This window comes from Schistocerca piceifrons, chromosome X (assembly GCF_021461385.2).
Source record: "Schistocerca piceifrons isolate TAMUIC-IGC-003096 chromosome X, iqSchPice1.1, whole genome shotgun sequence".
Classification (NCBI taxonomy): domain Eukaryota; kingdom Metazoa; phylum Arthropoda; class Insecta; order Orthoptera; family Acrididae; genus Schistocerca; species Schistocerca piceifrons.
In genome coordinates this window covers 252,545,251-252,617,339 of record NC_060149.1, presented here as the reverse complement: position 1 = coordinate 252,617,339, position 72,089 = coordinate 252,545,251, and positions in this window count along the sequence as shown.

The following is a 72,089-nucleotide window of genomic DNA, read 5'->3' as shown; positions in this document are numbered from 1 at the left end:
CACGGCGTTGGGTCTTCATGGCCCGTTCGGGCGGAGTTCAGTTAAAGATAACTTTCGAAGTAGCATTTTTCCTCACTGCTTTATAGTTAAACAAGAAAAAAACTGTTTTCAAAGGGATAAAGCGATGCCGTGGTGAATCCTCCACTGACCACGCTGAAGTGGCAAATTTAATGACTATCCCTGTACTGGGCTATTAAAACAGCGTTGTGTTAAAGCCTACTTGAAAAATTGACTGACGTATGATACGGAAAAGAACTGGAAACGAACAGTGCACACTAAAGTCGTGTGGCTACTTCATGAAGCTCTGTCAACATCTCAGTGGAGAATATCGTCAGTCCGTCGATAGTCTACCTCACACGCTCAGTACTTATTGGGAATACTGAGAATGTTTTTGAGAATATCAATATTGTTCGTCAGTATTTCTGGTACTAACAATAGGTCAATACACGCCTTTAGACAGTCAATATGTTGACGGTTTTACGATATTTTTGAATGTGTGAGGATCCCTTAAGCGACTTCGTCCAGATATCAATTTGCGACCTGTGTCTGTATCCAGATGATAGAAACATTACAGTGAGCGAGCTCGACAGATGATGTGGATACGACATTTTGAACACTCAATACCTGACGAGAGGACACTTGCAAACTGATAACAGAAAATTTAGCTGTTGGATGAACCAAATACTGATTACAAGGGAGTGTCTGAATTCCATGACCTTCATAATAACTGGAGTGTAATTCCAAATAGGTCTTCGAGTTTTACTGGCTGCTTCCAGAGCACGTGCGCATACGAAAAGCGAACAATGTTGGCGGCATATACAGAAATTATCAACGTTGGTTATCCATTGTGCTGCATGTTGTCAGTGACTCAGATCACAAATTCAACGCCATTGGGATGAACGGTAAGGAGAGTGACTGTGATATGTTTTCCAAATCCAAACTTGCCGCACTCCTTTAAAGAGGAACTGCGTCGTCAGTTGGTTTCCACATTGCCCTGATCGAATATTGAAGTTCTGTAGGTGCTTTTTGGGATGAAGCATATCATGTTAAAATATAGCAAATGGGGCCATTTCCTGTCTGTCAACCTGAGCTACGTAAGCAGTATTTAATAAGCGACTTTCAAAAGGCGGGCGAAGTCACTGAGTGTACCTCACGTTTCATGACCGGCAAGTGGCGAGTGTTTCAGAAATGTATTGAGGTTGAACCTTGTTTCGCTGATGTTATTGTTAAATGTGTTTGCTTGTTGCACAGTATTGTCACATAGGAGAACAATGTGCTGCTGCATTACAAGAACAACAACAAACAGAGCAGCGAAGCTCCCTCTAGATATGCTACCACTAGATGGAAACAGAAGCGTCTCTACTATTTATGCAATCAGACACATTTGGAACATCCTCAAATTATCTTTACAGCTTAAGAAATAAATACCTTTGAAACTAAACTACATATTAACAAACAGTTATCAGCATGTGATAACTCAAAGTTTTGTTTCATCATTCATACCCATCAATGTGTGCACCCTTAGTGGCAAGGATAATGTCTAGTCTGAATTCCATTCTTCTCAACGGACGATTCGAGATCTTCACGGTCTCATGTTCAGCTGCATTGCAAATACGTGCCTTCAAGTCCTGCAGGCCTGTAACCTTGGTTCAGTACATCTGTTCCTTTACAAAACACCACAGGAAGTAGTCTAGTGGTGTGAGGTCAGGGGAGTGTGACAGCCACACACTGAGCCTTGGCGTCCACATTTATCAAAGTTTTATAAAAATTGCGTCACCAGAAGGTAGAAAAAGCTGATTTATCATATTTTGAAAACCATTTATTAATATATATTGTAATTGTAAAGTTACTGAAGTCATAAGTTTTAAAGATAATTTATGGACACCCTGTATTTCTGTGAACATTAACGTGCGTGCGGGCCCTGCATTTCTTTATTCAATTAATGCCACCAAAAACATTTTGTACCATTAAAATTACACACATATACTAAACAAGTTGAGGCGCAGTATACCGATCCTGCCTTGGAGGCAGTTAAGTGAGAGATGTGTCTCAGAGCTGGATAGTGACAGATGGTGACACGAGACTGGACGCGCACTTTAGTTCGTGTATCAGCCAATAGAGGACAATATTGGATAGGGGGACTGATTTTAGTTTCGATTGTGCCCACTAGAGTGCACTAAAGTAATAGAATGTTTTTCATAAACTGTTCCAGTATTTTCATAAAGTGTTATGTCTTTTTGTGTATATAAAATGTTATAAATGTGTTTTAGCAGTATGAATGATGCGTGAGCGTGGTTTTATGTTAATATGAAGATAATTGTTTAACGAGTTATGTAGTGAGATTTAGTGTGGGAACATTTCGAAGAAGTATGGATTTGGACAAAGGGGATTTTTGTAGAATAGATTTGTAAAGTAAGTTTATGGTGAAGGGAAAGTTAATTCAGGTATAAATAACAATAGTAAATAACTTTATGCATCAGTAAAACTTCAGCATATTAGATAATTACTAATTACGTCGGTAAAAAGTGCAGTCGTTAGGTTTACTATTTTGCGATTGGTTATTGATGAAAGACGCGGACTGACGCGGGAGAATGTTTTGCTATTGGCTGTTGAGTAAACTGACCAATGGTAAAGCAATATTCTTCGCGCGCCTTTCTCTGCTGGTAGAGAAAGCTTAGAGTATTCTAGAGAAGAGTGGGAGCCTAGCCATGAAACAGTTCGGACGTGTGTAGTAGTAGTAGTTCCGATGGAAACGATAAGTTGCCGGGTCTAGCAGTGTTTCATACATCAAAAGTGTGGTAAAGTGACGGCACAATTATTCCGATGGGCGTGTAGAAATTTCGGAATTTTTAAGTGAATTTGGTGACGAGAAAAGACATATTCCGCGTGGCGTATTGAGCAGGTCTGTGGCTAAAAACTGTGACTGCATTTGGTACAGACAGACTTAATATTTCGCGAGCATTCTCAATCAAAAACAATCAGTATTTTTGTAGCTATTACGTTTTCGGGAAATGCAACACAAACTTGCTAACGTGAGTGAAAGGGATTGTGAGTGACTGTGTTAAGACTAGCACGGGCTTGGCAGTGATACTTGTTCACCTAAGCTTCAGAATATATTAAGGGAGGACAAAATTTCCAACCTTTCATTTCGTGTGAAAACTTTCTCCCGAAACGCAGATTAGTGACTTTCATTGCAGCCTGGTCCACGTCGAAGTACAGTAGGTTTCGCTCGGCTTTCCTACTGATGATCTGCTGAGACAATGTTCACAGGTAGGTGCAGGTTCGTCGTAAAGGAACGGAAGGAACCGCGCCGCCGCAAAGTTAATACATACTTACCGTTGCTGCCACCCAGATCCTCTGCATCTTTCGCTGATAGTTTTCGCTGAACATCACGAGAACGATACTGACTGTCTTTCACATCCCACAAAAGTGTTGTGCAAATTACAGAAATTAATTTCTCACAGTCTACTTTCGTGAAGATTGTTGTAGCAGCATGTGTACTAGCATAGCTAAGAGTGACTACAAACTAATAATCCCGTTCCAAGCTGATCTGTCGCTAATAGTCGCATCGAATAGTCACTGGTAGTGGATGCTGTTCCACATTACTATTCGCACTGGGATCGGTCACACGACACCGCTAATATTCGCTTTTTCTCATAGTCATGCATAACTGCTTCCAGTGGTAGATCAGCCTCAGACGGCGATATTTCTGAGTCTACACCTATGTCTATACCCAGGTAATCACTAAAAAGTCTGAGGCAGGGGACGCTTTAGAGTACTTGAGGCCCAAATTTACACAAATGGTGGAGGTTCATAAGCCGAATACATAGAGATAAGGTGCTAACTGCTTGGAATGTTTATTGACATAACTTATAGTGCCCAACTACATAACCTTTCGAAATGACAACCGCCAAAACATGATCCATGGACAAAACTGAACTCTGGGTTCGATATCAACTGGCCCCATTACATGTACATGTTTATGATCGCAGTGCGGCTGCAGGTCGAACAATGCTCTCCACACTGTATTGTTGGTAGTGTTCTCTGTTTTGCCGCATCGAATTAGCATGCACCTTAAGGTAGGCAACCCAGTGAATTCCAAAGTGCCCTGCAACTGTTGCGACTACAATGAACTGCATGCATGTGATCTTCCGCCCATATTGGCTTTTGTCGTTTCACGAACTGTGCCTATATTGCGCACCTGTAACTTGAGTTAAAAACTAAAATGCTCTATCCAACGATGCGTATTTTCTGTATATAAGAATTTTCTATACTTCGTCAAAAACTTCAGCCAGGTCACTGTGGATGAATAACTCGCTTTTTCGTAAGTTTCTACCCAAGGTGATTAATTTCTCTATCTATAATCATTAGCAGGAGAGCAAGGAGACAACGAGGACAATCTGCATTATTGCCAAATTTATTCAAGATGTCATCAGCAGATGTGGCAACATCATACAAGTGACTGTAGTATCTTGTACCGCAAGGAAGAGGATGATGTTATGGGTGGCCAGTATCCTCTTTCTACAACAAAATGGTTCAAATGCTTCTGAGCACTATGGTACTTAACATCTGAAGCTGATCCGTCGCTAGACTTAGAACCTAGACTTAGAACCTAGACTTAGAACCTAGACTTAGAACCTAGACTTAGAACCTAGACTTAGAACCTAGACTTAGAACCTAGACTTAGAACCTAGACTTAGAACCTAGACTTAGAACCTAGACTTAGAACCTAGACTTAGAACCTAGACTTAGAACCTAGACTTAGAACCTAGACTTAGAACCTAGACTTAGAACCTAGACTTAGAACCTAGACTTAGAACCTAGACTTAGAACCTAGACTTAGAACCTAGACTTAGAACCTAGACTTAGAACCTAGACTTAGAACCTAGACTTAGAACCTAGACTTAGAACCTAGACTTAGAACCTAGACTTAGAACCTAGACTTAGAACCTAGACTTAGAACCTAGACTTAGAACCTAGACTTAGAACCTAGACTTAGAACCTAGACTTAGAACCTAGACTTAGAACTACTTAAACCTAACTAACCTAAGGACATCAGACACATCCATACCCAAGGCAGGATTCGAACCTGCGACCGTAGCAGCCATGTGGTTCTGGACTGTAGCACTTAGAACCACTCGGCCACCACAGCTGGTTCTTTCTACAACACAAATGCACACATGGATTAGGACAGTTCTTTATTTACATGAACTACAACATTTACACTTGAAGAGAGTCCATGTTTTGTGGTACAAGCTCATCAGTAATAGTCTCGCTATAGTGACTAATCTGGTAGCTGCGTACTGTCCTAGCCTTTGACGAACTAAACCCACTCTGCGAGTAAACTGACAGACATCAAGCTGGATGAGTGAGTCAATGAGTTCGTTTCTACACAGAGTACGCGAAGGAACTTGCCCCCCTTCTTGCAGCGGTGTACCGTAGGTCATATCTCTAACGTCGATCAGTTGTAGAATTTTGGAACACGTATTATGTTCGAGTGTAATGACTTTTCTGGAGACTAGAAATCTACTCTGTAGGAATCAGTATGGCTTTCGAAAAAGATGGTCGTGTGAAACCCAGCTCGCGCTATTCGTCCACGAGGCTCAGAGGGCCATAGACACGGGTTCACAGGTAGATGCCGTGTTTCTTGACTTCCGCAAGGCGTTCGATACAGTTCCCCACAGTCGTTTAATGAACAAAGTAAGAGCATATGGACTATCAGACCAATTGTGTGGTTGGATTGAAGAGTTCCTAGATAACAGAATGCAGCATGTCATTCTCAATGGAGAGAAGTCTTCCGGAGTGATTTCAGGTGTGCCGCAGGGGAGTGTCGTAGGACCGTTGCTATTCACAATATACATAAATGACCTTGTGGATGACATCGGAAGTTCACTGAGGCTTTTTGCAGATGATGCTGTGGTATATTGAGAGGTTGTAACAATGGAAAATTGTACTGAAATGCAGGAGGATCTGCAGCCAATTGACACATGGTGCAGGGAATGGCAATTGAATCTCAATGTAGACAAGTGTAATGTGCTGCAAATACATAGAAAGATAGATACCTTATCATTTAGCTACAAAATAGCAGGTCAGCAACTGGAAGCAGTTAATTCCATAAATTATCTGGGAGTACACATTAGGAGTGATTTAAAATGGAATGTTCATATAAAGTTGACCGTCGGTAAAGCAGATGCCAGACAGATTCATTGGAAGAATCCTAAGGAATTGCAATCCAAAAACAAAGGAAGTAGGTTACAGTACACTTGTTCGCCCACTGCTTGAATATTGCTCACCAGTGTGAGATCCGTACCAGATAGGGTTGATAGAAGAGATAGAGAAGATCCAACGGAGAGCAGCGCGCTTCGTTACAGGATCATTTAGTAATCGCGAAAGCGTTACGGAGATGATAAACTCCAGTGGAAGACTCTGCAGGAGAGACGCTCAGTAGCTCGGTATGGGCTTTTGTTGAAGTTTCAAGAACATACCTTCACCGAAGAGTCAAGCAGTATATTGCTCCCTCCTATGTATATCTCGCGAAGAGACCACGAGGATAGAATCAGAGAGATTAGAGTCCACACAGAGGCATACCGACAATCTTTCTTTCCACGAACAATACGAGACTGGAATACAAGGGAGAACAGATACAGGTACTCAAAGTACTCTCCGCCACACACCGTCAGGTGGCTTGCGGAGTGTAGATGTAGATGGAGTGAGGCCCTCCAGTCAGCGACGGCGGCGTAAATACATGCCGTCAAGAAGAGGACATTGGCGGCGTGTTACTTGTGGGGTCGGTCTCTCTCTCTCTCTCTCTCTCTCTCTCTCTCTCAAGTGATAGGCGCGCTTAGTCCAGCGTCCAGCACCTACTAACCGATCTATGCTTCGTCTTTGCTGACCGGTTTGCTGGCGACAGCTTACGCCAGCACAGTGAAGTCATGGGTTTTCCCCCTCCACCCCTTCTCACTCCCCATACCATACCCAACCCTACCCCACTCCATCCTCTCCCCTCATCCTTCCCCCCACATGGAAACTGGTGGGGAAAGCTCAGTCTGTGCTGAGCTGTTAGTGTGGAATGATCTCTTTATTTCATACCCTTTTTTTGTAGGCATGCAGCTGTTTGACAGATTTCCAGTACAACTTGAAATTGGTGGAAAACGCTCAGGAAGGTGCAAGTATTATGCTGTCCAGCAACTACTTGTCTAAATTACATAATTACGCCGCTACAGATCACCAGTCTAAAAAAAATCGTAGGCACAGCTACAGGTCCAACAACATATTGTATAAACCTCAAGTAGAGATCATTTGAAGATTCGTGAAATACTGCAGAAAAAGGTATCCCAACACAGTTAAAAGCCTCACTTCAACTCCACCTGCAGGCCATATAAAGATCTAAACATACTGCAAGTACCATGAAATAAAGTACGCCGATAAAGTTCACCTACAGACCAACACACACCCTATGTAACGTAGATGGAGTCTTTAATAATACTTGCACTGTCCGTTGACAACTCCGAGCAGATGCGTGCTACTAGAAAACATCATTACTGCACTGCACTAAGCGCCAGGACCGCCGACAGCTCCAAGCAGAAACACCGCTACTGCGCTACACCAGGACCACTCACACAGGTTACTGGAGGGCTGTCGGCTGCTGGCTGCCTGGAGTAACCGCCAGCGTCTGACAGCGTAAGAGGCAATTTCCACCGATCTGACAGGTAATATTATTCTTAAGTGCCACATTCTGTGATGGACAGTCTAAGGACAATAGTAATATGCTGAACTAATAGCTGTTCTCCAAGTAGCCAAATAGATGTGGCTGCAGCGACCTGTCCAATTGTTTTGGGGGTGTACAGGTGTTAGCGTTTTTGAAGGAGGATTCACAGTACCATCCCCCCCCCCCAAATTCCGGCGCCGCCCCTCCCCCACTTTTTCTGATCATGTGTGCTCTCCTTTAAGTGTGGGGGGGCTGACTGGCCTAGTTCACAGTACTCCCACCAGAGGGCACTCAAAATTGTGTCAAGCGTTTTCCCCCTCCTCCACTTGACAAAGGCCAGTTGCCAGTTCAAGCCTGTTGGGTTATTTATATAAGAGTGGAATTCTGATTGACAACTGAGTGGGGACCATCAGGCCTCGTTCTCAATACCACCACCAGAGTGTGCTCTGAATTGTGACATAATGGGTTTTGCCCCCTCGAAAATTGGCGGGAAGAGCTGTGCTGTTGGCAGATGCCCTAATTATGTACAGGTTATGAAAATGATAAAAGCATAAATGCACAGCTACAGAGCCAAACATACGGCAAATATTGTGAAAACCTCATTTGAACTTCACCTAGACAACATAAATACGCACTCTGTGTAACACCAATGCCATACTGCAAGGCGTCTGACTGAGCTGTCCTTAAAGTAACTGATCTGTAACAGTTCGTTGTGTCAGGTGCTTACATGGCTGCTGTGTCGACCGAATTGCTCCTGGAGGCTGCTCCACAATCTCGGGAGCATGGGGGGTGGGGCAGAGACTGCACTTTGGTAAGCCCACTGACATGTTAGCGCAAGTTGCAAACACGCAATGCAAATAGATCACAGACTACTCGCACTTAAACTGCTGCAGATCTTCCACATAAATATCTGTTATGAAGTGATACATTTCACATCACTCAAAAATCTTTAAATTTATCCAGTTTATCCTTTACACTGCAAATGGATAGTCATGAGAGAACGTAAATCTGCTGTCTTAGCTTTTTCCGAAGTATATTTCTTGTATACTGGCCGTGGCTGCCAGTTCCATCACGTAAGCCACACTGACAATTCGGCCAAATATCACACAACCTTTCCGTCATGCACCACTGCCACAAGAAGTAAGGGTCTTATGGGAAACACTTGTGCAAGGCCTATAATTCCCTAGGGAATTACCTGCAAAGCGTAAGCCGGAAGGCAGTTTGGAAACTCCGAAGCTGCAGCGGCTCACCCATAAGCGCTGCGAGTCGTCGGCTGCGTTTGACAGGTGTTGGTGCCATCACTAGCCGCCGGAGCGGCACGGCCTAGCTGGAGTCGCTTCATGCATCTTGTGCGTGTCCACTCTTATGTCTGTCGTCAAGTGTGGTCATATTTAATGCAAATGTCGATGACCATCATTCCATATTGACCATCATCTGCCACAAACCACCACACACAACCGTTCACTGCTGACCATCATTCAGTTTTCACACCACAGTATAAACAATTGTCGCCGAAAGTTTAGCTGTGAATCCCAGAATTTAGAGTCGGTGATGCCAGAGTCGGCAGAGGCGATCCCTGACAACCTTGGGGACATGGTTTATTGTGGAGGTAGAGTGATATCGGTAATTTATACACTCATCCTTCTTGTTCATTTTTGTTTTTTGTTGTAGCAGTACATAAACCAGTGTTCTTTCTTTGAAGCAGGCGAGTTTAATCACTGTCTGGAATACTGTACTTATTTTCGTTATTCTTTCCCCCTCTCTACAGCTGAGGGTGGTGGTGGTGGTGGTGGTGGTGGTGGTGGTGGTGGTTATTTGCAGTAAGGGGGGCTCGACAACATGGTCATCAGCGCCCTGACGGAAAGTCAGCATGCTAATCTCATTGGTGGGGGCGAAGGCTGTCCCCACATGCGACTTCTAACACTGGAATCAGTATCTGCGAGTGTGGTGTCACCGCCAGACACCACACTTGCTAGGTGGTAGCCTGTAAATCGGCCGCGGTCCATTAGTACATGCCGGAACCGCGTGTCGCCACTGTCAGTGATCGCAGACCGAGCTCCACCACACGGCAGGTCTCGAGAGACTTACTAGCACTCGCCCCAGTTGTACGGACGACGTAGCTAGCGATGCACACTGACGAAGCCTCGCTCATTTGCAGAGCAGATAGTTAGAATAGCCTTCAGCTAAGTCAATGGCTACGACCTAGCAAGGCGCCATTAGCAGTATATTGTCTGAAACTATAGAGTCTCACTTGTATCGTCAATAGCAATGTACCAAGGATGGATTAAAGTTAAGTATTCCAGAAGCTACGTACTTTTCTTTATAGCATTCATTACGTATCCTGTTTCAGACCTCATGCCATCCTGCGTGAGCTTATAGCGTGTATTTAGGTCACCTCAAACCACACTGTGTCGGCACTTCTGTCGACACATCAGCGAGGATAGTGGGTAGATCTCCATCGAGACTGAGGGCTGCCCTAATATCAGTATACAGGGTACTACAAAAAGGTATGGCCAAACTTTCAGGAAACATTCCTCGCACACAAATACAGAAAAGATGTTATGTGGACACGTGTCCGGAAACGCTTAATTTCCGTGTTAGAGCTCATTTTAGTTTCGTCAGTATGTACTGTACTTCCTCGATTCAACGCCAGTTGGCCCAATTGAAGGAAGGTAATGTTGACTTCGGTGCTTGTGTTGACATGCGACTCATTGCTCTACAGTACTAGCATCAAGCACATCAGTACGTAGCATCAACAGGTTAGTGTTCATCACGAACGTCGTTTTGCAGTCAGTGCAATGTTTACAAATGCGGAGTTGGCAGATGCCCATTTGATGTATGGACTAGCACGGGGCAATAGCCGTGGCGCGGTACGTTTGTATCGAGACAGATTTCCAGAACGAAGGTGTCCCGACAGAAAGACGTTAGAAGCAATTGATCGGCGTCTTAGGGAGCACGGAACATTCCAGCCTATGACTCGCGACTGGGGAAGACCTAGAACGACGAGGACACCTGCAATGGACGAGGCAATTCTTCGTGCAGTTGACGATAACCCTAATGTCAGCGTCAGAGAAGTTGCTGCTGTACAAGGTAACGTTGACCACGTCACTGTATGGAGAGTGCTACGGGAGAACCAGTTGTTTCCGTGCCATGTACAGCGTGTGCAGGCACTATCAGCAGCTGATTGGCCTCCACGGGTTCACTTCTGCTAATGGTTCATCCAACAATGTGTTAATCCTCATTTCAGTGCAAATGTTCTCTTTACGGATGATGCTTCATTCCAACGTGATCAAATTGTAAATTTTCACAATCAACATGTGTGGGCCGACGAGAATCTGCACGCAATTGTGCAATCATGTCGTCAACACAGATTTTCCGTGAACGTTTGGGCAGGCATTGTTGGTGATGTCTTGATTGGGCCCCATGTTCTTCCACCTACGCTCATTGGAGAACGTTATCATGATTTAATACGGGATACTCTACCTGTGCTGCTAGAACATGTGCCTTTACAAGTACGACACAAGATGTGGTTCATGCACGATGGAGCTCCTGGATATTTCAGTCGAAGTGTCCGTACGCTTCTCAACAACAGATTCGGTGACCGATGGATTGGTAAAGGCGGACCAATTCCATGGTCTCCACGCTCTCCTGACCTCAACCCTATTGACTTTCATTTATGGGGGCATTTGAAAGCTCTTGTCTACGCAACCCCGGTAACAAATGTAGAGACTCTTCGTGCTTGTATTGTGGACGGCTGTGATACAATACGCCATTCTCCAGGGCTGCATCAGCGCATCAGGGATTTCATGCGACGGAGGGTGGATGCATGTATCCTCGCTAACGGAGGACATTTTGAACACTTCCTATAACAAAGTGTTTGAAGTCACGCTGGTACGTTCTGTTGCTGTGTGTTTCCATTCCATGATTAATGTGATTTGAAGAGAAGTAATAAAATGAGCTCTAACATGGAAAGTAAGCGTTTCCGGACACATGTCCACATAACATATTTTCTTTCTTTGTGTGTGAGGAATGTTTCCTGAAAGTTTAGCCGTACCTTTTTGTAACACCCTGTATAGGACACACATTGCCACAATATGCTAAACTGAAAGTGGCACGCCACAAACATCCCAGACTGGTGGATCCTCCTGCTGGAGGAGAAAGCCACGTGTTAAAGGGCTATGTCAAATGCGCATTCTGGTAAGCAGAACCTCTTTCCAGTGGTGAGGCAGCATTAAGTCCACCATGCCGTTGTGGATGATTTCAGCGATTGCAGTTTGTTTTCTGTCACCTGCAACTGTTCAGCCTCCCACTGACACATGATGCGACTGTCAGAAAATGAGATGGCGTGCAATGGGATGGCATATTTATGGATAGCACCATCTAGACATGCTTCCTTGGCGGCTTTGTCAGCCATGTCGTTACCTTGTATCCCAATGGGGCCAGGTACCCAGCAAAATATCACCACCTTGCCACAGTTTGGAGCCGCTGTAAGGAGTCATGGATGAGCTGAATCAGTGGGTCTACTGGATACATTTGGTGAAGTACTTGCAGTGCACTAAGCGAGTCTGAACAAACAAGAAACCTTTTACGATGATGTCTGTGACCCATCTCCAATACCATCAGAATGTCATATAATTCCACACTGTAATTTGTAAATTCTTCTGGAAGATGCACTACTAGGGAAAACAGAACAACTGAGGACATTCTCTAGCTGGGATCCATCTGTATAAACAATAAAACTGTGGTACAGGCTTAAAATTGACGAAAGCAAAGTTGAAAAAAAAAATCTGGAGTGCAAGTTTTCTTGTACTGTGTCAAGCTTAAAATCAACTGAGCTTCGGAAGACGCCAAGTCGGCAATGCGTTCCACCCCTGGCTATGTATTTTGATGCCTGATAGATCCAAATCCTTGAGAGAGGCTGTAGCATGAATCCCAAAGGGCTTGGTTGCATGGTGCAGATTCCTGAACAGATGTTCAAAGGGGGGGTTGGACCACTGAACTAAATGTCAATAACTGAGGTGACGTTGAGATTTTCAGTGTCTGTCGAGCCAAAAGGATACGTCGCCGAATACAGAGTGGTGATCACCAGCCTCTGCACACAGACTCTGAACTGGGCTGGTCCGAAAGGCTCCAGTCGATATCCGAATGCCTGCATGGTGGACAGCATCTAACATCCGAAGGTAGGAAGGACGGGTGGATCCATAGACCATGCTGCCATAGTCTAAGCGTGATCGAACATATGCCCTATAAAACTGAAGGAGGAAGCACTTGTCAGCTTTCCATGTTTTTCCGCCAAGGCATTTCAAAATGTTCAACAAATGGATGCCCTTTGTACGTAGGTATTTCAGGTGTGGGAGCCATGTTAATTTCGAGTAAAAAAAAAATGGTTCAAATGGCTCTGAGCACTATGGGACTTAACATCTATGGTCACCAGTCTCCTAGAACTTAGAACTACTTAAACCTAACTAACCTAAGGACATCACACAACACCCAGCCATCACGAGGCAGAGAAAATCCCTGACCCCGCCGGGAATCGAACCCGGGAACCCGTGCGTGGGAAGCGAGAACGCTACCGCACGACCACGAGATGCGGGCAATTTCGAGTCAAGCAGACCCAAAAATCGCACACTTTCTAGAAAATGTAAAATGTTATCCCCCATTGGGGGCATTGGGTGGTTAAAACTTCGACGAGAGAACCAAAAACCAATTGCCCTGGCCCAGGTTTCCACCCTCCTATTGGTGAGCAGTAGCTGCCTCGTCTTTGTAAGATCAGAGGAAGGGCAGAAGATTTTAAAGTCATCCACAAGCAAAGAGCATTTGACAGGCCTCCTGGCTGCAGAGGAAATGCCATTGATAGGGATGGCAAACAATGTGGCACTGAGGGCACTGCCATGAGGGACCCCATTCTCTTGAACATAGCAGTCACACAAGGCACCGCCAACGCGATATCGAAAACGCCGATCCTCGAGAAAGGATTTGATGATAAGTGGCAGGTGTTCACATAGTCCCAATTCATGAAGTTGGCGAAGGATGTTTTACCTCCAAGTAGTGTCATATGCTTTTTCGAGGTTAAACACACAAACCATGTGGTTCCAGCATAAGGACCACCCCTGTATCGCGGTCTCCAGTAGAATTAAGTTGTCAAGGGTGGAACGGTAACGCCTGAAACCGCACTGGGAGTGGCTCAGGTGACCTTGGGATTCGAGCAGCCAGACGAGGCAGCGGTTGACTACGTGTTCAAGAGTCTTAACCCATACAACTGGTAAGGGCTATACTCCGGGAACTGTTAGGGACGCTATAGTCCTTACGTAATTTCCAGAACTGAATTAATATTGCCTCCTTCGATGTTGTGGGGTACTGTCCATCAAACCAGATCCGATTGAAACAAGAAAGGAGCTATCTCTTCGATTCACGGCACACATTACGACGCATGGAATAATAGATCTCATCAGGTCCTGGAGCAATGTCTTTAGCTGCAAAGCCAATTCCAGTTTCCACACTGAGAACGGAAGGTTGTAGACTTTCTCATTATGTGAGAAGAAATTAAGATTCCTTGTCTTGGAATCCTACGGAACACACGAGAAGGATGACGCAGTAACGGTACAGAATGTGTTCAGATAAAACCTGAGCTATGTCTTCTGGCGTGTCCACCAACACCCCATTGCTTAACAATGCCGTAAGGGAATACGCACTGCCCTTACCTGAAATCCGTCTTATTGATTTCCAAACTTGCGCAGTGGAAGTGGACCAATTAATGGAAGTCATGAATTTCCTCCTGGAAGCCCTCTTCCGTTCTTTGATCACTCGCCTCACATGTGCTCTCACAGATCTGAATACATGAAGGTTTTCTGTAGTTGGACAGTGTTTTGAAGTTCCGCAGAGCTGTTCACCTGGCCCTGCTTGCCAATCGACAGTAATCATTCCACCAAGGTACAGGCCGTCATCTAAGGTGCTTACTGGACTGGGGGATGGACTCTGCAGCCGCCTATTTGATCTCAAGTGATGTGGGACACCGTCTCCTGCCCATAACCCTTTTGTAAAAAATAGGCCGTCGACTGTACTGTGACCAATTTACCCTTTGTATCATGCATCTTCGTGGACTCCTGTCAGCCACCGTCCTAGTCAGCAGCTGGATCCACACTGGGAAGTGGTCACTAGAATGTAAATCTGGAGCCACTTACCACTGAACTGAGTCTGCAATAGCTGGGGAACAAAAACAAAGGTCAATGGCTGAAAAAGACCCTATAGCTATGGAAAAGTGTGTCCTCTAATCCGCGTTCAGAAGGTAGATATTCTCAGAATGGACAAGTCGCTCGATCATCCGACCCCTGGAGAAAGTGGTAGCCGCGCCCCACAGGACATTGTGTGCACTGAAGCCGCCCCCCCCCCCCCCCCCACAAGGAGGAATGAGCGTGGGAGTACTCGGAAGACTTCTGCCAATGCATCTGCATCCAAAGCATCATTAGGTGTAAGGTACAAAAAACAGTTATATTAAAGGGTGCGAGAACAAACACGGCAATTGCTTGCGTGGCTGTGGTAAGAGGGACAGGAGAGGCGTGGCATATGTTATCTGTGAAAACAGCCACTCCACATTTAGCCCTGTCTCCAGTAGCATCATACTTCCTGTATGGATGGTAACCCCATAATGCAGGTGTACCGGTGACTAAGATGTGTTTCTTGTAAGCAGATGCAGAACGGTTTCTCCTGGACCAGGAGCTGTAATTCTTCCAAATGTGAGCGATATCCACTTAAATTCCACTGCAAGGCAGAAGTCCCTATGGAAGCTATTGTTTAGCAGTGGTGGTTCTTTTCTTTCTCCCTCGGATGTGGTGATTTACCAAGGAGGTCAGGGGCAATGTTAGCCAGTTCCCAGCTCTCCAGTTCCTCCGATTGGAAGTCCGTATACTCAAAAGCATAGTCCCAATCAGAGAGGGAGAGAGCTCGCCGGATTTAAGGTTTATCTAGCGCTTTCTTGGGATTTAAACTACTTTTCTAAGGACATTTGTCTTTAGTGATGGGTGGAGGTGGTTGCCTGGGTTGCGGGGACAGCTTAGTTGGCTTCTGATGGTGGGTAGTTGTATGATGTGGCTTAGGTGGTAAGTCCATTGGTGACAGGTTCCGAACGACTTTAGTTTCAAGTGGAGCGTTTCCCCAACAGGCACACTGACAAGTGTATGTGCTCGTTTTTCAATCTGTGATCTGAGTCTGTGTGGAGGCATCACACTTGGCGATTGGTGTCTTAAGGGCTGACGCAAAAGAAGTAGCGAAAACTGGAGGTTGTATAGCTTTGAAAGCTTTTCTAGCTTCACCATAGGGTATTCGTCTCTTGACTTCCAACTCCAGAATTTTCCATTCCTCGTTCTAAACCTCACACTTTCCGCTCCACACTGGATAATGCCCAGAGTAGTTCACACATTTCGGAGGAAGTGAACAAGAATTGCCTGAATCGAGAGCTGAGCCTCCACAATTGCCACACACAGCCCTCCCATTACATCCCATAGTGGTATGGTCAAATCTTTGACCATACCATCGCACTGGGTTAGTAATAAAGGGGCGAACCTTAAGACAGATATAGCCTGTAAGGGTATGTTCAGGTAATTCCAGAGTACTGCACGTTAGAATAAATGTTTCCGATTTTTCCAATTTGCCATTGAGTCTCCTCATACAGTCTGCACTTCCGTTCAAATGTTCAGATGTGTGTGAAATCTTATGGGACTTAACTGCTAAGGTCATCAGTCCCTAAGCTTACACACTACTTAACCTAAATTTTCCTAAGGACAAACACACACACACACACACACACACACACACACACACACACACACACACACACACGCCCGAGGGAGGACTCGAACCTCCGCCGGGATCAGCCGCACAGTCCATGACTGCAGCGCCCTAGACGGCTCGGCTAATCCCGCGCGACCTGCACTTCCGTGACGCCCAATCAGAGCAGGTAACCACACCCTTACTGAAGTTAAGGATGTTATGCAACTCAGACTCGACCAGGCAGTCACCTAAGGCCTCACATCCCAGAAGCTTAGATATTTGGGCGGAATTAGCAGTTTCAACCAAAAACTTTCCATTACGTAGCTGTTTGACACTTTTTAGAGACCCAACAATACCTTCCAATGCCTTGTTCATATAGGAAGGGGCTATCTGCTCAAAACTTTCCCCTTTTCGCTTGATTACAATGAAAGTGTTACGGCACACTAATGCCCTGTTAGTATTACTCTGGGACTTCTTTTCGGGAGGACTGACCAACCGAGCTCTCTTTGATGAGTGGGTGTAGGTACCACCTGACGGTACACCCGTTCCAGCAGTAGCAGCAGTTTGAGGAGACCGTTCAATAGGGATCCCACGAGACGCTACGGAAACAACCGTCGACCCAGGCAGAACCCTGCATGCCTGAGCAAGCCTGGTTCAACTGGGGTGCGGCAGGTGCCCCAAAAATTGCCCGCTAGAGATTGTTTTACCTCAACGACTCAACGATCATTCACCTCATCAGCAAGTAACACTTTTTTTTTTATAGAGGTGTGTACCTCGCGGTCCAGGCGGTGAAGTTAAGACCCCCATTCTCCGAAACACAACAATCCACCGTTGCGCCGTACGGTGGTCGCTGCAGCATGCCCAGAGCTCATGGTTACCGAGGGCTGGCGGCGCTTACCAGTCCCCAGCTCAGAAATCCCGGGGCTGCCAAGCCCGTACTCAGCAAACGAATGCTGATCTCCTGAGGTGTATACATAGTGAGCCGACAGTGCCTTGAGCATTTATGTTACGCACCTGTGAGGTGCTGCCTACAGTCGTTTTAACGAAACTGTATTATTTAAAAAAAAATAACAGTCCATACTTTTACTCATTACAATAAAATCAGCTGATTTTGGACGTTAAGATTCTACCATGAATCCACCTCTCGCATATCGGTGGAGCTCCGAAAAAGTGTTGTCGATGACAAATCACAAATCAAGTAATACTTGAGCCTAATACTTTTGAGAGGAATGGTTGCAGAGTCTATGTGCATAGTGATATATTATAAAGTCGATTGTACTAGGAGAAAAATGTTCCGAGACAAATATGCAGTAACTTGGGTCAAGTTTATCATCTTGATGGGACTTACTTAAAAAAGCGTTCTGAGAAGTTATGTAGTGTTACATTACGATCGATGTGTCGCAGAACAGACTCATGCAATGTTTCCTACGAACAAGGATGAAAGAGCTATGATCAGCCAATGTGTTTTCTAACGATGCTGGCCAACTTTGTAGCAGTGACTAGTTTGTCACTGTAACATTAGCCTTACTAAGTGGTTGACTTCTCCCATGTCTAATATTTCTTCGGAATTATACGTATGTAAGCACTGGACTGTTCGTAAAAAATATAGAATTCTATGGTAGCAGCTCTTGCGATAATTCTAGCCTACAGCCATTAAACCAACCTGGCAAGGGCCTCAAACTTGATGAAATCTTTTATTTTGTCATAATACATCATGGTAATCCTAATATATTATGTACACGATAAATAATTCTTGATTCGAAGACCAATTACGTATCACCATACTGAAATTAGCACTGTGTAGTGAAATGGTGATATCTGCAACCCTACCCGCGAAATAATGTGTGTGTTCACAGCAGAATAACGTCAACACACTACATCCAACAGCAAATGGTTCAAATGGCTCTGAGCACTATGGGACTTAACATCTGTGGTCACCAGTCCCCTAGAACTTAGAACTACTCAAACCTAACTAACCTAAGGACATCACACACATCCATGCCCAAAGCAAGATTCGAATCAGCGACCGTAGCAGTCGCGCGGTTCCGGACTGAGCGCCTAGAACCGCTCGGCCACCGCGGCCGGCACATCCAACAGCAATCCATGTGTATTAGCGTTAGTGTTGCCATTTGGAGGAATGACTATATACCTTAGCTGCATCGGGGTTCTGTATCAAAGTTGGATGGCATAAATAAGAAAAATAGCAAGCCACACCTGCCTGTGTAAGCAATAAGAGCATAATTGTACTTTTACATCTACATATGGAATATGTAAGAAATGGATAAATATCCAGAAAGCGGGAAATATAAAAAAAATCGGTAGGAAATCTCGATACTCTACGGTCACATAGGATATTTTCATTTATACTTAAGAGTGTAGTCGAGAAGTGACTTAAGAACTACATAGAAGTGTCTGGAGAGAACTCGTGGATGCTTTCCTAGACAGCTATGAGTGAGTGATCTATTAGAATCACTGTGCAATATGCTTCCTAATTGACATGTGTTAAACGCTGAGAAAGCACTCTCATCGTAGACCCTTTGGAAATATATATATATATATATATATATATATATATATATATATATATATTGTTGTTACCTATACAGAGGAAGTGACAGACATGGTGTCACAGATGTACGGTACTTAGAAAAAATCATCATCATACAGATGGAGCAATCGGTCTAGAGGAGCTGTAACTAGTAGATATCAGGGTAGTGGTGACACCACATATATCATACCGATTACGTCACATCATAGCATAACTTCATGCCAGCTATGTGATTGCGGACAACGATAACACACTTTTAATGGAATTTAAAGTGCATGACCTATAATAAATTAGTATGTCAAATCACAGACCCAGGCGTGAACAAAGTTACCGGTAACCACCTCATAGATTTTATAAAATGTTCTGACATGCGACTATGAGCAGCTTTTTTTACAGACTCCTTCGCTGAGGACCATTGTATTACCGGACTGGAGGTTACAGTATACAGCTACAGAATGTCTCGTGTGCTTGACTTAGTGCAAGACTGCTTACGCGTTTTTAACTATAATAAACCGTATTTACAGTGTGAGCTACTGCAATCTGTGCCAATTACATCCTCGTGGTATCAATTAATTGGTAACTTGCAGGACAGCAACAGTTTGTCTACTGGAGGTAGTAATAATACTCGAAAATTGCCTTAAACCGTCCTAAGACTCAAGACCAATGAAATTTATTATGTTCTGTCTGCATAAAATTTTAATTATCTACTATATGGAAATAACTAACACTGAATCCCACAAAGACGAAGTAAATGTTACTCAGAGGTGGTACATAACAGGATGAGAAACACATTTCTCTCAATCCCAGACACTGTTCTCCATCATACAATCACATGAAGATCTCGCCAAAGTAGGACTGGAACCCACGAACAATACTGACTACAACAATAGATCCTTGTGGAAGGTCACGGTTGCTGCTGTAATCGCATCATCAGAGACGCCGAAGTCATGTACCGCCAACCAGTCCATACCTGATCGCTACCAAGTGTGGTAGTTCATGCACATCACTGCTGAATCGTCCAGGTTCAACAACAGCTCTGCCTCCTGGAGCTCCTCCAATCATAGTCCACCAGTTGTAAAAATATTCGAAAAAATATTGCTTATAAACCAGAATTATTTTTCCATACACTGCTGGGTATTCCTCGTAAGTAAATTGGTACGCTGTAGAAACGTGTTTCCTCCTCCTCTCTCTCTGTGCGCAAGGGATGCGATGTTCATCCATTCGTCAGACATACTACTGAATCGAGACAGACATGATTTTTATTTACGGTTTCTAACACCATCAAAAGCGTAGCCTTTCCCCGAGATTTTTACTGACATGTTCAGAATATTGGGGAAAAAATCCAGTGAGCGTAATTCTGAAAATGCAGAGGAGAGCCCTAACTGGTGGTTGCATAGATGCCTGAAGGGTGTAATGTGTCGAGCAGCCATATATTAAGGTTGTTGAAAGGGTGGCTACGCAACATGACCTGAAGTTCTTCCATATTTACCCAGACGTTTTCTGTCATCGATACGAATAATCGTCATCCTGTGTTTACTAAACGCATACAAAAGATGACAAGTGAGAGGGAAGTGGTAAATACTAGGCCAGGCCGACGTGAGATCTAAAACAACATTCCGGGGAGTTAGGGTGGATATGGGTGATGTGTAGAGTCACACAAGTTGCTGACATGTTGGATTTTTCGTATATGTGTCCCTAAAATTGTTCTGGAACTAGTCTACTTGAGGGTTCCGACAAAATACGAAGTTTCGTCAACAGTCTGAGACCCCTACCAAGTTAGTTTAATGGCTGTAAGAGACAATTATCGCAGGAGGTGCTTCCACAGTAGTCTATTTCTTTACTGACAGTCCAGTGTTTGCCGACCGCTGTGGCCGAGCGGTGCTAGGCGCTACAGTCTGGAACCGCGCGACCGCTACGGTCACAGGTTCGAATCCTGCCTCGGGCGTGGATGTGTGTGATGTCCTTAGGGTAGTTAGGTTTAAGTAGTTCTAAGTTCTAAGGGACTGATGACCTCAGATGTTAAGCCCCATAGTGCTCAGAACTATTTGAAGTCCAGTGTTTCTATAGTATAATTCCGAAGAAATATTTGACAGGAGAAATCAACCATTTAGTAATGCGTGTGTTACAGTGACAAACTAGTAACTGCTACAAAGTTGGTCAGCAACCTTATAAAACATGTTGGCTGATCGTAACTCTTTTATCCTCCTTCGTAGGAAACATTGTGTGAGTGTCTTGCAATACATCGATCGTAATGTAACATTACATACGTCCTCTGAACGCTTTATAGTAAGCCCCGTCACGATAATAAACTTGACCCAAGTTACTGCATATTTCTCTCAGAACGTTTTTCTCCTAGTACAATCGACTTTATAAAATATCACTGTGCAGATAGACTGCAACCATTTGCTTCAGAAGTATTGGGCTCAGGTATTACCTGATTTGTGATTTGTCATCGACAACATAGCATTTTCGGAGCTCCACCAATATGTGAGAAGTGGATTCATGGTAGAATCTTAACTTCCAACATCTTCTGATATTACAGTAATGTGAACAAGTGTGGAGTATTTTTGGTACCAAATAAAGCTTTCTTTGTTAATAAGACTGTATGCAGCAGCTCACAGACATGTATGTGCTCAAAGCGCTGTCGACTCACCAACTGTAGAGAAAGTGAAAGAATAACGAAAGTAAGTACAACGTTCCATACAATGATTAAACACGTCTGCTGCAAAGAAAGAACGCTATATGTACTACAAAAAATAAAGAACATGTAGGATGAATAAATTACCGATATCGCTCTGCCCCCATAATGAAATCATATCCCTGAGGTAGTTAAGCCATCGCTTCCACTCACTCTGACATCTAAGACTCTATGTTCGGGGATTCACGGCTAAATGTCGGATGACAATTGCTTAAGTGTGACGTTGGAAGGGTGGAGTGAAAACTGAATGGTAGTTAGCAGTGACTGATGGCGTGTGGTGGTTTGTGGCGATTGATGTTCGATGTGGAATGATGGTCAATGTCAAAAGATGCTCAACTTCAGTTGCATTAAATACGAGGTTTGTCCGGAAAATACGTATACAAGTTGAATAATAACATTATTTTAGTATTATTCAGGTATTACAATATGGTCTCCTTCAAAGTACTCGCCCTGAGACGCGATACGCTTCTGCCAACGCCGTTTCCACTGTTGATAACATTGCTGAAAGTCTTCAGTTGTGATGCTGTTCAGACGCCGTGTCGTTCCCGCCTTGATGGCTTCCACATCTCCCAAGTGCCACCCCCGAAGCACCATTTTGCATTTCAGGAACAGGAAGAAGTCACACGGGGCTAAATCGGGTGAATAAGGCGGGTGGTCTGTCACGGTGATTGAGCTTCGGGCCAGAAACTCGCGCACAACGAGCGACGTGTGAGCGGGCGCATTGTCGTGATGAAGCATCCATCTGCCCCCTTTTGCCAACTCCGGTCGAACTCGGGCCACACGAGCTCTAAGACGTGCCAGAACTTCAACGTAAAAATTTCCGTTCACTCTCTGGCCGGGAGGGGCAAATTCCTTGTGAACAATGCCCCTAGAATCAAAGAAAACAATCAACATTGTCTTCACATTGGACCTCGATTTTCGCGACTTTTTTGTTCTCGGTTCTCCTGCTAGTTCCCATTCCTTGCTTTGAGATTTGATCTCCACATAGAATTCGCAAAACCAGGACTCGTCTCCAGTGATGACTCGGTTGAGAAAGTCCTCTCGTTCCTCTGCTTCCAACCAATCCTCACAGCACTCAACCCTCTTTGCTTTTTGTTCTGGCGTCAAGAGCTTCGGTACGATTTTCGCACACAATTTCTTCATTTACAGTTTTTGTGTCAGGATTTAGTGAACGATAGTTTTGGGGATTGGCAGCTCGTCAGCAATCATTCTGACTGTCAATCTACGGTCTTTAAGAACACAAGCCCGAATTCGTTCAACATTTGCATCGGAACTCTATGTCGACGGGCGTCCTGGGCGAGGGTCATCGTTCACTTCTTCTCGGCCATCCCGGAACCTTTCTAACCACTTGTTCACGGTTGGTTCCTTCAAAGAATTGACTCCGTAAACCTGTTTCAAACACTCAAAAATCGCATGGCCATTCTTGCCTAGCTTTGCAAGAAACTTGATGTTGATGCGCTATTACTCGGCGTGGAGCCGATGGCAGGTGAAAAAGGGTAACGGTCAACAAGCTGCCGCAGACTCCCACCTTCACGCAGAGTGCTCTGACTCGAACTGAGCGTTGATGGGATTGATTACAGCAGTAGTCCCACCTAGCGGTGACTGCAACTTATAACATAAAGACATTATTCAACTTTTATACGTATTTTCCGGACAAACCTCGTATGTCCACTCTTGACGATAGACATACAAGTGGACATGTGCAAGATCCGCGGAACGACTCCAGCTAAGTGGTGCAGGCGCCCCGTCAAACAGTCTACAATTTGCAGAGCTTGCAGGTGAGCAGCTGCGACTTCGGGATTACTCTTCGCAGATAGCTCCCCAGAGCACATAGGCTGCGCCCAAGTGATTCCCGCGTACTCTAATGCCCTGAGGCAGCGGTGTGCGGTGAAAAGTTTATGCGGTATTTGGCGGAATTTTCACTGCACCTCAGGCGACGGAACTGGAAGCCACGGCTAGCGCGCTAGAGAAATACTTCGGGAAAAATTCAAGACAGCAGATTTACGCTTACCACATGACAATCCATTTGGAGTGTAAAGGATAAACTGGATGAATATAGAGAGATTTTCGAGTGACATGAAACGTCCGCTTCGGAACATTTGTATATGGCGATGACCTCTATCAGTGTAGCTAAGTTTGAGTATTCTTTGATTATTTGCATTGCATGTTTGCAACGTGCATTGCTCATTGTAGACTTTGTACGGCCTGAAATACTAATTTCTGACCATTGGTTGATTAATACCCTCTACCACCTGTGTGTTGCCCTAAAGGTCTGGTACACCCTTCACATTAAGGCTTCTTTCCATTTTATTCATCGACAGTGCATCAGTGTAATGATTATTTATACACGATTATATAAACTTTCTACATCTACATCCATACTCCGCAAGCCACCTGACGGTGTGTGGCGGAGGGTACCTTGAGTACCTCTATGGGTTCTCCCTTCTGTTCCAGTCTCTTATTGTTCGTGGAAAGAAGGATTGTCGGTATGCTTCTGTGTAGGCTCTAATTTCTCTGATTTTATCCTCATGGTTTCTTTGCGAGATATACGTAGGAGGGAGAAATATACTGCTTGACTCCTCGGTGACGGTATGTTCTCGAAACTTCAACAAAAGCGCGTACCGAGCTACTGAGAGTCTCTCCTGCAAAGTCTTCCACTGGAGTTTATCATCTCCGTAACCCTTTCGCGATTACTAAATGATCCTGTAACGAAGCGCGCTGCTCACCGTTGGATCTTCTCTACCTCATCTATCAACCCTATCTGGTACGGATCCCACACTGCTGAGCAGTATTCAAGCAGTGGGCGAACAAGCGCACTGTAGCCTACATCCTTTGTTTTCGGGTTGCATTTCCTTAGGATTCTTCCAATGAATTTCGGTCTGGCATCTGCTTTACCGACGATCAACTTTATATGATCATTCCATTTTAAATCACTCCTAATGCGTACTCCCAGATAATTTATGGAATTAACTGCTTCCAGTTGCTGACCTGCTATTTTGTAGCTAAATGATAAGGGATCTTTCTTTCTATGTATTCGCAGCACATTACACTTGTCAACATCAAGAGTCAATTGCCATTCCCTGCACCATGCGTCAATTCGCTGCAGATCCTCCTGCATTTCAGTACAATTTTCCATTCTTACAACCTCTCGATACACCACAGCATCATCCACAAAAAGCCCCAGTGAACTTCCGATGTTATCCACAAGGTCATGTACGTATATCGTGAATAGCAACGGTCCTACGACACTTCGCTGCGGCACACCTGAAATCACTCCGGAAGACTTCTCTCCATTGAGAATGACATGCTGCGTTCTGTTATCTAGGAACTCTTCAATCCAACCACACAATTGGTCTGATAGTCCATATGCTCTTACTTTGTTCATTAAACGACTGTGGGGAACTGTATCGAACGCCTTGCGGAAGTCAAGAAACACGGCATCTACCTGTGAACCCGTGTCTATGGCCCTCTGAGCCTCGTGGACGAATAGCGCGAGCTGGGTTTCACACGACCATCTTTTTCGAAAGCCATACTGATTCCTACAGAGTAGATTTCTAGTCTCCAGAAAAGTCATTATACTCGAACATAATACGTGTTCCAAAATTCTACAACTGATCGACGTTAGAGATATAGGACTGTAGTTCTGCACATCTGTTCGACGTCCCTTCTTGAAAACGGGGATGACCTGTGCCTTTTTCCAATCCTTTGGAACGCTACGCTAGACCTACGGTACACCGCTGCAGGAAGGGGGGGGCAAGTTCCTCCGCGTACTATGTGTAAAATCGAGCTGGTATCCCATCAGGTCCAGCGGCCTTTCCTCTTTTGAGCGATTTTAATTGTTTCTGTATCCCTCTGTCGTCTATTTCGATATCTACCATTTTGTCATCTGTACGACAATCTAGAGAAGGAACTACAGTGCAGTCTTCCTCTGTGAAACAGCTTTGGAAAAAGACATTTAGTATTTTGGGCTTTAGTCTGTCATCTGTTTCAGTACCATTTTGGTCACAGAGTGTCTGGACATTTTGTTTTGATCCACCTACCTCTTTGACGTAAGACCAAAATTTCTTAGGATTTTCTGCCAAGTCAGTACATAGAACTTTACTTTCGAATTCATTGAACGCCTCTCGCATAGCCCTCCTCACACTACATTTCGCTTCGCGTAATTTTTGTTTGTCTGCAAGGCTTTGGCTATGTTTATGTTTGCTGTGAAGTTCCCTTTGCTTCCGCAGCAGTTTTCTAACTCGGCTGTAGTACCACGGTGGCTCTTTCCCATCTCTTACGATCTTGCTTGGCACATACTCATCTAACGCATATTGTACGATGGTTTTGAACTTTGTCCACTGATCCTCAACACTATCTGTACTTGAGATAAAACTTTTGTGTTGAGCCGTCAGGTACTCTGAAATCGGCTTTTTGCCACTCTTGCTAAACAGAAAAATTTTCCTACCTTTTTTAATATTTCTATTTACGGCTGAAATCATCGATGCCGTAACCGCTTTATGATCGCTGATTCCCTCTTCTGCGTTCACTGTTTCAAATAGTTCGGATCTATTTGTCACCAGAAGGTCTAATATGTTATCGCCACGAGTCGGTTCTCTGTTTAACTGCTCAAGGTAGTTTTCAGATAAAGCAATTAAAAAAATTTCACTGGATTCTATGTCCCTGCCACCCGTTATGAATGTTTGAGTCTCCCAGTCTATATCCGGCAAAATAAAATCTCCACCCAGAACTATAACATGGTTGGGAAATCTACTCGAAATATTTTCCAAATTACCCTTAAGGTGCTCAGCCACAACAGCTGCTGAGCCAGGGGGCCTATAGAGACATATACCACGTCTGAGCCTGCTTTAACCGTAACCTTCACCCAAATCATTTCACATTTCGGCTCTCCGTAATTTCCTTCAATACTATTGCACTTCTTATCGCTATAAACATACCTCCCCCTTCTCCGTCCAGCCTGTCTCTGCGCGGTATACATTCCAATCTGAATTTAGAATTTCATTACTGTTTACATTTGGTTTCAGCCAACTTTCTGTCCCTAGTACTATATGGGCGTTGTGACCGTTTATTAATGAGAGCAGTTCTGGGACCTTTCTATAGACGCTCCTGCAGTTTACTATTAGCACATTAATATTGTTATTCTTTGTTGCATTTTGCCTACTCCTACCTTGCCGCGTCTCATGAGGCGTCTTGTCGGGCCTAGGGAGGGAATTCTCTAACCTAAAAAACCCACATGTGCACTCCACACGTACTCCGCTACCCTTATAGCCGCTTCCGGCGTGTAGTGCACGCCTGACCTATTCAGGGGGACTCTGTATTTCTCCACCCGATAGCGGAGGTCGAGAAATTTGCACCCCAGATCTCCGCAGAATCGTCTGAGCCTCTGGTTTAAGCACTCCACTCAGCTCCAAACCAGAGGACCGCGATCGGTTCTGGGAACGATACTACAAATAGTTAGCTCTGATTCCACCCCGCGAGCGAGGCTTTCCGCCCTCACAAATTCCGCCAACCGCCTGTACGAACTGAGGATGACCTCTGAACCCACACGGCAGGAGTCATTGGTGCCGACATGAGCAACAATTTGCAGTCGGGTGCACCCAGTGCTCTCTATCGCCACCGGCAGGGCCTCCTCCACATCTCGGATGAGACCCCCCGGCAAGCAGACAGAGTGAACACTGGCCTTCTTCCCCGACCTTTCCGCTATTTCCCTAAGGGGCTCCATCACCCGCCTAACGTTGGAGCTCCCAATAACTAATAAACCCCTCCCCCCGTGTGCCTGCTCGGACCTTGCTGAAGGAGCGGCCACGTGTCCACTCACAGGCAGAGCGGGCGATGCCGCACGGCCAACCTCCACATTTGCCGTCCGCCTCGTGCGCCGCGAACGCCGCTGAACCCGCCACCCCCCTTGGGGAGAGGGTGGCCCAACCGCGCCCGGTACCCGCGAAGATGTCTCGACAGCAGGGACAGTGGGTGAAGCATGTAACACCTGGGGTGTACCATTCGACGTACCAGACTCCCCACTGCCGCTACACTCCGAGGCAGCAGCCTGAAGACTGCTACTTCCAGCAGTCTGTCTCCAAACATCGTGCCAAACAATCAGTGGTCCTGGATATGACCCATGAGAACCTCCCTTTGCACAGTTTGCATACACATTCATTGTGCATAAACAGTTATCGATTGAAGACCCCGACGAACAAGTTGCAGACCAAAATATCCCAGACATGTCGTATAGTTGACATGTCCAGCAGACGTGCAGGCGAACCATAAAGCGATACCTGTAGTTTTCCAATAAATGTTTGCACATTCCACCTCACAAATTGCCAAGGCATTGTTATGCTGAAATATGACATGTGGAGGTGCCTTAAGGAGAGAGAATACCTGGAGCCCTTAAACCTATCTGACGAAGTGGCAGCAGTTGATCTTCCCTGCAATACTTGTAATGTTGCTTCTAACATCATCCAGAACCATTACACTTCTCTGGGAGACACCCAGGTTGGTATCTGTAGACGAGTTCTCCAATATAATGTGATGCGCTGTGTTCATCGGTCCCATAGCAGGCATGTCAAGATGTGCACTATGAACGTATATCACTAGTACTGAGCTGAAATTGGTACTGTAGTAAACCGAAAGCTCTTCGAGAACAAACACTGAATTCACCAGGCCGAGAGGGGAAGCTTGCTACGGTTCGCACGGCTTCCCCTGTCGGAGGTTTGCGTTTGTTTGTTTGTGTGTGTGTGTGTGTGTGTGTGTGTGTGTGTGTGTGTGTGTGTGTGTCTAGGGACCGAGGACCTTAGCAGTTTGGTCCCATAGGGACTTACCACAATTTTCCAAGTCTTCACTGCGTTATTTCTGTTCATAGCTATTACAGTGTTACGTGTGGAGAACTCGAGTTTGGTTTCCCAACATCGGTGTTCTCGGAATCCCTACTGACTGCACGGGGAAGTAAGTTTTATTTCAGGTGTGTCATCTTACAACATGTGTGATACGCCATGCTGGACAAATGATATGTGTGATACAATTGTGTGCTGTACGTGACTGCACCACCAGCTGCTGGTATTCCTAGCATCAGCTTCTACTTCAGGGAAGCCATCGGTCCCGCTAACAAGCAAGTCCTACACTCTTTCTTCACACCGAAGGAGGTGCCTCAGTTGTTAGCACACTGGATTCACATTCGAGAGTACGACGGTTCAAATTCCTGTCTGGGTATCCGGACCTTCATTTTAGCGGACCCCTAAAATCGCGTAAGGCAAATAATGGGATGATTCCTTTTGAAGAGGATACGGCCAATTCCTTTCCCCATTCCTCCCCTCTACCGAATTAGAGCTCCATTTCTGATGACCTTGTCGGTGGAAAGTTAAACTTATCGTTTTTGGGCAAATTTTTACATGGAGCGAAAACAATTACATAATGGATTTTGGTCCGAACTTTCATAGCCAAACGGAGAATGGAAAGTGTACAAATAGGGGATCAACTGAAAGTAATCAGGTTAATTAAGGAAAACTTAGTGATATGCGGAAAAATACCTAATCACAGCATAAATTGAAAATTCTCTGGTTTCCGTTGCTCTACATAATAATAATAATAATAATAATAATAAGAAGAAGAAGAAGAAGAAGAAGAAGAATAGGCCTCCGGTATGTTCTGCCAGTCGTAAAAGGCGACGAAAAGAACAAACCACTAATAGGGCTAACCCCCCTTTTAGTGTGATTAGTTGGTTCAGGACAGAACTAAAGAAGCCTCGGACAAGCGCCGTAATGGTCGGGGACGACGTTTGAATCCTAATCCCGCCCACAATGGTAACGACCCTGCTAGCCAACTGGAAAATGATTTAAATCCAAATAGAGGTGTTTTGCAGGATATGCTTCCTGCAACCACCCTAGAAGGAAAACAAAGACAGAGGATGAGATGGTCAGATGAAGTTAATCGACACCTCATGTTCTGTTATTACCAAGCAACAAACATAGGAACCAACAACTGGATACAGATCACAAGTATACACAACATTTATTACCAGATACCCAGAATTAAAATTTTTAACAGAACAACGACTAGCTGATCAGATCCGTGTAATAATCAAAAATTACAGGATACCCCAGTCAGAATTAGAAAACATCAAACAACAAGTACAACAAATACTGGAACAAAATAATGTGCAATCAGAAGAAGAAGAAGAAGAAGAAGAAGAAAATACAGTAATGGACTCAAACATCCCAGAGCAAACAAAGAACAACAAGCATCAATTAAACAATCATAGGAAAACGAAATCTTAAGACAGCCACCAGAACAAGCACAAATAGAACTCGAAGTAACACACATGTTAGATATAGAAGAAAAATTTCAGCTGACATATATAGAATACAAAGACACAAATACAGACATTAGGCCATTCATGCATAGACCACCAAATAACCCACAAGTCGAAACAATAAAAACTATCAACACAATCATAAACAACAAAATAATTGATAACAACTATGAAAGAGTTACAACTACTGGTTTATGTAGGAGCATTCACTACACTAAATATACACACTAGGCAGAGATCAGAACCGACCAACACACAGAAGAAACCCACAAAACCAGCATGGCAACACAGGCTACAGATCAGAATAGAAAAACTGAGAAAAGACATCGGACAGCTAACACAATTTACAGGAAATGAAATGTCAGAAAAAAAAACGAAAAAGGTTAGGTAAAATCTCACAACAAGAAGCGATAGAGCACTTAGATGAAAAGAAGCAGAAATTACAAGCATTGGCCAAACGACTTAGAAGATACAAAAAAAGTGAAAACAGAAGGAAACAAAACCAAACATTCAACACAAATCAAAAGAAATTTTACCAGACAATAGATAACACACACATTAAAATAGACAATCCACCAAACATAACAGACATGGAACACTTCTGGAGCAACATATGGTCAAACCCGGTACCACATAAGAGGCATGCACGGTGGATACAAGCAGAAACAGATACATACAAGATGATACCACAAATGCCTGAAGTGATAATTTTGCAACATGAAGTCACCTAAGCAATTACTTCTACTCACAATTGGAAAGCCCCTGGCAAAGATAAAATACCAAATTTCTGGGTAAAGAAGTTCATCTCAACACATTCACATCTAACTAAATTATTTAACAGTTACATTGCAGACCCATACACATTCCCTGATACACTTACACATGGAATAACTTATCTGAAACCTAAAGATCAAGCAGACACAGCAAACCCAGCTAAATATCGCCCCATAACATGCCTACCAACAATATACAAAATATTAACTTCAGTCATTACACAGAAATTAATGACACATACAACACAGAACAAAATTATAAATGAAGAACAAAAAGGCTGTTGCAAGGGAGCATGAGGATGTAAAGAGCAACTGATAATAGATGCAGAGGTGACATATCAAGCTAAAACTAAACAAAGGTCGCTACACTATGCATACATTGATTACCAAAAAGCTTTTGATAGTGTACCCCACTCATGGTTACTACAAAACATTGGAAATATACAAAGTAGATCCTAAATTGATACAGTTCCTAAACATAGTAATGAAAAATTGGAAAACCACACTTAATATCCAAACAAATTCAAATAATTTCACATCACAGCCAATACAGATAAAGCGTGGAATATACCAAGGAAACTCATTAAGTCCTTTCTGGTTCTGCCTTGCTCTGAACCCACTATCCAACATGCTAAATAATACAAATTATGGATACAATATTACTGGAACATATCAACACAAAATCACACATTTGCTATACATGGATGATCTAAAACTACTGGCAGCAACAAATCAGCAACTCAACCAATTACTAAATATGACAGAAGTATTCAGCACTGACATAAATATGGCTTTTGGAACAGACAAATGTAAGAAAAATAGCATAGTCAAGGGAAAACACACTAAACATGAAGATTACATATTGGATAACCACAGCGAATGCATACAAGCGATGGAAAAAACAGATGCCTACAAATATCTAGGATACAGACAAAAAATAGGAATAGATAATACAAATATAAAAAAGAAGAACTAAAAGAAAAATATAGACAAAGACTACCAAAAATACTGAAAACAGAATTGACAGCAAGGAAGAAGACAAAAGCTATAAATACTTATGCTATACCAATATTGACCTACTCATTTGGAGTAGTGAAATGGAGTAACACAGATCTAGAAGCACTCAATACACTTACACTATCACGATCACAATGCCACAAATATAGAACACACCACATACATTCAGCAACAGAAAGATTCACATTAAGCAGAAAGGAAGGAGGAAGGGGATTTATCGACATAAAAAAACTTACATTATGGACAGGTAGGCAATTTAAGCAAATTCTTTCTAGAACGAGCAGAAACTAGCAAAATAGACAAAGCAATCACTCATATAAATACATCAGCTACACCACTGCAATTTCATAACCACTTCTACAACCCTTTAGATCACAAAACATCAACAGATTCGAAGAAAGTAAATTGGAAAAAGAAAACACTACACGGCAAGCACCCTTATCATCTAACACAGCCACACATCAATCAAGACGCATCCAACACATGGCTAAGAAAAGGCAATATATACAGTGAGACGGAAGGATTCATGGTTGCAATACAGGATCAAACAATAAACACCAGATATTACAGCAAGCATATTATTAAAGATCCCAATACCACAACAGATAAATGCAGACTTTGCAAACAACAAATAGAAACAGTAGATCACATCACAAGCGGATGTACAATACTAGCAAATACAGAATACCCCAGAAAACATGACAATGTAGCAGAAATAACACACAACTTGCCATACAACATAAACTAATAAAACAACACGTTCCCACATACAAGTATGCACCACAAAATGTGCTGGAGAATGATGAATACAAATTATACTGGAACAGAACCATTGTAACAGATAAAACAACACCACATAACAAACCTGACATCATACTCACCAATAAAAAGAAGAAGTTAACACAACTAATTGAAATATCCATACTCAATAAAACAAATGTACTGAAGATAACAGGAGAAAAAATTGAAAAATACATCCAATTGGCTGAGGAAGTCAAAGACATTTGGCATAAGGATAAAGTTGACATCTTACCAATTATACTATCAACTACAGGAGCCATACCACAAAATATCCACCAGTATATCAACGCAATACAGCTACAGCCAAACGTATATATACAACTACAGAAATCTGTAGTTAATGATACATGTTCAATTACCCGAAAGTTCCTATATGCAATGTAACATATACCGTACAGCTAAAAGGAAGTCACGCTTGATCAAGGTCCGCGTCACTTTCCATTTTTAACCAGACGTAACGTCTGAGACAGGAAAGAGAAATAATAATAATATTTCATATATTGAAATTCATGCTTTCTCAAAAAAATGAAGCAGTTCTGGAAAAAAAAGGGTCAAATGTTTTGTGAAATGATTTTTTCTAAATGTACGGAATAAAACAGATTAGATAAACATCTGACATCTTTGAATGGTGCTGGAGATGATGTGCAGCTTATGTGTCGATTAAGAATTTTAAGTTCAATGTTTAGCTTAGAATCAGGGAAATTCTAGAATATTGGAATTTTGAAGAGTACTAGAAGATATTTGTACTGTGGAATTTCAGTCAGCGGTATCCTCGCGTCACTAACGTGTATTTCAAGTGCTGTACGTGATTTCGAGCCTAACTCAAGGGTGCTTCAAATGTTTCTCTAATGTGTTTTATTTCTTACTTTTAGGCAAATCGTTGCACAAAATATTTGACCGTATTTTTTCAAATTTTTTCCTCAGCACACTTCAAAGATTTTATTCATTGAGACACTGAAGTTTGCCATTTGCAGAGTACGCAAGCCTTCAGTGTAACTCATCAACTAAGCTTTTTCCTTCTCCTCCCCACTTGTCTGGTAGAGACTCATGGCAAGCGTTCATCAGCAGTTGCCCTCTCAGTACCTTTCCAAAGTCGCTAGCGAACAGCTGTGTACTTAAAGTAGTCCGTGAGCCAAAGCACACATCTTTTTATTCCATTTCGTGACGTTCAGAAGACACTCTAAGCCAAATTAGTACCGATATGTTGATGTTAACTGTGATTTGGTCGTTTTGCCCTTGAAATATAATACTTTTATCACTATCATATACTTTTTACTGCGATTCCTCCACGGTAATGTAACTTTTTGGCTGTCATTGTTTACGAGGTTCCGGTGGCTGGTTCACAGAGAGAAATCGATTAAATGAAGTCCCACTGTGCACTTTGAAGCCATAGAACTATCGGAGAAGACAAAGATATCTAATCGAGTTCCAGCTGCTGATCAGTTGTAATTTGTCATGAAGGATGTCTCACAGATACTCCACCGATGAGTAGAACCTTCCACGAGAAATTTGCCACTAATTTTTTTTAACTAGTTCTTTCACTGCTGCATGTTACAGATTTGCCCAATATTCTAGATATTTTCCGAATGCTAAAGCGATAATCATTTAGTTTCATTTGATGGAAATGTTTTGTTCGCGAAATCGTTACTCTTACTGTTCTTTGTCAGTGAAAAGAAATCGTCTCCACGCTTCTATTGCTGCAATTCAGTTTCCCTCTGCTGCCCTTTACCACAGTTTCCTGTATTTCGGCTTTCCTTCAAACTGTTATGGAGGAAATGCTGGTTACTGATACATTTGCAACTTAATTCCAGTTAAAATGGTGGTGTTCCTTAGTACTTCAGAGCTGCACTGTGTACTATCCTTCTCGCGGCTTTTATTCCTATTTCGCAGGAGATCGTTTGCGTTATTTTTCGATAATCATCTTGTAATATGAAACACCGCGAGTCCGTTTAGGCAATTCTGATTTACTCCTGAGGCGCCAATTTATTGACATTAACAGCTCTCTACCCATGGAGATATTTCCTCATTGGTTTCTTAACCGGATTATCTACATTTTCTTTAATATTCAACAGCTTTGTAGTGGCAAACAGCCGTAACTTTCCCACCAGTGACAATGGCTCATTACCATCATAGCCTGAGAGTTGGTCTGTGAAGTGTCATTCTCTAGATGCTTGTGTAACTTTAACCACTACCCACGCCGTAAGGCAGCTGTAATATATACAGGGTGTAAAGAGGACTACGTATGCAAAATTTTATAGTGTTTATCTCCTCGGAACACTTTCTGACATGTCACAGGTCCCCGCGCTAGAAGTTACTAGTGATGTTCGGGAACGGTATTGACGTTGCCGTGTCATGAATTTTGTTTAAGAGATGTTACTGAATATATAAGTTAACATTAATGTTAACTTGCGTGCTAATTATTACCTAACACGACCTGATTAGGCTGTATCTCCTGCCTAGCATGTTCGGCGGAGTAAATTACCGCATCTTTCTACGTGAAGTACTACCGGAATGTTTGATAACGTGCCGCTATTAATCAGACAATTACGATTTCACCATGGCGGGGCTCCAGCACCCTTTACCGTTGATATCAGAACATTACGACAATGTCTTCCCCAAATGTTTCATTTGGGAGAACTGAGCCATTACCGTAGCCAACACGTTCTGACAAAATCAATCCTATGGATTTCTTTATGTGGAGGACATGAAGTGTGTGCACGAGAGACAGATAGCCACTCCAGAAGAGCTGATAGCCAGTGTGGCTGAAGCTGCAGCCATTGTTCGTGAAATACCTGTTTGAGTGTGTGAGAGGACATTCATCAAGCAGATTCGTCTGCAATGAGTAGCTGCAGTGTTACTTTGTGGTGATGTATTAGACACTTCCTGCCTCTGGGGCAATGCCAGGTGAAGATTTGATTACAGAATTAAGTCAACTAGATATTGTATTCTGTTAAATTAATAACATGTCTACAGCATTAGAAAGCCCCAAGTTTAAAAAGTAGCATTTTTCCTTTTTGTTCCTTTCATCTCACTAACATGCTAAGGCAGCTGGAATTGCGACGGAATCCTGAAACACAGTATTGTTAAACAACGGAAACAAGACAGATGATTAACTTATTTTAAAAAAGCCCGTTCACAATATGAAAATAACTGCAATTTCTTCATTTATGTTGTTCTAAACCCACACCAATTCTCATGTCACCAGATATTGATGCCCTTAAAAATTACATTATTACACTGAAACAACTATAGTTGTTTATAAATAGCGGTGGATGAAGTTTAGCATATTAACCACAGGTGTGGAATGAATGTACAGAACTAACCAAGCTTATGATAATCTCATGTAGACCTTGTTTTACAAGACACAATCCTCTGATGTAGTGAAGCACACGATCAACACTTCGCAGTCTCAACAGCGTGACATGTGCGATTAAGTGCCAGTCCAAGGCTTTGGCGGCGATTCTAGGACGTGAGACACGTTAGTCACATGCCAGTACAAGGTCGACTAAGAGTACCCACTTCACATGACCGATAACCGACCTTAGCTGTAGGATGAAATACAACGATATCTGCAACACAGTTGTCTGCGGAGCTTACACACGCTTCCGGACTGTTTCCCGACATATAGTGTTTAAGAGGCAATTGGCCCGTATGCCAGCCGTCCGTGAATGTGTATCCCAGTCATGCTAATATAGAAACCGGCCCGTTTGTTGTTGAAAATTGAGACTGGGTCATGAATACACTCTTTCCAGAATAATCCCTCTACAGGTAGCAGAATGATATTTGTGGCACATTCCTCCTGAATGAAAGTTTTAATTCTTACAATCACAGCATTGTCTTTGAGAGATACCAGTGGATGGGGAAGCGGTATATGAGATGGACGTATAGAATTTCAGACCACTTTCAATGGTCAGAAGAACACTTAACAGCCAGAGATACAGACAGGCACTGCAGTCACGTATGTGTGGTCTTAGAGACGAGGTTGACCCACAGTTCGTATTCAAGAACAGTGATATTCGTTAAGACAATAGCAGCAGTGGCTCCATACAGCAGCCATAGTATACAGCTAGTGTGAAGATTTTAATTTTCTTAGTTCTTTGCCTGCTTCTATGAGAAAGCAAACAGCTGATCTAAGTTCTTTAGTGCTTCTTAATGGCTTATTTCCGTCATGTGTGTATTCAGTACATCTAGACCGATTATTCTCTGGGGTCAGTTGTAGCGAGAGTACTTGCTCGTTACTTTTCATATTTCGACTTATTTACTTGCATGTGCTTACGGAACCTAAGGCCGCCTGTAAAGATTACGCTGGATCTCAACAATCTTGGGCCGTAAGCCACTTTTAATGCCCAACAAATGCAAGCGTCAGATCTTCCGGCAGGTTTTTAGATTATCTGAACAGATTAGTAAGGTTTGTATCTTAATTCTCTGATCGTGAAAAATGTCTAAGGATTGTGTTTGCATGTGGGTGCAGAAATAATTGGTAGTTGTCGATACAAATGTAAGATGCGTCCGCGACATTCGACATGCTTCAAACTGCTGCTACAGATTGTGACGTCGGGGAAGTGCTTCGTATTATGGCCGCGACTCCTCTGAAGGCGCACTAAGCAATTCGTTTAGATGTAGTTCACCATAGGTTAACTTTTAGCTATGCAAAGGTTGCCTTTCCCTGCCGATTATAAAATGAAAATGTATAACTTAACGTAAGTGCAGAAGTGTTCAGGGCAAGATTTTTGATTTACTCGAATTTATTAATAGCAGAAACGCGGTAGAAGTATTTAGAAGAGAAGTTTGTCAGAACCAGAAGTAAGCAGCAGAAAAATCTTTAATTTCGAATGGAGTAACTATCAGAAAGGAACATGTGAAATAATATTGCTGATGATCTGCGCTAAAAATAAAAATATGGACACGAAAATTTGTAGTCAACAACTCGCTGGCGACATCAGAGAGTGAATGGTTCAAATGGCTCTAAGCACTATAGGACTTAACATCTGAGGTCATCAGTCCCCTAGACGTAGAACTACTTAAACCTAACTAACATAAGGACATCACACACATCCATGCCCGAGGCATAATTTGAACCTGTGACCGTAGCAGCAGCGCGGTTCCGAGCTGAAGCGCCTACATCTGCATCTACGTGATTACTCTGCTATTCACAATAAAGTGCCTGGCAGAGGGTTCAACGAACCACCTTCAAGCTCTCTCTCTACCGTTCCACTCTCTAACGGCACGCGGGAAAAACGAGCACCTAATTTTTCCTGTGTGAGCCCTGATTTCTCTTATTTTATCGTGATAATCATTTCTCCCTATGTAAGTGGGTGCCAATAGAATGTTTTCGCAATCGGAGGAGAAAACTGGTGATTGAAATTTCATGAGAAGATCCCGTCGCAACGAAAAACGCCTTTGTTTTAATGATTGCTACTCCAATTCACGTATCATGTCTGTGACACTATCTCACCTATTTCACGATAATACAAAACGAGCTGCCCTTATTTGTACTTTTTCGATGTCATCCGTCAGTCCCACCTGTTGCGGATCCCACACCGCACAGCAATACTCTACTCCAGAATAGGGCGAACAAGCGTGGTGTAAGCAGTCTCTTTAATAGACCTGTTGCACCTTCCAAGTGTTCTGCCAATAAATCGCTGTCTTTGGTTTGCACTACCCACAATGTTATCTGTGTGATCGTTCCAATTTAGGTCATCACAGCGGCCGGCTCAGAGAGTGAACACAAGCTCTACGTGAAGAACGACATAAAAAGAAATCCGTCATATACTTTTCCTTAAGCGATTTAGGAAAATTACAGGTAATCAAAATCTGAATGGCCTGATGGGACTTTGAACACCCCAAATGAGAATCTAAAGCTTTAATTACTGCACAACTTCGTTTGGTGATTCACGTGAACTGGCTGCTTCTATGCGACATCTAAATAAGTAATAACTGATATAACACTTCAGAACAATGTATTGGGGACTTTGCCTCCAATACATTGTATACACGGTCACACTATGATAGAGGGACTTCAATTTGCCAGCTGTAAACTAGGAAATATTTGCTTCTTTAGTTACGAGAAATGATATCCGAGACGCTTTCATTTGATAGCGAAAAATATTAGATTTGAAGGTACCAAACATACTGGAATTTTTTATTGCGTCAACACAGCGAGGAAACAGAACACAAGGATCTTCAGCTCTAACAATCACTATAGTTGAAAGGGAAGTCAAGAAATTAAGTACATATTTCAGCTGAACCAGTGCGACAAGAAAATGATTAGTCAACCCCAACAACAGGCAGCAAACATCTGAAAGTATCATATGCCACGTGATGTATAAGTTTGTGGCGTGGAAAATGAGACAAGGTGAAGTTCAACCATGGCTCAATAACTATGTTAGGCTATTACTACGAAGGCTCAGAGCTTCGTGACATATTGTAAGCCAAATCGTTTATAACAAAAGACGAACGCAGCCAAAACCAGTTCAAAAACAGCCACAAAAGAATGTTTCATTCAGTTCGGAAATAAGATGCAGAGTTTTCAAAATGCCAGGGAAATTTTGGGTCTCAGTTAAATCAGTCAATTTATTAACGTTATCTAACAGATTTTCTTTCATTATAATAGCGTCGAAATAAAGGACGATATAGGAAGACTGAAGTACTAAATTCTCTCTGTACAAATTGTTTTACTGATGAAGGTTGCAACACAGTTTCTACTTTCCATTGTGGAGCGGATGTGAACATGACAATTTCTCGTCCAGCATGTGGATCATCATAGTGACAATTCCCCAACTTTTGTAATAGCTTATAAGAAAATCTCCGCACCAGTTGCACCTTTTATTTAAAACCACGACCGGTTTCGTTTCCCAGTGACCGAGTGGTATGTGTCAGGCGTGCTGAGAGGGCATACGACGACGGTTGATAGTCACACTGTACCCTTTCGGCTCGATAAAAATAACAGTGCATCTGGTGCGGACATTTTCTTTTAAACATATAGTGTTAATACGGCACTGTACACAGCACGTTAGCTGTAAATAGCAATGACTATATGGCGTTACAAAACTGTCAGTCTTACCAACATCCCTGTTAAGTAATTTTGTCATTACCGGTATTTTATTTAACGGTAGAAAAAGAGTGCGGGCATGTGAATATAAAATGTGACAGTGGTAAGAAGAAATTAAATCTTGATAAATTTACTTCTCTGGGAAAGAGCGGGAAATAATAGGTTAAAGTTGGCAGGTATACCGGGCGATCAAAAAGTCAGCATAAATTTGAAAACTGAATAAACCACGGAATAATGTAGATAGAGAGGTACAAATTGACACACATTGTTGGAATGACATGGGGTTTTATTAGAATAAAAAAAAAACCATATTGCTAGACTTGTGAAAGATCTCATGCGCGCGTAGTTTTGTGGTGATCGTGAGATCAGCCGCCACATTCGTCATGCTTGGCCTCCCAGGTCCCCAGACCTCAGTCCGTGCGATTATTGACTTTGGGGTTACCTGAAGTCGCAAGTGTATCTTGATCGACCGACATCTCTAGGGATGCTGAAAGACAACATCCGACGCCAATGCCTCGCCATAACTCCGGACATGCTTTATAGTGCTGTTCACAACATTATTCCTCGACTACAGCTATTGTTGAGGAATGATGGTGGACATATTGAGCATTTCCTGTAAAGATGATCATCTTTGCTTTGTCTTACTTTGTTATGCTAATTATTGCTATTCTGATCAGATGAAGCGCCATCTGTCTGACATTTTTTGAACGTTTGTATTTTTTGGTTCTAATAAAACCCCATGTCATTCCAAGCAAGTGCGTCAATTTGCACCTCTCTATCTACATTATTCCATGATTTATTCAGTTTTCAAATTTATACTGACTTTTTGATCACCCGGTATATAGGGACTTCAGAATGTAATCACACCTCGCCCCAGGCTAAGAGCATTGGGAAACAAGAGTTATGCATTGTCAAACGAGAGCACATATTCCTGGTGTCCTGTAGACACAGTTCCGTTGCAGTACGGATAACAAATTGCATCATAGTGTGGGAGTGAAACGGCGCGACAGCTGGAGACATACTACTAAGTATGCAGGACAGTATAATTCTTGGCGGTGAAATTTCTGAATTGCACGCCGATTCACGGTGGATTCTGGTGTTGTATGAACTAAAAGCAATGTAGCGTCCATCGTTAGTGACATTGAGTCAAGAATTTGCACAGAAGGTAACAGATGAAACTTCAGTTTCCTTCTGAATCCAGTGTGGTTGGGAACAGACACAGGTTAGTCGTTATAGAGTCGTATGACGGAAGTGCAGGAGCAGGTGGAGAATTATTTACGGTGGTGGATAGGTACAGCCAAAGTGCTCATTTCCTGAAATTTTAATTTTCATTTTGGCAAGGCTGTTCTTCCCCGTAAGATCCTCATCGAAGATTAGACCGAAATCTTTTATTAATTTTCGATGGGATAACTACTTGGTATCATGGAGCATAAGAGAACCTCACCCTCAAAAATATTCCCTGATCAACTTTCAATGTTACATGTGGATGTTGTGACTTCTTTTTGTGCTAGTCGTGTTACTCAACAAGCGCCATCGTTTACACGGTATACAGCAGGAGCAATTTATCACAGATTAAGTGTAGTAAGATCGGTGCATGGAAACGTCTTCGTGATTATGAGTTCAGAAATACAAACGAAAGAGCCAGTTGACTCATAGAATAGAGAGAGAGAAACCACCGACGATGCTCAAAGTAACAAGGTGAAACAAAACTGATTAAAAACAGTAATTCGTTTGGAAAAGGCAAATAATAGTTATTGTTGTCAACAAGACGAACAGCATTTAACTAGTATTTCATTCGCCTTAGTCGTTTCAGATTATATCAGTCCAATGTTGTACATTTCATACATTCAAATAGGAGGAAACCTGGCGCTGTAGGACGGCCTGTGCAACGGAGCATCGTCACTGACCGACGAAGACATAGCACATGTGCAGCCATCTGGTAATCATTGCTCATGTCAACACGAGAGACTGCTACTGCCTGGGATCAGAGGCCATTCTCGGTTGCTTCAGACGGATGATTTGATGAAGACATCCAGCATTACACTGTAGATGAAAATACAACTCGCGATTTAGATTATCGTCTGCAGAACTATCTTAGGGTCCTATTTTTTGGAGCCCAGTGGGCGATTGAAAGCAGAGGCTCAAAATTATTCGACCATCTCTGATGGTGATAGGTTAGAAGACCCGGTTCATGGGTTCAGTGAGTTGCCTGCCGTATTCTGAAAGGTTACGAGATAATCTAGATTAAAGCCGAGGGAAATATTCCATATTTGCAGGTAGAAAGAGAAAATGCTAATACGCATAAGTTAATAGGGGCACCCATCGTAAGGTCCCACAAGCATTTTTACTTATTAAAGGTAATCATGACAAAACAGTACTAGGAACGCAGTGACTGACTTCAGCAAAATCAAAGACTGCTCAAGACATAGCACTCATTCAGGAAGAGTGAATGCCAGACGACTTTAATGTGAGTTTGCCATGGTTTCCTCAATTCAGGTGAGTGCATGGATGGTTCTTCTGAAGTGGCCTGTCGTCGTTTAGCTGAGATAAATCTTCATCTGTAAATTTATGTCGACGTGGCAAACTGTACCCTTCGTTCTTTCTTTCCTACATCATTAAGCTGACACTTATTTGAGAGCTTTGACTTCACAGATGGCGCAATTACCTCTGACAAATGGTTATTTTAAAAATTGCAGATATCGAATCACATCTTGACAAGGTCTTAATCTCGTACAAGGATTCGTAACATGTTCTTAATTTAGATAAATGTACCACAGTGAACTTATTAAACGTAAAAGGTAAAAATGTCGACTCCTGTTCAAGTACAACCATATTTCTGCTCTCTGAGTGCATCGAGGGGCGGGAAGGAGGGTGGGAAGAAAAGGGCGGTGGGGAGGGGGGAAGGGGGGGAGGAGGGGGGAACCAGGTGGCAAGGAGGGGAAAATTAAGGTTTAATATCTTGACGATGACAAGGCCATCTGAGACAAGCTGAGGTTGGGAAGGTGAGAGTAAGCTAATCAGCCGTGTCTTTTCCAAAGGAATTATCCCGAAATTTGCCTGAAACGATTCTGATAAGTTAGTTTGTTAGTTGCATGTTCCATAGACCATTTGAACGTTTCTCTTATTGAAATGATGTGGAACGAGTCAGTTTATAGGACATGTACAAAGGTGTAGAGTTAACATTAATGGCTTGGGCTCTGAGCACTATGGGACTTAACATCTAAGGTCATCAGTCCTCTACAACTTAGAACTACTTAAACCTAACTAACCTAAGAACATCACACACATCCATGCCCGAGGCAGGATTCAAACCTGCAACCGTAGCGGTCGTGCGGTTCCAGACTGAAGCGCCTAGAACCCCTCGGCCACCAGCGGCCGGCGTTAACATTAATGAACACATTTTTTATTCTAATTTATACAATCACACCTAAAAGATAATTAGCTTTTATTTACAGACTACCAGTTTTGAAATATAGATGTCCAGGTGAAATGATTTTAGGTTAGATTTAAAACTTGCTTTGCTACTTAAACGTTTATTACTATTGAGCAAATGATTAAAAATGTTTACTTCCTTTCTGAATCACTAACGGCTTTAATAATGGTTTTTAAAGGTCATTGTTTCTCTAGTGTTTTGTTTGCTGACATCATTATTCTCCTCAAATTGTGATGGATTATTTATGACGAATTTCAGTAGAGAATATATGTATTATACTGCTGCAGTAAAAATGACAATCTCCTTTAAAAGGTACCTACATGAGAGCTACAGATTATCACAAAGTACTCTTACCGCTCGCTTTTGTGCAATCAATACTTTCTTTCTAAGTGATGAATTACCCAAGATAATTATTCCACAAGACACGGAAAACCTGAACTTGGCAGCACCTGTGCCCGCCTGTAGCTGCCTCTGTGTCAAAAGCTAAAAAAAAAATTTTCATAGAGTATAGTGATTAGGTGAGCTTATTTTATATGTAAGTTCGTTACTTTATATCTCCTCTACTCGGGCAGTTGACCTCGTGACCTGAGGTTTTGTATTTAAATGAAACGTAAAGTTGCATTACGCGGGGCCTTAATAGGCCGTATTCTGTCACAGTAAACACTGTCTGATATCAAAGAGCACTCATGGTAGGTAGTGATTAAAAGTTACATTTTACTGTAAGTTAATTAAACTGTAGTTGAGTGAGTGCTGAGTTAATTATTTCCTCTTAAAATAAGAACTTTATACGTTACGTCATATACCTGAAGCACTAACCTGTGGCATAATTTTTGCGGATCGTAAATAACAAAAATTTGTGTAGTGAAAGTATTAGCCCTTGGCCTGGACAGTATCTCCAGATTTCTCGGGACATAGTAGGCAAGAAGGTGGGCTGTGCGTCAAGCCATTTACCTGTTTAGCTGTGTTCGGACCTGTGAAAAATGCGTCTTATGACACGGACATGTCGATGCAACGTAAGGAATTGGGAAATAATAACGTTTGGGCACAATGAAATAATTCTGAAATGTCTGGGAAGAAAATATGATCTTCATTCACCAGTGAACAAAAATGATTTGTAAGTGGATAATGCATCAGCCGGCCGGAGTGGCCGAGCGGTTCTAGGCGCTAGAGTCCGGAACCGCGCAACCGCTACGGTCGCAGGTTCGAATCCTGCCTCGGGCATGGATGTGTGTGATGTCCTTAGGTTAGTTAGATGCAAGTAATTCTAAGTTCTAGGGTACTGATGACCACAGCAGTTAAGTCCCATAGTGCTCAGAGCCATTTGAACCATTTTTTTGATAATGTATCAGTAAATATTTGTAAATTAATGCGTAGTTTAAATTAATTCTGTTTTGAGGACACACTTCGACAGTTAGTAATCAACTCTGTGATATTTTTTGGAAAACAATAAGACATGTAACGCAGCTCGACAGTTTTTACATTCCCATGGTGCACCCAGTTTCTTTTTTGTTGTACATACTTCGCAAGCTCTTGCTTTTTCAATGGTGTGGTATCAGTGTTTCTGAAAATTACCCAAATGTTGCCCATGTAGTTTCGCTGGTACATCTCGGTCGATAATGGTATTGAAGGCACGGAAAAAAGATTTTTCGGTTCCATTTTCAAGTATTTCCTCATAACAGGGAAACTTGCTAATATCCTATCTTGATGGTCAATACCATTCTTCCCATGTTGTAATCAATAATAAATTTTAGTTTCAAAGTAGGGTTTCGTTGACTACCGTTTTGCTCAGTCATTTCTATAGTTTCGTGCTTTGTAGAAATAATATGGAAGTCCCGTTTATCCTTCCACTTCATCGCTAAAATGTCATTGGAGCTTCTTATTATGTACTCTTATTTTATTTTTGCTTTAACAAAATCAAGCGGCTTTATTTTTCTATTAGAAGATGCTGTCCCAACAATATTTGTTCCATCGTATACTAAAGTTACAGTTTCGGTGAAGAAACCAATTATCCATAGACAAAGTGTGTCATCTATTCAGTACTGACTGATAACTCCATGGCATCAGTTTCAGAAGCATTGTAATCAACATCAATTTTATAGTTTCCTGAATAAATTTTAAGATTATAGCACTAGTCCGAAACTAACTCGCATAGTTTATAAAATGTCATCCCACATCTCACGTTCAAGGGATGAATTTGTTTTTTATGAAATATGACCTTTAAATTTTAGTGATGATTCATCGATCGCGATGTCCTCTTCCACTACACATACTACTTTGAACGTTTTAATAAAATAGTTTATCTCACATAGTTATCCATCTTTCCAGACATATCGTTACTTGCAAAGTGTAAAAACCTAGATATTTGCAAAAACCTTCAGCGGCATAGTTTCGCTGAATATCGGTGTTTCTACGATGGTTCCCTTAGACCAGTACATCTGACTCTTTCGTTTTTATTTTAACCATTATTATGCGGAATGAAAAGTATATTTGAATTTTATTACAACTGGCATGGAGTCATGTCTCATCAGTTTTCTTTATTGTATTTTCATTGACCATTGTTTCTTCTGCTTACTAATTCGTTCCGTGACTATATTATGCCAAAATACATTGTCTAATATTGTATAAAAGGAGTCTCTTTTCCACTTAATTGGTCTAAAAGTGATACTCTTATGCCATGAGTCTGCGTATACTCCAAATTTTTGACTTCTTATTTTATATTTTTCAAATCCATTCCTTCGATGACCGATACTATCTATCATTGGTGTCCTCTTCAATGATTAATCTTCTCGGATATTTCCATACAGGAAACGATACCGCTACCAACACTACCATTATCGGCAGGATTTACCGAATAGCTGTCCGCAATAACAAACTTGACACTACTGTCATCAATATTAGACGTTCTTTTTACTGAAATGATAGTCTGTTTTTATTCTTTATGGGAATTGTAACTGACAAATGTAAGACAAGTACACATCCGAAGTAAGATACTACCGAGAACTGAACCACGAGTCCGACTCACGTTGTCGTTTGTCCAACATGACGTACCACGAGCCAGGCTCGTGGTTATTGTTTATCGCCCAACTTCCTTCCCATGAGTCTCACTCGTGGTTTTAGGCCAAGGGTTATGTAATTTACTTAAGCTTTTAATCTGTGTTGCAATATGTGATGAGTTTGCATGTGCTTTAGGGTAGTCAAACGGAGTGGTACGTGTAGATGTGGGTTGGAATTCCTTCAGGTTGAGTTCTATTGCGTGAAATTTGAGCTAGATAGGTCGAAGGGGGAAAAGATCATGGGAATTTGGTAAAGAAGACAAGTAATGGGCGAAAGGGGAACAGTTCTCTAACTACGACGTTTTAGTTTTTAGTGTCTAATCGTTTGGCTTGTTACCTGGAGCAGGAGGGGAGCCTCATTCAGCTGTAGGTTACAGTAGGGTGCAGCAGAATACTAACAAAGAAACTAAGTTTAGGTTGATGTCAGAAGAGGAAGAAGACGAGGGTCTTGCTGCTACGTAGTAGCCATGGCAGAAGTGTAGGCCAGATGGTACGGGAAAAATTAGGAACAGTGCACCAGATCAAATGTATTCTGAAGCCAATACCCAGCCTTATGAAAGACGGGATTCGTGTAAAGATTTTGACAAGGAGGATCAGGTTACCATAGTAGCTGCAGCAGGGAAGAGCCTAACTGAAGACAGTAATTACAGTATTAGGGGTGAACTGGTTGAAACAGGAGTAGTAACTACATAAGTGCGAGTTTTCTGGAGGACCTGCGGCACTATAACCAGCCATGGGTTAACACTGCTGTGGGCCGCATGAACACTGCGTTGAGCACGCTGCCGACAAATGAAATCTCTTGAGTACCGTGACAGCTGCTACAACTGGCACATAGGGGATGTTCTAGTCATGGTCTACATCTGAATAAGAGAAGGGGATATGGGCTGGCTGAGTTATTTGCAGAAAACGTACCGAGAGAGGAGGGGGGGGGGGGGGCGGCACCGTCACACGAAGCAAGATCCCTATAGCTATTGGTATCAGTTGGGTATAGTTTTTAGGTTAGAATCACGATTCAGCTACCCTGTTACGAAAGTAACAGAAGAGCCTCGCAATATGTTTAAAAATGCAGAGAAAAGTAAGGTCAACTTATTTCATCAGAATATTATAGGGCAGAGTAATAAAGTAGAAGAGCTTCTTGTCTAGAATGAAATTTTCACTCTGCAGCAGAGTGTGCGCTGATATGAAACTTTCTGGCATATTGATGCTGTATTCTGGACGGAGACTAACGCAGAATTTTTGCCTTTTGTGTGGAAGTGCCCTAGCAACTTAAGTACCCAAGCTCATGTAGAGATAACGTTTGGAAAGGACTTGTTACACGCATTAAAACAGAAAACAAGTTCAGAAACATTGGGACAAGTAGATTTTCTAGTGACCAGCACATAGAAATGTGCACTTGTGAATACTGAAAAATATTTTGCTCTTCATTCTTCATTTTTATTATTTATTTGTCCATATAAATCTGTTCTAATATACAGGGCGTTTCAAAAAGAAAGAGCAGATTTCAAACATTTATTTCTCAAAAACTACAAATGATAGAAACACAATTCAAACGTTTCTTGTCAGAGAAAGGTTCAAAGTTTTTCAATGGTCCGCGCAGAAGTTCCATGCAAATCCGCAGTGGCGCTGGCGTTTGTTTGTAGGAAAATGGCGACGACACCACAGGAACGATCATTTTGTGTGCTGCAATTTGCAAAGTTAGAGTCCATTGTTGGTGTGCAACGTGCATTCCGCCGTCAATTCAACAAACAGCCGCCTCGTCATAAGCAAATTTATGAGTGGCATCACAGATTCGTAGAAGATGGTTGCATCTGCAAGCGAAAAAGCACGGGTCGTCCACGCACATCGGATGAAAATGTCGAGCGTGTCCGTGCAGCTTACGAAAGGAGCCCTAGAAAATCCACGACACGGGCAAGTCACGAACTAAACATGTCTAAAACAACGGTATGGCGCGTTCTGAGTAACCGTCTGCACATGAAGCCGTACAAACTGCAGTTATTGCAAGCATTGCGTCCTGACGACCACAACAAAAGGTTCGAATTTTCAACTGCAATTCTACAGGACATGGAAGAGGACAATTTTGCCGAACGATTAATTTTTTCAGATGAATCAACGTTTCACATTTCTGGTAAAGTTAATCGGCATAACGTACGAATTTGGGCGAGTGAAACTCCGAGGGACGTTATTCAACATGAAAGAGACTCACCAAAGGTTAACGTCTTTTGTGCAATTTCGGTAAACAAAGTTTATGGACCTTTCTTTTTCATGGAGAAAACTATCACAGGAACCATTTACCTGGACATGTTAGAAAACTGGCTATTTCCTCAACTTCAGGAAGATTCAAATCACTTCATCTTCATGCAAGATGGCGCCCCACCACACTTCTCTGAACCTGTACGACGGTACCTAAATAACACCATTCCAGGACGGTGGATTGGAAGAGCAGGAGCACAAGATCAATGTCATCGTCTGTGGCCTCCCAGGTCACCAGACCTTACTCCCTGCGATTTTTATTTGTGGGGGTACATAAAGGACTGTGTTTATGTCCCACCTATGCCCGCTACTCTTCAAGAGGTACGACATCGAATTGTTGCGGCCGTGAATTCGGTAACTAAAGACCAGTTGCGTCGTGTGTGGCAAGAAATGAGATACCGGTTTGATATTTGTCGTGTAACAAATGGTGCTCATATTGAGGTACAGTTTTGATATTTGTTGTGTAACATTTGGTACTCATATTGAGTGAAGGACCGTTGGAATTGTGTTTCTATCATTTGTAGTTTTTGAGAAATAAATGTTTGAAATCTGCTCTTTCTTTTTGAAACACCCTGTATACATGTACACAAAATATTGGACAGAAAAAATATTTTTAGCTGTGGGTTTCAGAACCATATAACACGCTTCATTTTAAATTACGTAACAAATTGGATGCATATAGTGAACAATTATAAATTTGACTATGTGCTTCACATTTACAACTTTTTTCAAGGTTCCCACTGGAAAAATTTGAGCTGTTTATGAGGAATATGCAGTCCTTATGTTACTTTAAACAGCAGTAGAAAGTTGTGTGGTGATTTTATTGTAGATTTTCTAAATGATTTTGATAGGAAAAATAATCTGAAAACCAAATTTGACTTCAGTAATTAACTTGTAATATGGGCAGATAAATATGCAGGGCCCTAACTGATGTTTTCTCTGATGAAATCAAAGCAAGAAAATAACTTTATCCTCTGTGACAAATTATCACGCTGATCATGATGGACAGCTAGGATAAATAAGATAGTCCCTTGCAGCGCAGATACTCCTCAGTACAAATCAAAATAATTAAGGACTCCAGAACAAAAGTTTTAAATAGTTTACAAGAGATGACCTGGGACGGAATTTACAATGAACTGAATACCGATATAAAATGTAATTTGTTCCATGATAAATTCGTATCATTATTTGAAAAGAGCTTTCTGCATAAGCTGATCAGAAAGAAGATTAAACGGCCATATAAAAAACCATGGATCACTAGAGGGATCAAGTATCACATGAGAAGAGCAGGGAAATGTATCTGTTGGCAAGAACAAAGATGCTGCAGTAGTTTGACATTACAAAAATTACTCACTATTACTAAAAAGTTATTAAAAAGTCCAGGAACATGTACATTTCAGGTTCAATTCTTCGCATCTAGAAGTGCTGCACCACTGAGAAGTGAAACACATTGTGAGGAAACAACAACTTGGATGGAAACTTCAAAAATTTTATCTGTCCACATTGATAAACTAGAAATGAACACATTTCAGCCCCCAGAACAGTTTAGTTTAGTCATATTTGCACACTCAGTCTATGCAAATCTTGGGGAGAAACAAATCAGTAAGATGACATTTTGTGTACTTTCTTTCAATGGCATACGGAATAATGTTCCAGGGTAACTCATTTTTAAGAAAATGAAGTCTCATTGCTCAAAAAACGCTACAAGAATAATATGTAGCGTTCACCCATCATCATCTTTTAGGCATCTGTTTAAGGAGAGTGTTACTGACTGTTGCTTCACAGCATATTTATTCCCATGTGAAGTTAGTTATAAATAATACACTGCAGTTCAAAAAGAACAACGATGTGCGTAACAAAAATACCAGAAGAAGAATGACATGTTTTACTCCACATGAAGGTTGTCTTCAGCACAAAGAGGGGTCGCAATGTTGTCACCAAACCTTTTGAACAGTTGTTCAATGAATCCGTCAGCCTTTGCTGATGAAACACCAGGAGACTAGCAAGTCACAGATTTAGTTTTCTGTTTGTTTTCATAGTTTAATTCGTACGTTAATACGATGGATAGGTTAAGAAACTTCTGTGTGCAGATTTAGCAACAGTTCATGACCAGCTGAAGATTTATGGTCACGGTCGGCTGTCTGCTGCCTCAAAGTGTGGTGACAGTGGAGAAACTGGCACAATGCATGGGGCACCTCAGGTGTAGCTTGTTTTGTGCATGGACTCTGCTGTTGGGGCACCTTCCAGTGTACACTCCGGAGGAGATTTGTTCTCACTGCAGAGTGAATGGCGGTTGTTACGTGGTAGCGTCGGTCGAGGTGCAGAGTCAATGTGGAGGCTGGCGATCTGGCCTTGTTCATTCACTCTGAATGGACAGATGCTCACTGTAACAGGCTCAAGCAGACACACTTGGGGTTGGGTTTACTAGTTATTGGGAGCTCCAGTGTTGGGCATGTCATGGATCCCTTTAAGGAAACCGTGTCCAGCACTGGAAGGATTTCCATGTGTCTGCCAGGGAGCCTTATCCCAAATGTGGAGGAGGTCCTACCTGTGGCTATTGAGGGTGTAGGGTGCAGTAGTCGAAGTTGTTGCTCATGTCGGTGCCAAAAACGCCTGTCGCTTGGGTTCTGAGGCCATTCTCAGTTCTTGCAGGCAGCTAGCGGAAGTGGTGAAGACCACCACAGGGTGCAAGCAGAGCTCGCAGTTTGCAGCATGGTGCCCAGATTCGATAGAGAACCTTTGGTTTCGAGCCGAGTAGAGGATCTCTGCCAGACGTTCCGTTGATTCTGTGACTGCCATAACTACAGATGTCTGGATCTGTGCTATAGTGTTAGGTAAGGGGCGCACTTCACATCTTAAGCAGCTACTCAAGTAGAAGAGTATTACTTGTGTGCACATGGTTTTTTTTTTTAGGCTAGGCGGTAGTTTAAGGCACTCTGATGAATACTCGCTGGTCGATGCGCAGAGAGCAGACTCAGATAACGCACAAATTAGAACTTCGCATGCCTAAATTTTAACAGTAAGTTGTCCTGAACTTACTACCCTCCAGGAAAGTTGTCACACACAAATTATTCTTAGAACCGAGAGCTGGCTGAAACTGAAAGTAGGAAGCTTTGAAATATTTATCGAGCTGTGGAACGCATATCGTAAAGAGATTCAACGCCATGGGAAGGGAGTGTTCATTGCTGTCGACAAATGTATTATGTTTATCGAGGTCGAAACTGAGTGGCAGAAGTTATTTGGATGTGAGTAACATGCCTAGGTAGACTCAAATATTGGATGTTTTTACCGGCCACTTGGTTCCGCCGTAACAGTTGTAGGTCATTCAGTGAAAGTCTACGCTTAGTAGCGCGAAAATACCCAGATCACGCAGCGTCAGTTAGAGGCGACTTTACCAAGTCTACACTGGAACAACTATGGACAATACTGCAAGTGGTGCAGACAGATAGTCCTGTGAAATACTTTTGAACACGTTTTCTGAATCCTGCCTTAATCAACTAGTTAGACAGTTCACACTCTATAGAAATCTTATATTTTAGATCTTGACGCTACAAACATGCCTGGCCTTATGGACAGTGTCAGTATAGAGAGGGATTAGTGACCATGATGATATAGCGAAGATGGTTACTAAAGTTAATACATCCATTAAAAGTGGTCAGAGAGTACTTGTGGCAGGAAAAACAATCATCAGTTATTAGGACCCCACTAAGAAAACGAATGGATATCACTTCGTCCAAGTATGACGGGCGTAGACGAATTATGGGCAAGGTTAAAAGGTACTGCAAATCACGACCTGGAGGAGTATGCGCTGAGTAAGTGGATTAAAGATGGAAAAGTTCCCTATTAGTTTAGAAACAAAATTGTTAAATTACCGAAGAAGCAGAGGGTTGCACTTCCGGTTCAAAAAAGAACGCTCAAATGTGGTCAGACAGAAGTATTTAGTAGAAATTCGTGCGTTCATAAGATGATCAATGCGCGAAGCATCAACCGTTTCCACTGTCATGCCTTTGCGTAAGATGTTCCAAAGATCCCGAGAAAATTTTGATCATATGTAAAATCACTAAGTAGGCTGAGCGCTTGTATCCACTCTCTGTGGCAATGGAAGACAGCAGAAGGGAAACTGAAGCTTTAAATTTCACGTTTATGAAACCATTCACGCAGGAGGATCGTACGAACATACTGTTTGACTGCCGTACATATTCCCACATGGAGGACGTAAGGCATTGGCAACCTTGGCGTTGAGAAGCAATCGAAGGAGTTTAAAACAAGTTAAGTCGCCATAGCCAGACGGAACCCCAATTCTGTTTTAGAATACTCTGTGACATCGATCCCTTACTTAGCTTGTATTCACCGTTAACCTCTGACTTAGCGCGAAGTCTCAAGCAACGGAGAAAAAACCACAGATGACTCCTGTATATACGGAAGGTACAAGAACAGACCCGCATAATTACAGACCAATATCCTTAACAGCGATCTGCAGCAGGATTCTTGAACACATTCAAAGTTAGAATATGATAAATCTCCTTGAGACAGAAAAGCTTCCATCCACATACGAGCACGGATTTAGAAAGCATCGCTCGTGCTAAACTCGGTTTGTCTCTTTCACCCGATATTCTACAAACCACGAATGGAGGGCAGCAAGCAGAGTCCATATTCCTAGATTTCTGTAAAGTGTTTTATACAGTGTCCACTACATACTTAACAAAGGCATAAGCATATTGAGTAAGTTCCGAGATGTGTGAGTGAATCGAAGACTTAAGTAATGGAACCCAGTACATCGTCTTCAACGGAAAGCATTCATCAGAGATAAAGGTGGGTGGGCTGGATGGATGATTAAATGGACCAAACTACTAGGTAATCAGTCCCTTTTTCCTCGAACAGACAGGTCTAAATGACTGTAGACCAGAGATGGCCAACCACGCAAAACCCAGAGGAAGAAAACCTCAAAGTCCAACAAAGGTTAACGAAGGCGAGATAAGGGACAAAAAAGAAAAAAAAGGGAGGGACAGGAAGAAAGACACAGAAGGTGCCCCATCTAGGAAGCAGCCAGAAGCCCTGGAAGCAGAGGGCAATGAGGGGACATACATCCCCACCCACCCTCCACTTACCAGAGGTACCCCACTCAAATTGCCTAGGAAAGACTAGCAACACAGACACGGCAAGAGAAAATGACTAACACATCGATCAGATCACGCGAGAGGGGGGAGGAAGAGTAGAAGAGCAGGTAGGGCGAGGACTGGGCTGTACCACCAAGCCCAGATAGTCGCAGCCCAGTCTGCCAGAGGAGGCAATAGTGTTCTGCCATCCCCCAGTGGCCCGATAAGGTTAAGTGGGTGGTAAAAGCGCCCCCCCCCCCCCCCTTCACGAATGAAATAAAACAAAGTCAGCCGCTGAGCAAGACAAGGGTACCGTCAGGGGTGCCCAGGGAAGTGATAGTGTAGTGTTGGCAGAAGAGCCAACACCGTGTTGCTAGAGGAGGCCGAAATGCACGCTTTTAAGCTCACGCAGATTGGCGTGAGGTCTGGAACAGTTAAAGGATTTGAGACTAGCAAATAAAGTACGTAGCTGTTGGAATACTTAACTTTAATCCACAATTGGTGAACATCTCTCGTTACTGTACAAGCTTCACAATATTAATAATCAAATGCTATGGCGCCTTGCTAGGTCGTAGCAAATGACGTAGCTGAAGGCTATGCTAACTATCGTCTCGGCAAATGAGAGCGTAATTGTCAGTGAACCTTTTCTAGCAAAGTCGGCTGTACAACTGGGGCGAGTGCTAGTAAGTCTCTCTAGACCTGCCGTGTGGTGGCGCTCGGTCTGCAATCACTGACAGTGACGACACGCGGGTCCGACGTATACTAATGGACCGCGGCCGATTTAAAGGCTACCACCTAGCAAGTGTGGTGTCTGGCGGTGACACCACAGATAGGACCGACCTTATTCTCTATGTACAGAGGAGATCTCATGGGCAGGGTCAACAGCAATTTACAGCTGGTTGCTGATTACACTGTTGCACAGAAAGGTGTCGTAGGAGAATGCAAGGTGACAATTTCTAGTTGGTGTGATGAATGGCAGCCTTTTCTAAATTTAGAAACCTACAATTTAATGTGCATGAGTAGGAGAAAGAACTAGTAACGTTCGAAGACAGCATTAGTAGCGTGCAGCTTGACACAGTCACATCGATTAAATACTATGTGTAACGCCGCAAAGCTATACAAAACTGCATAAGAACGTCAGGTTGGTAGTATGGAAGGCGAATGCTCGACTTCGTTTCATTGGGAGAATTTTGAGAAACTGTAGCTCATCCATAAAGGAGACAGAACGCTAGTGTAACGTATTCTTGAGTACTGCTGGATCGTCGGATTAAAGTTCAGAGACAGGCTGCTATATTTGTTACCGGTAGGTTTGATCAACACTGAAATACTATGGAGATGCTTAGGGAACTCAAACTGGAATCCCTGGAGGGAAGACGACCTAATTTTCGAGGAACACTATCGAGAAACTTTAGATAACCCGCATTTGATGCCGAGTGCAGATGATTCTACTGCTGCTAACGTACATTTCGCCTTAGGACCGCGAAAGAGAAATTAGGGCTCGTACTGAGGCCTATAGATAGTCTTTTTTCCTCGTTGTGTTTGCGAGTTGAACAGGGAAGGAAATGTTTTGGTACTGGTACCCTCCGTCGTGCATCGTACGGTGGCTTGCGGAGTACGTGTGCAGATGTGGATATAAAATGTCTGACAGAATAGACAGAATTTGAAGACAAACAAAAGCGGTCCTTTTCGAGAACCCTTATTTCTTAGAATAATTTCTATTACTGTGACACAGACGGTGCTTGGTAGGAGTTACTCATTTCTGTAATTTTAGAAACTAAATAAGTTTTGTAATAATCGGCCACAATATCATTGCACTTTAGAGTGAGGACGCTTCGGCTGGTTTATCGTGACTTCTTATGATATCTGACTAGGACAAGCTGCATCACTTTATAGCATACGCATAGCTGACCTGAAAGCATTGACAGTGCGATGCGTTTTCCTTAGTCACCACTATACTTGTTTTTTGTAAGGTCACTGCGTTGTTGCCGGTAACGGCCACGGGAGGCCAAGTGCAATGATATCCTAGCAGTGTAATAAATGGTCACCTTGTAGCCAAATTTACAAAATTTGTTATTTGAATGTAAAATGATACCTTCCACACCATTATGATTTATTGTGCAAATACTCTATAGAACAGTTATCTAAAAAACTATATCTGTCTATTTCGACAAGGAGCTCCAGCCGTCCAAATGCGAGTGAAGTATGTATTAGCACTGTGCTATCTCGTTCGGTGATACGGCAGGCTTAGCCAGCACTAAATACGTCGCTGTGCAACATGAAGAATTGCCGGCCTAGGGCGAGGTTTGTGCATTCTATATTCATTACACGTTTCAAGGGTCCACTACTGCACGTGCACAACAATTATTTTCATCAGAATTATCTGACCCGACACTGAAGGTTATCGCTTCAGGTCGACATGGCTCAACGCCCTAACTGGGTCTAAGTAGTGCCTGGTTTTCTAGCCGACATCAATTCAGACGCTCGTCATCAGCCGCCACATGACGCGATTCCTGCAGCTGTTTCTTCAGTCCAAATCTTAGCCCCCCTTCGGCCTTATATGTTGGGTACATAAGTGCACCACAAAGTGAATAGAAAGCAGCATAAACTTTCACTGTTGCCAACGATATAAATAGAAGGAAAATTTGTGTTACTTGTGTAGTACCCCATGGGCTCATGCACTTTGTAGAAAACTGGTTGATTTTTTGGTTTGTTAGAAGCTGAAATGACTATCTGCTAAGAGTATGCATTGCACCAAAACCAGAGTTCTGAATTACAAATACAAGGGTTAAACAATGGCACTCTGGCTTTTAAAGAGCTATTTGTGTTGCTTGATTAAAAAGGTTGCAGATTGCTAACTAAAGCGTTTAATTTTGTCTGGTTGTGGGCTACAGGAATACCAATGCCCAGATATGGGAAGCGACATAATTTTATACCTTTAGTATTGGCTAATAGAGAGCATCATGACTGATACAGGGATTAGTGATCACAAGGTCGTTGTAGCTAGGCTCAATACCGTTTCTTCCAAATCCACCAGAAGCAAACACAAAATAATTTTATTTAAAAAAGCGGATAAAGTGTCACTAGAAGCCTTCCTAAGAGACAATCTCCATTCCCTCCGAACTGACAATGCAAATGTAGACGAGATGTGGCTCAAATTCAAAGATATAGTAGCAACAGCAATTGAGAGATTCATACCTCAATAAATTGGTAAGAGATGGAACTGATCCCCCACGGTACACAAAACAGGTCCGAACGCTGTTGCAGAGGCAACGGAAAAAGCATGCGAAGTTCAGAAGAACGCGAAATCCCGAAGATTGGCTAAAATTTATAGACGCGCGAAATTTGGCACCGACTTCAATGCGAGATGCTTTTAATAGGTTCCACAACGAAACATTGTCTCGAAATTTGGTAGAAAATCCGAAAAAATTCTGGTCGTATGTAAAGTACACAAGCGGCAAGACGCAGTCAATACCTTCGCTGTGCAGTGCCGATGGTACTGTTACCGACGACTGTGCCGCTAAAGCGGAGTTATTGAACGCAGTTTTCCGAAATTCCTTCACCAGGGAAGAAGAATGGAATATTCCAGAATTTGAAACACGAACAGCTGCTAGCATGAGTTTCTTAGAAGTAGATGCATTAGGGGTTGCGAAGCAACTCAAATCGCTTGATACGGGCAAGTCTTCAGGTCCAGATTTTATACCGGTTAGGTTCCTTTCAGATTACGCTGATACAATAGCTCCCTACTTGGCATTCATATACAACCGCTCGCTCACCGATAGATCTGTACCTACAAATTGGAAAATTGCGCAGGTCGCACCAGTGTTTAAGAAGAATAGCAGGAGTAATCCATCGAACTACAGATCTGTATCATTGACGTCGGTTTGCAGTAGGGTTTTGGAGCATATACTGTATTCAAACATTATGAATCACCTCGAAGGGAACGATCTATTGATACGTAATCAGCATGGTTTCAGAAAACATCGTTCTTGTGCAACGCAGCTAGCTCTTTATTCGCACAAAGTAATGACCGCTATCGACAGGGGATCTCAAGTTGATTCCGTATTTCTAGGTTTCCGGAAAGTGTTTGACACCGTTCCTCACAAGTGACTTCTAATCAAGCTGTGGGCCTATGGGGTATCGTCTCAGTTGTGCGACTGGATTAGTGATTTCCTGTCAGGAAGGTCGCAGTTCGTAGTAATAGACGGCAAATCATCGAGTAAAATTGAAGGGATATCAGGTGTTCCCAGGGAAGCGTCCTGGGACCTCTGCTGTTCCTGATCTATATAAATTACCTGGGTGACAATCTGAGCAGTTCTCTTAGGTTGTTCGCAGATGATGCTGTAATTTACCGGCCAGTAAGGTCATCCGAAGACCAGTATCAGTTGCAAAGCGATTTAGAGAAGATTGCTGTATGGTGTGGCAGGTGGCAGTTGACGCTAAATAACGAAAAGTGTGAGGTGATCCACACGAGTTCCAAAAGAAATCCGTTGGAATTCGATTACTCGATAAATAGTACAATTCAAGGCTGTCAATTCAACTAAGTACCTGGGTGTTAAAATTACGAACAACTTCAGTTGGATAGAACACATAGATAATATTGTGGGGAAGGCGAGACAAAGGTTGCGTTTCATTGGCAGGACACTTAGAAGATGCAACAAGTCCACTGAAGAGACAGCTTAGACTACACTCGCTCGTCCTCTGTTAGAATATTGCTGCGCGGTGTGGGATCCTTACCAGGTGGGATTGACGGAGGACATCGAAAGGGTGCAAAAAAAAGGGTAGCTCGTTTAGTATTATTACGTAATAGGAGAGAGAGAGAGAGAGAGTGCGGCAGATATGATACGCGAGTTGTGATGGAAGTCATTAAAGCAAAGGCGTTTTTCGTCGCGGCGAGATCTATTTACGAAATTTCAGTCACCAACTTTCTCTTCCGAATGCGAAAATATTTTGTTGAGCCCAACCTATATAGGTAGAAATGATCATCAAAATAAAATAAGAGAAATCAGAGCTCGAACAGAAAGGTTTAGGTGTTCGTTTTTTCCGCGCGCTGTTCGGGAGTGGAATGGTAGAGAGATAGTATGACTGTGGTTCGATGAACCCTCTGCCAAGCACTTAAATGTGAATTGCAGAGTAATCATGTAGATGTACATGGGCTAAAGTAAATGACAAGACCCAACAGATTGGTAGGATGCTGGTAAACTGCAGCTTCTCCATCGAAGAGATTTATTACTAGTTGCTTTTATTGCATAGACTTGTCTACTAACCCGGCATGTGGGAGGGGAAGGAGGCGTGGAGAGGATGTCGGTATCAAGTGTCTAAGAAAGACAGTGTTGATGGTTTTACGACAAACGTATGAGTTAATGATTATACATGAGAGAGAGAGAGAGAGAGAGAGAGAGAGAGAGAGAGAAGGAGGGGGGTGAGGTGGAACGCAGGGGAGAGTGGTGGCGCAAGTATGATGAGGTCCGTTCACTTGACCCTATGTCGTCTAATGACGCACTTCTCACTAATCTGACACGTTTCCGTAGCTGTCGGTAGCGGCCTTCCCCGATCGCCACCACCGCAAATACGTGTTTATCGACGTAAATAGCCAATGTATTGCAAAACGACGTCGTCGCTGCGGGTCTCACTAATTTTAACCTCGCTGGCGTTGCGACTGTTCAAGCGGTCTAGATCGGTGCTTCTAACATTGCGCTTCTAGCACGAGGAGTGAAGTCCTGTTTGGGATCCCCTAACCTCTTTATTTATCTCATGCAGAATACAGATGTTTCTTCCACACTGAAGAGTCTTAGTGTGAACAGTTCCGTTATTATGTATACTTGTGTTCACAGTTACTGAGCACCGTCTGGTTTGAATGATAAGGCCTCACTACGTATGAACGTCACCAAATTTGAACAGTTTCTGCTAATTAGCCAACGCTTAATTTAATTGGACTTCGACAATCTCAGATTTTACAGCACTTTCTTACCCGCTCCTTTAAGCTACATTATTTACTTTCTGCAAAACATTAGCCGCCACGATCAGCTGATTTCGCATTTTCTTTCTACTCATTGTTTCGCTCAAAATGTTATACGCCCTGAGGACTTCTTAGTTTTGTTTCTTCATCCAAAACCTTATCACAGTGATTAATAAAATACACCGCTTTATTTCTGTTTTGTTTGTGGAACTACTGAATTTGTAAGTACTTAAATAAAAGTAACTTACTTGTAGGTAAGGTCAGCATATAATGCGACTGTCGACTTTTGAAGTGAGAGTGTACAAATGTCTTACCCCTTTCGTGGTTAAAATTTACGTTGTATTTGAAAAATAAAACGTCTAAAACTGTCTTCCTTTGTGATTAATGGTTGGTTGGTTGGTTGTTTGAGGTTAAAGGGACCAAACAGCAAGGTCATCAGTCCCTTGTTTCAAATAGACTCCATTCTGCTAACGGGACATCTCAGTATAGTCAGAAAAATAAAACGGATAAAGGGGAAACGTAAAAGGGCAGTCACGTTGTCATTAGTAAAAACAAATGAGGGAAGTTGGCAAGAGAACGAACCCAACACTATGCTGAAACAGCATAGGCAAGGTACAACTGCTATAATGCAGAAAGTACGTATGGGAATAGAAAAACTAACCAAGCCTTAAAAAGAAGGGGTAAAAACAGAGTAAAAGGGAAAGAAAAGAGGATTCCGGTCAGGGAGGTGAATCGGGAATCTCTGAACACTGCCTACAGTGGGAGACACCCAAACACTCACCGCCCTGCCCCAACACCAGAGGGAGATTAAAAACTTTAAAACTGAGAATAAAAACCACTCTCCCGGAGGAAACCTAGAACCAGAGAGACCATCCGGGAATCGTCAGCCAACATCAAAGGTAAAGTGTGGGGGAGTCTGTACTTAGCACGCAGAGCCAAAAGAAGGGGGCATTCAACCAAAATGTGGGCCACTGACTGGAAGGCTCCACAACCACATAGCGGGGGTGGCTCATCACGCAAAAGGAAACCATGGGTCAGCCTGGTATGGCCAATGCGGAGACGACACAGTGTGGTCGAGTCCTTGCGGGAGAGGCTAAAGGAAGAACGCCATGGGCCTGTATTCACCTTAATGGCACGAAGTTTATTAGACAGTGGAGTAGCCTCCCAAGAATTGGCCCATGACTGTGCAAAGTGGGATTTGATGTGAAGCCGTAAATCCGCTGCAGGAGGGGTTACAGAAAACGGGGGGGTAAGTAACTGCTCCCCCAGCCAAACGATCAGCGAGCTCATTACCTGGGATACCCACATGGCCCGGGACCCATAGGAAGTCAATGGAACAAGCAGCACGGTGAAGATCAGCGAGATGGTCATGGATGGCAGAGACCAAGGGATGGCGCGAAAAACACCGGTCAATAGCAAGAAGGCCACTCATCGAGTCCGTACATAACAAAACGCGGTTGTGTTGGGATTGTTTAATAAAGGTAAGGGCCCGGGAAATTGCCATCAATTCCGCAGTAAACACCCCACATGAGGGTGGCAGTAGATAATTTTCCGTTCCAACAAAGGACGTGAAGGCATACCCAACATGATCAGCAGATTTAGAGCCATCAGTGTAAAAAACAACAGCATCCCGAAACTCCCATAAAATTTGGCGGAAAAAGGAACGGAACACCACCGGGGGGATGGAATCTTTCGGACCGCGGCGGAGATCCATCCGAATTCGAGGCCGAGGAACTAACCAAGGAGGAGTGGAGGGGAGGGAGCGAGGAAGACAGGACAAAGAAGGAAGCCGAAAATCACGGGTAAGAGACGCAAGGCGCAGCCCAACCGGTAAACCCGCCCGAGGGCGGGAGTCAGGCGGGCGACGTCCATGGTCTGGGAATAGGATAGAATAGGAAGGATGAGCGGGAGAAGAACGGATACTAAGGGCATAAGACACCAGAAGCTGGGACCGCCGAACAGAAAGGGGGGGATCCCAGCTTCAACCAGGAGACTATCAACAGGGCTAGTAGGGAAGGCACCGGTGGCCAAACGGATACCACGATGGTGGACTGGATCCAGCACGTGCAGCGTGGAAGGAGCAGCTGAACCATAAACTTGACAACCATAGTCCAAACGTGACAGAACTAGAGCACGATTAAGGCGGAGGAGGAGGGAACGGTCCGCACCCCAGGAGGAGTGGGCAAGGAAGCGAAGGACATTGAGTTTACGGAAACATCCTACCTTCAGGAGTCTGATATGGGGCAGCCAAGTGAGCTTGTTGTCGAAAAGAAGACCTAGGAAACGAAACTGTGGAACCACAGGCAATCTTTGTGCAGCGAGATAGAGCTCTGGATCAGGGTGGACCGTAGTACGGCGACAGAAGTGGACCACCCGCGATTTTAAAGGAGAGAATTGAAACCCGTGGGAGAGGGTCCATGCAGAGGCACGCCGTATAGCCACCTGGAGCTGCCGTTCTGCAGATGGCATCGAGGAGGAACTAACCCAAATGCAGAAATCATCCACATACAGGGCAGGGGCGACCAAGGGACCGACAGAGGCCACAAGTCCATCGATAGCAATGAGGAAAAGAAGGACACTCAAGACAGAACCCTGTGGGATGCCCGTCTCCTGGGTCCGTGGAGAACTAAAAGCAGTACCAACTCGAACTCTGAATGACCGATGGATCAGGAACTGGCGGATAAAAATCGGGAGTGGGCCCCGAAGACCCCACTGATGAAGGGTTAGTAAGATGTGATGGCGCCAGGCCGTGTCATAGGCCTTGCGAAGGTCAAAAAACACTGCAACCAAATGGCGGCGCTGGGAAAAAGCCTGCCGAACTGCGGATTCCAAGCGAAGCAAATGATCGATTGGAGATCGTCCCTCTCGAAAGCCACACTGGTAAGGGGACAATAGATCCCGAGATTCGAGGACCCAAGTGAGCCGACGGGCTACCAGCCGTTCAAGTAACTTACAACCAACATTGGTCAAACTAATTGGCCGATAGCTGTCAACAGATAGGGGGTTCTGACCAGGCTTAAGGACAGGAACCACAATGCTATCCCTCCACTGAGAAGGGAAGTCACCCTGGAGCCAGATACGGTTAAACACCCGAAGAAGATGGTGCCGTTGTGGAGCACTGAGATGTTGAAGCAGCTGGTTATGAATGGAATCTGGGCCAGGAGCCGTATCATGAGAAGCAGATAGAGCAGAAAGAAATTCCCATTCAGTGAAAGGTTCGTTGTAAGATTCTGACTCACAAGTGGTGAAACATAAGGTGACAGCTTCAGCCTGCTGTTTTTGATGAAGGAAAGCAGCTGGATAGGAGGCCGACGCTGATGCCACTGCAAAATGGGTCGCAAGATGTTCTGCAAGAACTAATGGGTCCGTACAAATGCCATCTGGGAGGTGAAGGCCTGGGAGGGTGGACTGCCGATGGCAACCTTGGAGAGAGCGAAGTGTAGCCCATACCCGTGACAGAGGGACAGTGGAACCAAGGGAAGAAACGAATCGTTCCCAACATATCCGCTTGCTCTGTTTGATTAAATAACGGGCTTTAGCGCGAAGGCGCTTAAAGGTAGAAAGGCTGGCTACAGATGGGTGCCTCTTAAAGTGTTGCAAAGCTCGACGGCGATCACGGATGGCAATGGCAATGGCCGTACTCCACCACGGGACTTGCCGACGACGAAATTGTCCAGATGAGCGCGGGACAGCAAGGTTAGCAGCGCGAACAATCGCGTCAGACACGTCACGTAGGACGTCATCAATACAACCCGACAAAGAGGGAGAAAACTCGACCTGTGCAGTATATAGAGGCCAATCGGCGCGGTGGAAAGACCAACGAGGTAACCTCTCCATCGGGGAGCGGGAAGGGAGCGTGATAATCAACGGGAAATGGTCACTATCACAAAGGTCGTCGTGTGGCGACCAGTGTAATGAAGGGAGGAGAGAGGGAGAAGAAAGAGAAAGATCAATGGCAGAAAAGGTACCATGACCAGCACTGAAATGAGTAGGGGAGCCATCATTAAGAAGGCACAGGTCGTGGTCTGCAATAAATTGGTCGATAAGAAGACCTCGTCTAGATGGAAAGGCACTGCCCCACAAAGGATGATGAGCATTAAAATCCCCAAGGAGGAGGAAGGGAGGAGGAAGTTGCTGAAGAAGGGTGGTTAAGGCAGCAGGTGTAAGAGTCCTGTCAGGAGGGAGATAAAGATTGCATACTGTGACTGCAGAGTCTAAGTGGACCCTAACAGCAACTGCTTCCAATGTAGTTTGGAGAGGAATCCACGTGCTAGCAATGTCTGTACGGACCAACGTACAAACGCCACCAGAAGCCCGCAAGGGTCCGACCCGATTTCGACAGAAAACACGGAACCCACGGAGGGTCGGTGAGTGAGCATCAGTAAAATGAGATTCCTGGAGAACCACACAAGCTGCTGAGTAGGACGAAAGAAGGGATTTCAATTCCGGAAGGTGACGATAGTAGCCATTACAATTCCATTGGAGAACCACAGAACGATGGTTTAAATGAGGGCTGAACACGCTAAATCCAGTCATACCGCCGGGTCCCCACCCGTCACCGACAAGGAGGGGGCGACATCCATGAACGACAGGTCAGAATCCGGTTGTGAAGCCGGGGAAGGGACCTCCGGTGACACCAGAGGCTCTTTGTCCCGGGACTTATGTTTCTTCTTCTTTTCAGGCTGAGATCGAGGAGGGCTGTGTGGCATAATGGAGCCAGCTGCAGCAAGATCAGGAACAGAAAGAGACCGGGCGACCTGGGGGCCGATAGACCGCGGCTCTCGCGGTCGCCGCGCTGCAGCAGACCTTTGACCTGGAAGGTGCCGGGAAGGGGCATCCCGGGAGAGGCGCCCTTGACCGGCAGACGCCGAAGGAGTGGGACACTTCTCCGGCTGGGGAGGGGGAGCGGCGCCCAGAGGAGAAGGTGTGGGAGCCGCAGGGGAGGGGGGAAGGAGAGGGGTCCGGGACGGGGGTAAGGAAGGGGGAGGAAGGGATGAAGATGTAACCAAGGCGTAACTAGATGTCATGGACACAGGGTGCAATCGTGCATATTTCTTACGGGCCTCTGTGTAGCTTAAACGATCAAGAGACTTATACTCCTGTATCTTTTTTTCTTTCTTATAGACTGGGCAATCTGCTGAACGTGGAGAATGACTACCATGACAATTTACACATACAGGAGGGGGAACACAGGGACTCCCCTCATGGAGTGGACGTCCACAGTCACCACAGAGAGGGTCCTGGGTACAGCGAGAAGACATGTGGCCAAAACGCAAGCACTTAAAACACCGCATAGGAGGTGGGATGTACGGCTTCACATCACAGCGATAGACCATAATCTTAACTTTCTCAGGAAGGGTATCCCCTTCAAAGGCCAGGATAAAGGCACCAGTATCAATACGATTATCTTTAGGACCCTTCTGAACACGCCGAACAAAGTGAACACCCCGCCGTCCGAGATTGTCCCGAAGTTCCTCATCAGTTTGAAGGATGAGGTCTCTGTGAAAAATCACACCTTGTACCATATTTAGAGACTGGTGAGGGGTAATGGACACGGGAATTGTGCCAAGATGGGTACAGGCACGAAGGGCCGCAGATTGGGCAGCTGAAGTAGTTTTTATCAGTAACGAACCCGACCGCATCTTGCTCAGGGAGTCCACTTCGCCGAACTTGTCTTCAATGTGTTCCACAAAGAATAAAGGTTTGACACTGGTGAAAGTATCTCCATCAGTCCTGGTGCAAACTAGATAACGGGGGAAAGGTTTTGCCCCTAGACGACGGGCCTGACCCTCCTCCCAGGGGGTAGCCACGGAAGGGAAGGCCGAAGGGGCAAGAGAAGCAGCACTTGAGGAATCAGTACCACGCAGAGAGACGGCCGCAGAAGAGCGGCCAGAGGTTTGGACCCTTATGCGTTTCATCTGCATAGCGTCCGCCCTGATACCACCCACTCCGATCAGGGGCTCTCCTCACGGGCGCCACCCAGCCACAGCAAGGGCCGTCTGGCACGTCGGCCATTGCCGGGAGTTCCGATGCTCCAGGATGACGAGCAACCACTCCAAGGCATGCATGAGGAGGTCACAGCTCAGGTATCAGAAGTGTGATCCCTGTGTGTTCAGGGGGCTCAACCAAAAGGGTACATAGCGACCCCACCACACGGGCTGGCTACCGTGCTGGCTATGCACCCTAGCATCAGACAACGACGTAGAAGAAAAGGTGGAATATACTAGGAGGGCACACGTCGGAGACACTAGGTAAGGTGCTCTTCCCCAAATGGCTCACACTATGGAAGAGAAATTTTGGAATGGAGGTCAAACCCCAGAGGGGGACCAAGGAATGCCAAAAGGAGGAGATGATTACGCAACAAAGCCAGAGTGTAAAACCAACAGAACCAGGAGGATAGCGGGGGCCAACATAAGCAAGGACACCAATAGAGGGAGAGGAGAGGGCGAGGGGAAAGGGGTATGGAGGGGAAAGGAGGGGAAGGGAAAGGAAATGCAGCCCGGGAGAGAAAGAAGGCTGCAATGGCTCGGGGCCCCGTGCTCGCCACGCACGTATCCACGAAAGAGTTGTGGACCCCCTGGGGGGCTTTGTGATTAATAATAAAGTTTCACTACCGAGATAATTTTGAGGTGACCGATTCTGAAAATCGGTGAACCTAACTGGATTGATGTTTTCTGGTGAACCCAGGATTTTGAGAGTTAAAAATTTAATTTTATAATGATTTTATAATGATGGCAATCATGGAAAAAGTACGAGGCCTGTCTAAAAAGTATCCGACCTTTGGCCAGAAAAAATATTTCTAATACCTCACGGTTGCATTAAATGAAATGGAAACAAGGGACCAAACTACGAGGGCATCAGTCCGTTGTTCCGAATAAAGCAATGCCACAAGTGTGAGAATAAAAGAAACGAGACTGACAACTCAAAACAGAATGAAAGGAAAAAAATCTCAACAACGTTGAAGGGCAACAAACACGTAAATGGACAAAAGGGGACAAGAAAACCACAGAAACACAAGAAACAGGACGTAGAGATTAAAACAACAAAGCAGATTACCATGGCTGGCTGACAATAAGAATAAAAAAGGAGAAGCCAGCCACTCTGCAACACATTAAAACCTCCACTCTAAAAGCACTCTGGTGTAGGACACACAGGGACAAAGGACATGCGCTAAAACTTACATCAACTGATAAAACCCACCCTCACGAATAAAACCTAAAACTAAATCAGTCAATGAGGCGTTGTCAGATAAAATGAGCGGCAACGAGTCTGGTAAACCAAGATTTCGTCACTGGGCAGTCAAAGTGGGACAGTGCACCAGAATATGGGCCACTGTCAACCGGGCGCCGCACCTACACTAACAAGGGGAGGCCACGACGTTTGGAGCGCAGATTTACCACAAAGTTCGTACACTCTTAGTACTCCATGAGGACAACAAAATGTGTAAGCAGTAACGCGTACTTCTGAAGCATTGAGAAAATCGCAAGATAATTTCGGTCGTTAAATATGTACCTGTGCGTGGCCGTTATAGTCACAAAGCGGCGGCCGTTACACACACGCGGCGGCGGCGGCTGAGTTGGTTGGCGTCCAAGCCCTACCGTGCGGTATTAGCCGAGCGGTTTTGGGCGCTGCAGTCATGGACTTTGCGGCTGGTCCCGGCGGAGGTTCGAGTCCTCCCTCGGGCATGGGGGTGTGTGTTTGTCCTTAGGGTAATTTAGGTTAAGTATTGTGTAAGCTTAGGGACTGATGACCTTAGCAGTTAAGTCCCATAAGATTTCACACACATTTGAACATTATGCCGGCACGTTAACTCAGCGTGTTCGGTCAGAGGGTAGCTGCCCTCTGTAATAAAAAAAACTGAGTTAATGGATCAACCACGAACTGAAACGGGTGTCTTGCGACGTCCGCACCGAGCAGATGTAACAGACGAAAAACAAAAAGCCCCGCAATCGTAGGTCGTCGGTCGCTGGATCGAGTCCTGTTAGTCACTTTTTTCTCAACACAGTCATATTATTTACTATTTATATTACAGTTGATATAACGGGGAAAAAATACGTGTAATCAGTTGAACTTTTATTAAATTTACAATGTTATTTGCCAATTTACAAAGTTTTATTATCACAAATATAATAATCATAACTACCGACTAGTAAACGACCAACGAGGGGAGGGCCAAGCTCGAACCGGGTAGAATGGGGATCATTCGACGGTTAACTCGCACAGCGGTGAGACGTTGCCTATGTAGAAGGAAGAAATAACGTACGTGCGAATTGTTTGTGAAGTATAAAACCTTATATCTTGACTAGAAAAACTGAAGTGACACCCGGTTCGTCGAGAACTGCGGACGAGGAGTGTCACGAATATTCAATCCACAGTGCAGTTGTGAAACGTCGTTTGAAAGATGCGTTCGTATGTTGTGAGAGTCTTCTTCAAGAAGCGGACGTCATTGATACAGAAGCATCAGCAATGATTTCTGCCGATGCAATGGTGATTGGAGAAGAACTGTATCGGGCTACCATGGAAATGTTAGGAGAAAAAATAATCATTGACAAGGACCTTATTAATTTTGATGAAGTAGACAAAGAAGATCGATTCCGTGAAGTCGAAGAAACTTCGTCCGACGATGAAAATTATGAGCCAGCAGAAAAGGCGTCAAAAGGTGATTATGTTCCGTTGGCGACCAAAATAAAAGTTGTTAAACTGGCGAAAGAACACCCCAAATGGAATATTCAAACCCTCCAGACAAAAGGGTCTAGAAGTTTGAGAAGAAAAGACGAATTGAACAGATGGGAAGAAAACATAAAATCTGGAGGAATAACGATCGATAAATATTCGGTAATTGATTCGTGGACCAATGACCGTTTCGTGGAGTCTCGCTAAAATTATCAGCAAGTAAGTGTTCATTTTTATCACTCTACATCTAATTTTCTGTATCTGCCACAACCTCATTCGAAGAAATAATTATATTAATAAAATGAAATTTTGATTTTGCTTTGCAGGTAACAAGCAGAAACCTACAGCAGTGGGCTCTGGCTGCTGCAGGCCAATTCCAATCGGAGGATTTCATCTTCAAAGCATCACTTTCATGGATAAAAGAAATTTAAATAACGGCACAGAATCCGGCAGAGGAAGGTCACGCAGTATGTGAGTTTGAGGGAATGTGTGTCTGCGGAAGAAACGCTGGAAGCCGCGAGAAAGTTTCAATTGCAGACGAGGGCAGTCATCCGGAATTTCGAAAAAAAATTTGCTATCAATACAGACAATACAGGTTGCCAGTACCAGTCCACATACAACAGAACTCTCGCTGAAAGCTCGAAGACGGTGTTTGTCAGAAGGCGCGACATGAATAAGGTGACGCACTCGTACACGGCACAATATGCGATAACATTGTGTGGCGAATTATTGCCACACGTGTTTCTTTGTTTGCGAGAAGCCACGGGGAACTTTGGACCAAAGGTTCAGAACACTGTTGACAAATTAATGAAACGTAACGAGTTCTAAATCCGGGAAACTGACCACGCAATTACATTGTTCATTTTTATCTAGCGTCATGCTTCCCTACGTGAAGAAAGAAAAATTCTTATTAATAATAGATTCTTGGGGAGAGAGGGGGGGGCAGACGAATTCTGGTTTGTACGAAGAAATTTTTACCGATGGCAAAGGACCTGGAACATGTACGGTTAAAGTCGTACCTCCGAAATGCACGCCAATTTGCCAACCGTGCGATGTTTCTTTCTACAGCCAAATTAAACATTTTATTAGGCGTCTTCAAAATTGTTCTTATTTAAACGAAAGAGAACGAGAAACTGCTTCTCGTGAAGACGCTATTAAAACACACACTATACTGCATGACCAATTATCAGCGCCCATATTTAAGAAAATACTGTCTTATGAATGGTTTGCTTCCAAATTATCGGATGAAACAGAGGTTTTTAAAAATGTTAGCAAGGTTTGTTTTTCCATGGAAAACCTCAAAAGACCTTGCGTATGTGGAAACATAGCATTTATTAAATGCAGCTGGTGCCGTTTAACTTGATGTTTTCCATGTTTTTACGAAAAATACCGTCCTGCAGCTTGTAGTCGGAATGTTGAAAGCGACGATTAGTTGTACATCTTTCGAAAGCTGTCTGTGGCAGTCAAAACTTGCAGGTAACAAGTAGTTTCGGGCTCCTTCCAGGTATAAGGGATTTCTCAAATAACGGACAAGCAAACATTTTCAGGATCACTTTATGCATTTATGGTGCGGAGACCTGGACATTGAGGATGGAAGATCAAAGAAGATCAAAGAAGATCAAAGAAGATCAAAGAAGATCAAAGAAGATCAAAGAAGATCAAAGAAGATCAAAGAAGATCAAAGAAGATCAAAGAAGATCAAAGAAGATCAAAGAAGATCAAAGAAGATCAAAGAAGATCAAAGAAGATCAAAGAAGATCAAAGAAGATCAAAGAAGATCAAAGAAGATCAAAGAAGATCAAAGAAGATCAAAGAAGATTCGAGGCACTAGAGATGTGGATATGGAGAAGACTGGAAAAAGTGAAATGGGAAGACCAAGTAAGGAATGAAGTATTAAGAAGGGTTGGAGAAGAAAGAAACATACTGAAAGTTATCAGAAAGAGAAAACAGAACTGGATTGGACATTGAGGAGGGATTGTTTATTGAAGGAAGGACTAGCAGGAATGGTGGAGGGAAAAAGGGGAAGATGAAGAAGAAGATATCAAATGCTGGACAATATCAAAGGAGACAAATACTCAGAAACAAAAAGACTGGTCTATGGACATATAATTTTAATTAATATTGTGCTTATACTGGTTGCTGGTGAGGAGGAAAGTTAGTTATTAGTATTTTATTAATGATCTCATTCACAAGCAGCCATATCACAGTCGCTCAAGAAAGTTATAATTAAGTTTTACTTGTTTAATCAGAATCGGACGATGACTCTCCTTGTCCGCAGTCTCTATGATTCGAAGCGATCTGCAATCCTGTGTAAATAAAATGTCTGTTTTCTTGCGTTGCGTAGTCAGTCGGGAAACCTCAGATCAAGCGGAAAGTTTGCTTTGATAGAGTTTAATTATCCGACGAAATAATGGCGCTCTTGGATCTAATAATTGCAGGTTCGTTTCCAATTGAGAATACATATATAATGAAATTCCTTACACACCTTTGATGTAAATGCTCAGTATATATTTTCTTGAGTAGCATACAATATATTTTCAATCTCTTTCTTCCAGTAATCTCGATAGCAAAATTACAATTATTCAATGCGGCTATTCGGCACGGAGAAGATCCTAGAAGTCCTCTCAACACACCAGAGAGAATATTACAAAGAGTAATTATGTGCTCATGGAATAGTAATAGTACTGTACTACTTTTCGCATCGATTCTGCTAGTATATAGATGGTCAAGTAGGAAACGTAATTAACTCAGAATTGTGCAGGGATAATTAGTAGAATATAAAGAGATATTACAGAGAGACCAAAGTGAAAGAGGCTTAACCCATGACAAGAACTACCGTAAGGTAGAATACCATACTACTACTACTACTACTACTACTACTACTACTAACGCGTTTGGTCGTTTACTAGTCGGTAGTTATGAATTTATATTATTTGTGATGATAAAAATTTATAGACTGCCAAATAACATTGTAAATTTAATAAAAGGTCATCTGATTACATGTAATTTTCCCGTTATATCAATTGTAATACAAATAGTAAAGAATATTACTGTGTTGTAAAAAAAAAGTTAACGAACGGGACTCGATCCAGCGACCAACTACCTGCGATAACCACTTTTTTTGTTCGGTATAGTTCGTTGCGTTTGGTCTGGGGGGACGTCACAAGACATCCGTTCAAGTTGATCGTTCATTCCTTGACTCAGTTTTTTCTTTTTTTTTTCAGCTGCCGCCGCTTCGTGTTAATAACGGCCGCGCACACGTATATATTTAACGACCGAAATTATCTTGCGATTTTCTCAATAACGCTTGCGAAGTACGCGCTACTGCTTAAACATTTTGTTGTACTCGTGGAGTGCTACGAGTGTACGAAGTTTGCAGTAAATCCGTATTCCAAACGTCGTGGCCTCCCTTTGTAAGGCGGTTCTTCACGGCGCAGGAGGTAAACGTGGGTCAATGCGAATCCGGCAGAGGGCAACTGGTTCCCTACGAGAGGCCCGCATGGAAGTCTCATACACAATCGTAGCCTCCTAAATGGCACAGTTTGTTGCGTGTACTGTTATGCCCTTCCGTCTCCCAAAGCCGAAAAACCCTACGGCGGAAGTCAGAACACAGGTCAGGTTCAGAGATGCCCATCTCCAGAAGCAGTTTCTGCGTAGCCTGTTAGCAAGTTCGTTGCCTTGGATGCCGATGTATCCTGGGGTCCACACGGTGTCGTGTATTCTCCGCCCTGTGAATTTTCCGCCCAGAGAAGGTCGAGCAAGGGCCCACTAATCCCCTGGGGACGCGAGCTAGCATGCTCAAGCCGTACGGTACAAGCCATACTATATGTTGCATGTAACAATTTCAGTGTTATAGTTCTAATATGTATACGTTTTTACGTAGAGTGTTCTTACTGATTAAAAGCAAAAAATGATTCTATTAGTTTATGCAGAAATTTGGTTTAGAACAAATACACAGCGA